The sequence below is a fragment of the Macaca nemestrina genome, chromosome 18, assembly GCF_043159975.1.
Source record: "Macaca nemestrina isolate mMacNem1 chromosome 18, mMacNem.hap1, whole genome shotgun sequence".
Taxonomy (NCBI): Eukaryota; Metazoa; Chordata; class Mammalia; order Primates; family Cercopithecidae; genus Macaca; species Macaca nemestrina.
The window spans coordinates 1,810,248-1,877,381 of record NC_092142.1 but is presented as its reverse complement, the minus strand read 5'-3'; the positions used below and the strand labels follow the sequence as shown (position 1 = coordinate 1,877,381).

At 57.6% G+C, this 67,134-nt stretch overlaps 4 protein-coding genes across 10 annotated transcripts in view; 3 read left to right on the top strand and 1 right to left on the bottom strand.

The window, feature by feature from the left end:
* The window catches only part of LOC105485853 (chloride voltage-gated channel 7), a 28,867-nt gene extending 9,321 nt beyond the window's left edge, over positions 1-19,546 (top strand). For 2 of the 3 annotated variants that reach the window (XM_071083856.1, XM_071083857.1), the window contains exons 2-25: positions 1,067-1,138; positions 3,748-3,819; positions 3,953-4,018; positions 4,459-4,591; positions 4,881-4,990; positions 5,472-5,552; positions 6,953-7,015; positions 7,122-7,205; positions 8,227-8,320; positions 8,649-8,713; positions 9,195-9,311; positions 9,958-10,012; positions 10,513-10,573; positions 11,494-11,632; positions 13,029-13,122; positions 14,067-14,236; positions 15,617-15,668; positions 15,833-15,960; positions 16,163-16,248; positions 16,443-16,572; positions 17,235-17,294; positions 17,382-17,558; positions 17,874-17,954; positions 18,241-19,546. In XM_071083856.1, coding sequence (XP_070939957.1) covers positions 1,067-1,138; positions 3,748-3,819; positions 3,953-4,018; positions 4,459-4,591; positions 4,881-4,990; positions 5,472-5,552; positions 6,953-7,015; positions 7,122-7,205; positions 8,227-8,320; positions 8,649-8,713; positions 9,195-9,311; positions 9,958-10,012; positions 10,513-10,573; positions 11,494-11,632; positions 13,029-13,122; positions 14,067-14,236; positions 15,617-15,668; positions 15,833-15,960; positions 16,163-16,248; positions 16,443-16,572; positions 17,235-17,294; positions 17,382-17,558; positions 17,874-17,954; positions 18,241-18,327 — 2,277 coding nt within the window. In that variant the 3' untranslated portion in view covers positions 18,328-19,546. Of the gene's footprint in view, positions 1-957; positions 977-1,066; positions 1,139-3,747; positions 3,820-3,952; positions 4,019-4,458; positions 4,592-4,880; positions 4,991-5,471; positions 5,553-6,952; positions 7,016-7,121; positions 7,206-8,226; positions 8,321-8,648; positions 8,714-9,194; positions 9,312-9,957; positions 10,013-10,512; positions 10,574-11,493; positions 11,633-13,028; positions 13,123-14,066; positions 14,237-15,616; positions 15,669-15,832; positions 15,961-16,162; positions 16,249-16,442; positions 16,573-17,234; positions 17,295-17,381; positions 17,559-17,873; positions 17,955-18,240 lie in introns of those variants that run through there. The other variant, XM_071083858.1, reaches the window with a different exon arrangement.
* Positions 19,547-33,724: 14,178 nt separating this feature from the next.
* LOC105485854 (coiled-coil domain containing 154) lies at positions 33,725-52,431 on the top strand. 5 transcript variants are annotated; one of them, XM_071083853.1, is made up of 18 exons: positions 33,726-34,020; positions 41,936-42,207; positions 42,537-42,753; positions 42,860-43,049; positions 43,254-43,294; positions 43,576-43,671; positions 44,019-44,142; positions 47,633-47,734; positions 47,816-47,944; positions 48,022-48,140; positions 48,535-48,661; positions 48,758-48,895; positions 49,859-49,978; positions 50,125-50,201; positions 50,536-50,653; positions 51,424-51,510; positions 51,748-51,891; positions 52,075-52,431. In XM_071083853.1, exons 2-18 carry the CDS (start codon positions 42,201-42,203, stop codon positions 52,252-52,254), a joined length of 2,016 nt encoding a protein of 671 aa, XP_070939954.1. In that variant the 5' UTR covers positions 33,726-34,020; positions 41,936-42,200; the 3' UTR covers positions 52,255-52,431. The 5 variants fall into 5 exon arrangements, with proteins under 5 accessions (XP_070939955.1, XP_070939954.1, XP_070939952.1 ...); XM_071083851.1 differs by having other exon boundaries at positions 33,726-34,107; positions 41,949-42,207; XM_024794093.2 differs by having other exon boundaries at positions 33,726-34,107.
* Positions 52,432-52,619: 188 nt separating this feature from the next.
* LOC139359798 (proline and glutamate rich with coiled coil 1) lies at positions 52,620-55,152 on the bottom strand. Its single transcript, XM_071083855.1, has 2 exons — positions 55,071-55,152; positions 52,620-53,715 (listed from the first exon to the last, which is right to left on the bottom strand). The coding sequence occupies exon 2, from the start codon at positions 53,666-53,668 to the stop codon at positions 52,814-52,816; it is 855 nt and encodes a 284-aa protein (XP_070939956.1). The 5' UTR covers positions 53,669-53,715; positions 55,071-55,152; the 3' UTR covers positions 52,620-52,813.
* Positions 55,153-65,535: 10,383 nt separating this feature from the next.
* LOC105485855 (ubiquinol-cytochrome c reductase complex assembly factor 4) lies at positions 65,536-66,626 on the top strand. Its single transcript, XM_011748420.3, has 2 exons — positions 65,536-65,689; positions 65,769-66,626. The coding sequence occupies exons 1-2, from the start codon at positions 65,568-65,570 to the stop codon at positions 66,133-66,135; spliced, it is 489 nt and encodes a 162-aa protein (XP_011746722.1). The 5' UTR covers positions 65,536-65,567; the 3' UTR covers positions 66,136-66,626.
* The last annotated feature ends 508 nt before the right edge of the window (positions 66,627-67,134 follow it).

The window sequence follows — 67,134 nt, the reverse complement described above, 5'->3', positions numbered from 1 at the left end:
CTCTTGACGTCATCACGTGCAATTCTATCACCAAGAAGCACTTACAGGCCCTGCTGAAACCTGGGGTGGGAGGTTGAGCCCAGGGAAGGTGGAGGGAGAGATGGGGGATGAGGAGGGGACGGCGTTGGGGACCAGGAGGGCTGCTCCCAGGGAAGGCGGGCGGCAGCCTCGGTGGTCTTCCCGCGGCCGGTGCCAGCCATTGGACTGCTCTGCCGACACATTCCTGACAGGCACAGGGGCTCTCTGATGCAGATAGCGGGTGCCCTGGGCATGGGCCCCTCCACCTGGGAGGCGGCCCTTCTTCCCTTCACACCCCCAGATGTGGGTAAAGATTCAGGAGATAGGGGAAATCGGAGTCATCTCCCAAGGATCTTTTTGAGGAAAGGAGGCTGAGGTCTTGGCTCCCCCTAGCCTGGCCTCAGTGCCTTGGCTCTAGTGAGGTGCCGGAGATGGGCGGGAGCTCTGTAGGTCACATGTGCACCATGCCACCCACGGCCCGCTGCCCTGCCCCTGCCCTGAGCTGGGGCGGCCACAAAACCTTAGGTGGCCGAGAGCCCGCCCACTCTGCCTGACAGCTGGGTGTCCTGTGGGGAGGGCAGCGTGAACACTGGGGAGCCGTTTGTGTCTCAGGACTCAGAGAGGCCACAGTGGAGGTGACTCTGTAGAGGTGGCAGGAGGCTGAGCAGGGCCTCGGGAGCAGGGCTGGGCGGGATGACCTGGGCGCTGTGGCGGGCACTGCGTCGGTGGCGGCGTGTTCTCCAGCCCTTCTTTCCTGGTGGGTGGCAGGTGCCTCGCCTTCAGTCTAAAGCAGGGAGCTCACTCCCTGGGCTCAGGGGCTGGGCTTCTCGTTGACAGGCCGAGGGGCAGCCGGAGCAGTCCTGCTTCCAGCGCCCAGGGAGGCCCACCCCAGCCCTGCTGCCCCCACCCAGCAGGCAGGCCTGGCCTGGCCCGTTCCTGAGCTCCCGGGCAGGGTCAGGTGAGGCGGGGCTGCGGCGGTGGGAGTGAGAATCCACGGTGCAGAGCGTGTGACGCCTGAGCGTCCTCATGATTTCTCTTCTGCTTTTAGTCACCACGTGCTGCGCTTTTCCGAATCGGACAGATGAGCAATGTGGAGCTGGATGATGAGCTTTTGGACCCGGTGAGTTGGGGGTGTTCCCTGTCCTCCCGCGGAGCTGCATCTTAGCAGAGGGTGACCAGGATGGGCAGGGGCTGAGTGGCAGGGAGATAGTGGGACCCAGAGCCGGGGCTCAGGGAAGACTTCCCTGGGGGGACGCAGCCCCCGAGGCCGAGTGAGCAGAGGCAGCTGGACCAGCAGCCAGGCGGAAGTGCTCTGAGACGGAGGAGTGCAGGGCGCCAGGGACCTGGACAGGGGTGAACAGGCTGTGTGGGGCCAGGAAGCCAGTCAGGACGGCAGTGGCAGCATGGGCAGCGAGGGGGCTGGACCTGGCTTTGGGACAGGGCAAGGACAGGGATCTTGGGGGAGCAGTGAGGAGCGCCAGGAGAGTGAGAGGGGGCTGGATGCTCTCTGACTTCAGAGGGCAGGGGTTTAGATGTTCCTGTGCCAGTGGCTGCCCCGGGAGTCCTGAGCTCAGCAGCATCCTTCCCCTCGGGGGCATCTCCCGCCGGCCTTGGTTTGTGCCTCAGCCACCAGTGAGGCTGGGAGTCCTCCAGTGCCGGGAGCCATTCGCTCATCCGCTCATCATCTCTGGGGAGATGTCTGTGCAGATCCTGTGCACGTGCGTTTAGATCAGCCAGCGGGACTTCTGTTGAGATGATCCTGATGTTGGCGACACACTGGGCACCCTCCTCCTGCCCATCAGGCCCCATCCAGCTCTGCCCTGGGCCACGTCAGAGGCTGAGGCGTCTCAGTCCACCTGTCCGGGTGTTCTTTAGCCTTGTGTCCCTTTGAGCTCTGCTGCTGCAGTCGCCCCGGAGGCTGGCGCTGTGCTCAGACACTGTCCTGCACAGCCAGCAGCCCCTCTCCTGGGGCTGCCCTTCTGATGTGTTTGTGCTGCCTTTGGAGTCACAAGGCGTTGGGAAGGTGTGTTTTGTGGCCGTGGATGCCTTCAGCACTGCCTTTTTGGGCTGCAAAGCCTTTGCTCTGGTGTCAGCTTTGGGAGGAGCAGGAGTTGGGAGACAAGGAAAAATGAGCGTGTGAGATTCAGCGATCGGTCACTTTTGGCCTCAGGCGCTGGAGTGGGTGCCCAGCCGGCCACACGTGTGTTGGTTATGCCCCTTTTTAAACTGAGTTTGTTGTGTTTATACATGAGCTGCAGGGGTTGTTTATATATCGATGTAAATTTCTCATCCGGTACATGATTTATAGAAGTTTTCTCCCATTCAGCGGGTTTTCTGTTCACTTTCTCAGTGGTGTCTTCTGATGCTTAAATTTTTTTAATTAAAAAAGTTATGGCTGAGCGAGGTGATTCATGCCTGTAATCCTAGTACTTTGGGAAGCAGACGGATTGCTTGAGCTCAGGAGTTCAAGACCAGCCTGACCAACATGGTGAATCCCTGTCTCTACAAAATATATAAAAGTTAGCTGAGCCTGGTGATAGGCACCAGTAGTCCCAGCTACTTGGGAGGTGGAGGTTGCAGTGAGCTGAGATGGTGCCATTGCACTTCAGCCTGGGTGACAGAGTGAGACCCTGCCTCAAAAAAAAAAAATTTTTTTTTCTGGTCAGGTGTGGTGGTTCACACCTGTAATCCCAACACTTTGGGAAACCAAGGCTGGAGGATGGCTAGAGCCGAGGAATTCGAGATCAGCCTAGGCAACATAGTGAGACCCTGTCTCTACAAAAAAAAAAGAAAAAAGAAAAAAAAAACAAAAATTAGCCAGGTGTGGTGGTATGTGCCTGTGGTCCCACCTACTCAGGATGCTGAGGCAGGTAGATTGATTGAACCCAGGAGGTTGAGGCTGCAGTGAGCCATGATCACACCGTTGTACTTCAGCCTGCGTGACAGGACCCTGTCTAAAAAAAAAAAAAAAGTAATAATTATTTTTTTTTTTGAGATGAGGTCTCACTGTGTTGCCCAGGCTGGATTTGATCTCTCAGGCTCAAGCAATCGTCCCGCCTCAGCCTCCTGAGGAGCTGGGACCGCATGCGCTTCTTACCCAGCATGGGTTGGATTGCTGAAGTTCAGTTTATCTGTTTTTTCTTGCGTTGCTTGTACTTTTGGTGTCGTATCTAAGAAACCACTGCCTAACCCAAGAGTATGACGACTGACCCGTGTTTTCCTAAGAATTTTACAGTTTTAGGTGTTTCATCCCTTTTGAGTTAATTTTTGGATGTGGTGTGAGGTAAGGGTCCAACGTCATACCCTCCCTCTCTCTCTCTCTCTTATTTTTGAGACAGGGTCTCACTGTCACCCAGGCTGGAGTGCAGTCGTGCAATCTCGGCTCACTGCAAGCTCCCCCTCCCGGGTTCAAGGGATTCTCCTGCCTCAGCCTCCCAAGTAGCTGGGATTACAGGCACCTGCCACCACACACAGCTTGTTTTTGTATTTTTAGTAGAGACAGGTTGTTGTCCAGGCTGGTCTCGAACTCCTGATCGCAGGTGATCTGCCTGCTTCGGCCTCTCAAAGCGCTGGGATTACAGGCGTCAGCCCCCGTGCCCCACCTGCAGTTCTCTCGCTGTGTCCTCATCCTTGGCGTTGGGATGCTGACAGCCTTGTGTGTGAGCTGAGAGGGGCCTCTCCTTGTGTCCTTGTCAACCGTGCTTCTCTCTTTGCCTTTTTCTGCCACAGGATATGGATCCTCCACATCCCTTCCCCAAGGAGATCCCACACAACGAGAAGCTCCTGTCCCTCAAGTATGAGGTGGGCGTCCTCCTGTTCTCCCTGACCCTGAGACCTGGCCTCTGTCCCCTCCAAACCCATTCCCGGTCTCCTGTGCCCGCACCCGGGGCGTCGGGTCGGTGCTGAGTGCTGCCCCTGCTGTCCCGGCCTGCAGAGCTTGGACTATGACAACAGTGAGAACCAGCTGTTCCTGGAGGAGGAGCGGCGGATCAACCACACGGTGAGCTGGACGCCGCTCCCTGCGGGGTCCCAAGGTGCAGGCGCTGGTGCTGACTGGGCCTGGGTCTGTGACACGCCTCCTCCATCGTCCTCTGACCCCGCCTCCAAGGCCGGTGGGTTCCTTTGGTTTCTGGAGACAACGGGAGGGTCACGGTCACCGTAACCGAGAAGGCTGCTCCTACCGCCGCCAGATGCAGTGCCCAGCATAGCAACCACTGGCTGTGAAGTTGTTGGGAAGTCGCCCACTTCCCTGAGTCACCCTCAGGCCCCGGGTGTGCTTCGGATGTTGGCCAGAAACTGCCCTTTGTGGGACTCAGCGCACCGTGCACGCTGGGACCTTCATAATCCCAGGGCCTGCAGGTGGTCTGGGCAGTCCTGCTGCTGCCAGAGCGAGCTGCGCCGGGGCCCTGCTTGACTCTTGCCCTGACCGCACCCCTGCAGGCCTTCCGGACGGTGGAGATCAAGCGCTGGGTCATCTGCGCCCTCATCGGCATCCTCACGGGCCTCGTGGCCTGCTTCATCGACATCGTGGTGGAGAACCTGGCCGGCCTCAAGTACAGGGTCATCAAGGGCAGTATCCTTCCCAGCATGGCGGGTGCAGGTTGGGGGCGGGGGCGTGGCCTGGGTTCAGTCCCGGGCGGAAGTCCTGAACCCAGCGTGTTCCAGTGCAGGTGGAGGTGGCCTGGCCAGGCTGGCTGCATCCCTGTCATGCTTGGGCTGTGAGATGTCTCTGGGATGTCCAGGGAGCGTCATGGCTCCACCAAGCAGAGTGGCGTCTGCCAGGCCGGGCCATGGGGCAGGGCCGGGGTCCAGGGTGGGTGGTCCTGACGGGGAAGCAGCCAGCCCTCCTTGATGAACCCCAGATATCGACAAGTTCACAGAGAAGGGCGGGCTGTCCTTCTCCCTGTTGCTGTGGGCGACGCTGAACGCCGCCTTCGTGCTGGTGGGCTCTGTGATCGTGGCTTTCATAGAGGTAGGTGCCCCAGCCATGTCGGACCCCACGAAGGATTGGGGGGCTTGGCAAATGGGCAGGAACCCCTGCAGCTCACCCACCCCCACCATCACGTTGGCTGAGAACCTGGGCACTTTCTGGAATCACGCGGTCCAGACTCACAGCCTCAGGAGGAGCAGACACACCAGGGCCTCTTCACCCCCAGAGCCCCGGGTGCTGCTCCTAACCCAGCAGCACAGGCCTGGGCACCATCACCCCGCTCCGCCCCTCCTGGAGCCTCCTCACTCCGCCCTCCTTCCATCTCCACCTCCGCCCCCACCACGTCCTTGATCTGTGCCTGGGCTGGGAAGAGTGAGAGCAGCTACCCGCGCGACATGAGGCCCCTTCCCTCAGGCCCTGATGTGTGTGCTGAGCTCCCCGGCTCCTGGGGCTCCTGGGCCTGTGGGGCTGGGTCTATCTCAGCCTGGCCGTGACCTGCTCAGCCATGCTTCCCGTTTTTCAGCCGGTGGCTGCTGGCAGTGGAATCCCCCAGATCAAGTGCTTCCTCAACGGGGTGAAGATCCCCCACGTGGTGCGGCTCAAGGTGAGGGTGCAGTGGCCCTGGGTGCGGGGGGGGGGCCCTGGCTGGGCGGAGGGGGGGGGGGGCGGGCCCTGGCTGGGCGGGGAGGCACCAGCTCTTTGCTGGTTCAGGAGCAGCTCTCTTGTCTGCCCGGCTTCCAGAACTGGCCTCGGCCACCTTGCGTGCTGGTGGGCTGGCTGGGTGTAAAGGGGTCACCTTTTTTTTTTGAAAGTGGTAACAGCTGGTATGTGCGCATATTAAATTACGTTAAAAACGAGTAAGCTGTGCCGAGATGCTCATCTGGTGCATGTATCGCCACAGCTGTGCAGTGCGTCTGTGACTACGGGCTGCATGGCGGCGACTGACCGTGGACGCTGTTGTAGTAGTGGGCGTGTAGCGTTGTTTCCTGCTCTCGGTTTGCCTCATGCTCGTTTACACTTGGTGTCATCAGAGCGTCTGGTTCTGGAGGTGCTAGAGCCCTGACCCGGTTCCGCCCAGTTCCGCTGTGGTTGCTTCTGTCAGTGCCGCCAGCGTTCCTTAGCCTGAGACTTGCTGGAGCCCCGTTCCATCTGGGGAGGGTGGGCAGCGTGGCAGCCACCCCCCGGGGGTGCTTCCGGGGCCTGGTCCCCATGGCCAAGGAGTGGGGCCAGTGTGTCCCCTCTGGTGAAAGCTCCCAGGCGACCTTGGGATGCCCTTGCCCCGTGGTGGGAGGCCAGGTTTACTGGAGCAGCTGGGAATGGCGACCGGCCTGTCACCCACGCCAGGCTGGCCTGAACCTTCTGGGATGTTGCTCCGTACCTTTTGTTGGCTGAGAGTTGCGTTTGCTTTCCTCAGCGTCTTTAACGTAGAGCCCTCCCCGACACCCCACGCGCTCAGCGCCTCACGTTTGGGGTCTGCGCTCTCGTGGCTTCTGGCCTGGGGCGGGGAGGCTGATGAGAAACACCTTACACACCACCTCGGGTGGAGAGGACGAGGCCCCTGGGGCGGGGAGCGGCTGGGAGGGCCATCGTGGAGCCGCAGGTGACCACTCTTCCTGTGCTGGGGCGTATGAGGGGCCTCGGGGCCTCGCTAGGCAGGGCTCGCGGGAACACCTCCCCTGTGCTGGCCACGCTGGCCGAGGCAGGACACGCCTGTAGGACGGGGCGGGTGACCCAGCTTTGCCTCAGGAAGGAAGGAAAGGAAAGAGCCCCTTCCCTGATGAATGCCGAGGCCGCAGAGGGCGGGACCCTCAGTGAGTGTGGGGGCCGCTTGGCTGCTGTTTAGTGTCCACTGTGGCCATGGGGAGACCCAGCTCTGGGCGTGCCAGCCCCTTCCTGGATGTCCCATGTCCCAGCCACCCTGCCTGATCGGGGCTGTTTTATGGCTCAGGTCCAAAGACGGCGCCTGCCCTTTCATCAGAGGCCGTGCGTCTCCCTGTGTTTCAGACGTTGGTGATCAAAGTGTCCGGTGTGATCCTGTCGGTGGTCGGGGGCCTGGCCGTGGGAAAGGTAACAGAGTGCCCGTGGCCCCGCCAGCTGGAGCCTGAGGCCACCGGGCCCGCGAGGGCCGCCACACCCAGCTGTGTCTCTGAGCACGGGTCCTTCTGGTCTCCAGGAAGGGCCGATGATCCACTCGGGTTCAGTGATCGCCGCCGGGATCTCTCAGGGGAGGTCAACGTCACTGAAACGAGATTTCAAGGTGAGTGCTACTCTCTCCACCTTGTGTGGGTGGGCTCCAGATGCCATGGGCACAGGCACGGGCGCCACTCCGGGAGATGGTCTTCCCTCAGCACCCCCGGCCGGGAGCCCCAGCCCCCTCTGAGGACAGCCTGGCGGGTGGCTCCCAGAGCCAGCGGGCACAGTCCCTGCCCGGCGAGGCCTCCGCACGGCCCACTGCTTCCCTCCTTGGGTCCCCTGCCACACGCGCATTTGTGTTTCCTGTGGGAGGGGTCTGTGGCTCCAAGCGGCTGAGTTCTCAGAGGAGCACAGAACCTGAAACCAAGTGTGTCCACCTGATGTTTATTGGTCAGGACACACTTTGGAACACTTTTCCTCCAAGAAGTCCCCAGCACGTTGGTGGGGATTGAGCTGCATTTGGATGTGAATGTATTTTTCTTTCTTTCTTTTTTTTTCTTTCGAGATGGAGTCTTTCTGAGAATCTGAGGATTCTCCTGCCTCAGTCTCCCGAGTAGCTGGGATTACAGGCGCCCGCCAGCACACCTGGCTAAGTTTTTCGTTGTTTTAGGAGAGATGGGGTTTCACCATGTTGGCCGGACCGGTCTCAAACTCCCTGGCCACAGGTGACCCGCCCGCCTCAGCCTCCCAAAGTGCTGGGATTGCAGGCGTGAGCCAGCACGCCCGGCCGTGTGTGAATTTAGTGGTAGGCAGCGTTCCCACAGTACAGACATCGACAGCAAGGCTGGGTTTCCGTCCGTGCGGTTTTCGGTAGAGGGTGGAGGTTTTCAGAACCTTGCGTGTGCTGGAAAGTTGAGCTCCTGGCTGGGTCTGTCTGTGTTTCCCTGGACTGCCGGTGGCTGTGCCGACCCTGCTTTGTCTTGCCGTGGTCCGCAGCGCGGCGCTCTTCAGGAATCAGAGCTGGTGACTCGGTCGTCCTGAAAGCCCCTTCCCCTGCGCAGCCCCCGTCCTGGTGGCCGCTCTGCCTGTCTGAGAGCTGAGCCCTCGAGGAAGCTGCCCCAGCCCCGGGTCCGTCTCTGTTGCAGATCTTCGAGTATTTCCGCAGAGACACAGAGAAGCGGGACTTCGTCTCCGCAGGGGCTGCGGCCGGAGTGTCAGCGGCGTTTGGAGCCCCCGTGGGTGAGGAAGGCTGTGCCTGGTCTGGAGCTTTGCCCTCACCCTGTGTGTTGGAAGAAACGGTCTCCTGTCTGTAGGCCCAGTACCCGGTGAGGGTGGGCAGAGGCTTGGAGTCACAGCCGGGGCATTTGGAAGCGGCCAGCAGCGGCTGGCAGTGTGCTCGGGCCCGGCCCTCGGACCTCCCTTGGGGTTCCTCTCTGTGTGGCTGGGGCCTACCCCAGTAGCTTCTTTCTGACATGGTCCGAGTTTCCTGGAGCCTGGGGGCGGGAGTTGGTGGTGGGCATGGTGCCCTGTGTCCAGCTGGCACCCGATCCAGCCGCCTGCCTTCCAGGTGGGGTCCTGTTCAGCCTGGAGGAGGGTGCATCCTTCTGGAACCAATTCCTGACCTGGAGGATCGTAAGTGCCTGCTGATGGCTGCCTCCCCGTCAGGGCGCATGCTGCACTCTCAGTCCCCACCATGGGGTCCGCCCTGGGGCCACCCATCAAGCTGCGGCTGGACCTGGACCCCCTGTAGGTCTGTCAGGCCCTGGCCCTGCCCAAAGCGGCGGTCATGCCTTTGCTGCCCAGTTCGCCCTTGGTCCTGGGCACCATTGCCTGCCTCAGTTGGCTCCCGGGTGGGGAATCAAACAGCCAGGAACCCAGCCCTGCCCCACCTTCCCCTCTTGCTCTCCAGTGGCAAGTTCAGAGAGGGCTGAGCCCCTCCTTCCCCGGCACAGTGCGCCCGCCCCTAGCTCCAGCCCCTTCCCTTCTGCCTTGGGTGGGGTCTGCAGACTCCTGGCCCCCCGGCTGACAGGAGGGGCGATGGTCCCTGCTGGTCCGTGGGCCCTGGGCTGGGAGCACGGCTCTGAGGGCGCTGGTTTCCTGCTCTCTATCGCAGTTTTTTGCTTCCATGATCTCCACGTTCACTCTGAATTTTGTTCTGAGCATTTACCATGGGAACATGTGGGACCTGTCCAGCCCGGGCCTCATCAACTTCGGAAGGTTTGACTCAGAGGTACCTGTCCCATCGGCCACCTCGCCCACCTCGCATCCTGGGCCAGGACCCTGTTTGCTTAAGGCCCAGGTTGAGGATTTGGTCCTTTAGAAAACTGACTCACAGCTGTGGAGCCAAGCTCTTGCGCGAGCTCCAGGACCCTGAGGGGCTGCAGGAAGATACCCCAAGCTGCCCTCAGGTCAGGGCGCCATGTGACCAGCAGGGCACCTGGGATGTCACACAGTTGCTGCATGAATGGGGCCTCCCGTGGCCTGGGGGCACGTGCAGCAGCCGCTGTGGGGGCAGGTGGGCTCAGGCAGCCTGGGGCCTGGGCTGGAGAGCCTCCCCGTGCCATCGACAGGACGGCTCTGTGCGCAGGAAACTGGGGGATCACGGGCTGTGTTCCCAGTGCCTGGGGCCCTCCCCGCCCGGGTGCTGAGGGTGGCAGGGTCTCTGAGAGTTTCCCTGGCCGCCACACCAGGCAGGGGCCAGGCCTGCTCAAAACACCCAGCGTGTTTCCCTCCTGTGGACTTCCGCGGCCTGCGTGGAAGGGCGGGAAGGCGCTGTGTGGCTACAGCTCTCTTACGACGGTGGTCCTGAGTTTCAGCAGAAAGGAGCTGTGGGCCTTTTCCCTCACATCCTCTGCCTTCTCCCTCTCTCTGCACAGAAAATGGCCTACACGATCCACGAGATCCCGGTCTTCATCGCCATGGGTGTGGTGGGTAAGAGCTGCCCCCAGCTCTGCGGGGACGGCCTGTGGGCCTGGCTCGGCTGGACTAGAGGCCGTGGTTCCCTGGAGCCTGCCCTCATCCCGGGGCCACCTGGGGGCCTGCTTCTTCAGATTTTTCCATGGGCAGCACGCTTGGGGGTGGGGAGCCAAAAGCTTTGCTTCTGTGGCTTCCTGTTGTTTATCTCTCTGTTGGCACAAACCACAGGGCTGCAGGGATGGATGGGTTTTCCTCTAAGAGGTAGAATTGGTCCCACCAGCGTTTATTGCTCTGCACGACACCTTTTCCCTGAAGAAAGGCGGAGCCTTTGAGAAACAGCGCCCCCAGCCCTCAGGGTGTGACGATGGGGAGGAAGCATCTTACCTGGACCCCTAGCCCCCTGCCCTCCTCTTCCCTTGGCAAACCCTCGAGCTTCTGCTGCCATCTGGGAGCTGGAGGGCAGAGGCCTGCCCCTTTCCTCTCGTGTCGCTGACTGGCCTTTCCCCTGTCTGCAGGCGGTGTGCTCGGAGCTGTGTTCAACGCCTTGAACTACTGGCTGACCATGTTTCGAATCAGGTGAGAAACCGCGTTGCATATCGTGTTGGCAGGCGTGGCCACACAGGCCCTTTGAAAGCAGACATGGTGGCGTGGGGTTGACACTCCGAGGCCACAGCCGAAAGAAAGGCTGTGTGTGCAGCCTCCTGCCTGATGGTTTCCCGGTGGAGCTGCTCAGGGGAGATGTGTCCTGGGGCCTGGAGGGGACGGACTAGCCTGAGGCTGGAGCGTGAGGGCTCCGGGAGGACAGCCCCTGGGTAGGAAGTGAGGCCCTTCGTGGGATCGGGCCTGGGCAAGGCACGCCCAACCTTCGCCCGGCTCTGCCTGGTAGCAACCGCAGCTGTCCTGCTCCCGGCCTCTTCCTTCTTGGTCTGTGCCAATTTCAATGCTATCGGGTGCAGCCGGGGCACGGGGATCGCCACTTCCCACGTGTTGGGAGGCGTTGCTGCTGAGGAGTCTTTACCCCAGGGAAGAGGACGAGCCCAGGACATTCGGGCGTCTGATTGACGATTAAACACCGGCCTGGCCCAGCGTGGTGCCTCACGCCTATAATCTCAGCAGCACTTTGGGAGGCCGAGGCAGGCGGATCACCTGAGGTCGGGAGTTCCAGACCCGCCTGACCAAGATGGAGAAACCCTGTCTCTACTAAAAATACATAAACAAAATTAGCCGGGTGTGGTGCCAGGTGCCTGTAATCCCAGCTGCTCGGGAGGCTGAGGCAGGAGAATCGCTTGAACCCGGGAGGTGGAGGTTGTGGTGAGCCAAAATCGCGCCATTGCACTCCAGCCTGGGCAACAAAAGCAAAACTCCGTCTCCAAAAAAAAAAAAAAAAAAACCCCGGCCCCCCCAGTGTCCTCCATCAGGGACTTGGGTTGCCATGGGAGCTGCCGAGGGGCCGCATTGCTGTCCTGCCTGCCATGCAGCCTGACTCTTGGTTCCAGGTACATCCACCGGCCCTGCCTGCAGGTGGTCGAGGCCATGCTGGTGGCCGCCGTCACGGCCACGGTCGCCTTTGTGCTGATCTACTCGTCGAGGGACTGCCAGCCCCTGCAGGGGGGCTCCATGTCCTACCCGCTGCAGGTGGGAAGCTGGGCCCAGGTGGGGTCCAGCAGGCAGGGCAGCCACAGGGCGGCCTCCAGGAGCCTTGCTTAGGCCACGGGAGGAGAGCTGCCCACCCCACCGAGTTCCAGAAGTGCACAGGCTGGCAGGTCTCAGGGTTAGTCCTGTCCACCGAGATCTGAGGAGGCCAGGTGTCTGCCGAGGTGCCAGGGAAACAGGCGGTGGTGTGGGGGCCAAAGGCTCCCCCCAGTCCTCTTCCCAGAATGGCAGCCTCATGGGGCGAGTCTCAGAAGCCTGGGGACACCGTAGATGTGAACCCAGGAGAAATGCAAACCTCCGTCCACAGCCGGGCCTGTGCTTGGTGTTCACGGTTCACCACAGTCCATGTGTCCATCTGCACTGTGAGACGGTTGCCTGTGCCTGGTGCCCACGGCTCACCACAGTCTGTGTGTCTGTCTGCACTGTGACACGGTTGCCCTGGAAAGCACCGTGCTCAGAGGAACCACACATGAGGTCACGTGACGTAGCCCTGTTAACATGAAACATCCACAACGGGGAGAGCCTAGAGGCCCAGCAGAGCAGTGGGTGCCGTGCCGGGAGTGGGTGCAGGGCAGGGTGAGCTGACGGGACAGGTGCAAACCGTTAGAGGCGTGGGAGGCTGGGGGCTATGGGGTTGACCAGCCTTGCTACACTCTGCTCCAGCCCCGTGGACAACACCCCAGTGTTGCTGGAGCCTGGGAGGCTCTGGGCCTGGGCCTGTGTCACCGGGGCTCCTCTTCTAGGAGCTTGTGAGCACCTGGGCCCACCTTCCCCGGCTCCAGGGATGGACAGCCCCCCAGCCCCCCAGCCCAGGGTCCTGCTGACCCACCCCCAGGGCTGGACATGGCTCTGGAGCCCCTGCTGGGCCTGGGCCGTGTGTCCTTCCCCTCCGTGACCGTGGCCCACCCAATGTGTCCTCCTTCCCTCCGTGACCGTGGCCCACCCGATGTGTCCTCCTTCCCTCCGTGACCGTGGCCCACCCGATGTGTCCTCCTTCCCTCCGTGACCGTGGCCCACCCGATGTGTCCTCCTTCCCTCCGTGACCGTGGCCCGCCCGATGTGTCGTCCTTCCCTCCGTGACCGTGGCCCGCCCGATGTGTCCTCCTTCCCTCCGTGACCGTGGCCCGCCCGATGTGTCCTCCTTCCCTCTTGTGACCGTGACCCGCCCGATGTGTCCTCCTTCCCTCTGTGACCGTGGCCCGCCCGATGTGTCCTCCTTCCCTCCGTGACCGTGGCCCGCCCGATGGCGGGGCCGTGTGGTCTTGCCCCGATGTTGGCCGGGCTCAGAGTACACGGCCTCTCACGGCGCCGCCAGGTCTGTGCCTGCGACCCAGCGGCCCGTCTCCCTCCCAACACGCGCTCTCTCCTGACCCCGCAGCTCTTCTGTGCAGATGGCGAGTACAACTCCATGGCCGCGGCCTTCTTCAACACCCCGGAGAAGAGCGTGGTGAGCCTCTTCCACGACCCGCCAGGTGTGTGTGGGCAGTGCCGCCGGGCAGGCCCCGGGATCCGGGCGTGGGCGATGCCTTCTGGTTGAGTGTCCCCTGTGGGCCGAGGTCGCAGCCCCGGGCTGGGGGGTCGTTCCTAGCGTGGATGATAGCAGGGACTTGCTCCTGTAATCCCAGCACTTGAGGAGACCAAGGCAGGAGAATCGCTTGAGCCTAGGAGGTTAAGACCAGCCTGGGCAACTTAGCGAGACTCTCTCTTTGCCAAAAAAGCAAAACTACCTGGCCACGGTCGTGTGCCCACAGTCCCAGGTACTCGGGAGGCTGGGCCAGGAGGATTGCTTGAGGCTGCAATGAGCTGTGATTACATCACTGCATACCAGCCTGGGTGACAGAATGAGACCCTCTCAAAAAAAACAAAAGAAAGCCCAGCCTGGTGACTGCCACACCAAGGCCACGGCCTGGCCTCGCCCGACCACTAGGGTTTCATTGAAGCGTAGCCCGTGACCTTGGAGTGCCAGCCTTTCACCTCTGCGATGGTGTCCCCCGGCAGCCTCGCCCAACCCATGCACAGTGCAATGCCACCTGCTGCAGGAAGGGAACCCCAGGCTGTAGGGGGCACCCTCTTCCCAGAGCCAGGCTGCAAGCTGCACCATAGTGCCCACCATGGAGTCTAGACCCGGCTCTACTGTGTGGCCGGTGCCTGGGCCGCCCACCTGGACACGGCTCCTGCTGCTGGTATCAGGGCCCCGCAGAGCCTCTTGCCCTGTGGTCTCACGGATCCTTGCAGACTCTCTGCTTCCCAGGGAGGTTGAGAACAGGGAGCCTTCTGGGGACCGCTGGGCTCGGGAGCTCAGGTTGCTGGGCTCCTGGAAGGTGACTGTGAGGCCCAAGACTGGGCAGCGGGGCAGGGCGGTCCTGCGGAGGGCGCGAGTCATGTGGAGGTCTCATTAGCCCCTCTTCTCTTCTAGGCTCCTACAACCCCTTGACCCTCGGCCTGTTCACACTGGTCTACTTCTTCCTGGCCTGCTGGACCTATGGGCTCACCGTGTCTGCGGGGGTCTTCATCCCATCCCTGCTCATCGGGGCTGCCTGGGGCCGGCTCTTTGGGATCTCCCTGTCCTACCTCACGGGGGCGGCGGTGAGTGGGGCTGGAGGGGGAGGCTGTGGGGCCCTGCAGCGGAGCCAGGTCTTGTGGCCGTGCGGACCGGAGCAGGGGTCCCAGGGCAGGACAAAAGCATCGTGCCTCGCGTTGTTCACGGGCCGTGAGTGTTGTCCTGCTGTGGTGACAGCACGTGTACTGTGGCAGCACGGCCTGTGTGGAGTCTGGACCAGGCAAAGGTTGGGGGTGGAGGCCTATGTCCTCGTTCTTGAGAATGTGATAAAAAGCATGGGTGATTCTGGGCTGCCACAGAGCTGTTTTTAGGCTCCATGGGGTGGACGCCCGCCCAGGGCTGCTCTCTGGGAGGCCGGGCGCCAGGGCCGTATCCGCTGCCCGCCAGACCTTGGCCTCCGCGGGCTTTCCTTCTGTGCCTGTCTCCGCTGGGGCTGGGTTCCCTTGTATGTCTTCTGTTTCTCATGTCAGTCGCTTAAATAACACTGAACACCCGTAAGAGGCCCTGGCAGGAAGCGCCCTCTGGCTGCCCAGGCCTGTGTGCTTTGCCTGTCTCCGGCTGCCCAGGCCTGCGTGCTTTGCCCGTCTCCGGCTGCCCAGGCCTGCGTGCTTTGCCCGTCTCCGGCTGCCCAGGCCTGCGTGCTTTGCCCGTCTCCGGCTGCCCAGGCCTGCGTGCTTTGCCATCTCCCTGCACACAAGGGTCTGGTTTAGTTTGTTTTGCTTTTTAAAATTGAGACATGATTCACATACCATAAAACTCAATCATTTTAAAGAGGACAATTCAGCGGCGTTTCTCACATTCGTGAGGCAGTGCGGCCATCGCTGCCGCTTCTAGAGTGTTCCGTCATCCCAGACTGGAAACCCTGTGCCCACTGACACACATGACCCGCTTTCCCTGGCCCCCAGCCCTGGCAGCCACCGGGGTCCTCCAGTCTCTGGCTTTGCTGCCCCCGACGTTGCCTCTACGGGGAGTCGCCGTCTGCAGCCTCCATGCCTGGATTCCTTGGCCGAGCCTCGTGTTCGCGGGGCTCTCCGTGTCCTGTGTGCTGGAGTTTCCTCCTCATGCTGGGCGGCGCTCCCTAGTTGGCCTGGGCTGCTGCATGGTGACCGTGCCCTCTGCACCCTCCATGCCTGCCACTCCTCTGTTCCTCTGGTGCCGAGCGCCTGGCTCAGGCCGAGGGCGCAGCCTCCCAGCAGGGTGTGCTGTGCCGGGCCGTTCTGCGTGTGTGCGCACAGCCACAGGGTTCTTTCTTGGGCATGGGGCTGCTGGGCCTGGGCAGGGCCTCCTCCGTGTGTGTGTCTTGGTCGGTTTGGGCTGGGGTCTAGGCAGGGCCTCCTCCGTGTGTGTATCTTGGTGGGTTTGGACCTGCCACCGCACTGACACCTTCTCCATGTCACCTCCCACAGATCTGGGCGGATCCCGGCAAATACGCCCTGATGGGAGCTGCGGCCCAGCTGGGTAGGTCCCAGCTCTTGCCCAGTGGGTGGGGGCTGCACAGGGTCTGGGGGGCCGTGGCTGTCGTTGCGGGGTAGGGTCTGGGGGCAGGTGGATGGTGTGGCTGCTGCACAGAGAAGGACCCTGAGCCAGGCGGGTAGACGTGCTGGTTCCTGATGGCCCCACAGGCGGGATCGTGCGCATGACCCTGAGCCTGACGGTCATCATGATGGAGGCCACCAGCAACGTGACCTACGGCTTCCCCATCATGCTGGTGCTCATGACCGCCAAGATCGTGGGCGACGTCTTCATCGAGGTGCGCCGGGGCCTCAAAGCCTCACCCTGAGCGCGTGGGTGCTGCCGTGGGGGAGGGGCCCTTGTGAGCCCAGCCTCCAAACAGCCAGTCCCCAGGGGGTGGGCTCGGGTTTCCAGGGCGGCCTCTGGGTTCCTAGGGGTAGGCTCGGGGCTCCAGGGGTGGGTGTGGGCTCCTCAAGGCCTGTGTCGCGCCCCGCCCGCAGGGCCTGTACGACATGCACATTCAGTTGCAGAGTGTGCCCTTCTTGCACTGGGAGGCCCCGGTCACCTCGCACTCGCTCACTGCCAGGTACAGCGCCCACGACAGCTGTGGGTGGGGAGGGTGTCCAGTGGCCTCTTGTCGCACAGGGGCGGGGTGCACGGCTCGTGGGCTCCAGGCAGCCCCGCCTTTCCTGTCCAGCGGCTTCACACCTCACCAGCCCGCGGGGATGACGTGGGAGTTGGTGGCGCATGACGGGCTGTGTGGCGGGGCTGCTCTGGCAGGGAGGTGATGAGCACGCCAGTGACCTGCCTGAGGCGGCGTGAGAAGGTCGGCGTCATTGTGGACGTGCTGAGCGACACGGCGTCCAATCACAACGGCTTCCCCGTGGTGGAGCATGCCGATGACACCCAGGTACCGGGCACCCCGTAAACCGGGTCCCGCCGATGAGACTCAGGTACCGGGCACCCCGTAGACCGGGTCCCGCCACGTGACCGCTGTTGAGTCCAGGGGTGGGAAGCACACGGCGAGGTTCGCAGGACAGGGAAGCTGCATGTTTGGGTGCACTGTTGATTCTAGGAGTGCTGGGAGCTGAGAGTGCGGCCGTGGGGGGCCGTGTGGACGCTGAGGCTGGGCGGGGCTGCGGCCTGGCAGGGTCCTGTGGTCTGAACCGAGGCTGGACTGAGAGCCATGGCTTTGTCAGGAGGCCCTGACAGGATGCGCAGCTTGGCCGCTGCTGTGTGTCCCTTAGATGTGGACACTGAGGTTTGGGGTTGGTTTTAATTGGGACCCAGTGGGGCTGCATCTGCCCTGCAGCAAAGCCACCGTCCCTGGGCCCGTGGCTTTCTGCTGTGCGCGGTCAGGCCCCACTGCCCTGGCACTGATCCTTGGGTCCCGTGGCATTGTACACGTGGAATGCCATGGTGAGGCTGGTGTGAGCAGGTAGCCGCTGACACGGGGCCCACGCCCAGATGGGACATCTGGCTGGAACAGGGTCAGAGAGGGGCCCGACGCAGCATTGCAGCACAGCCCCCCACCCTCGGGCCCGTCACCCTGACCGCAGGCCTCTCTCGCAGCCTGCCCGGCTCCAGGGCCTGATCCTGCGCTCCCAGCTCATCGTCCTACTAAAGCACAAGGTGCGTGCCAGGCTGTGGGCCGCCGGGTGGGTGGGGGCCCCAGGGGGTGCTGGCTGGGCGCCTGATGCAGGGCCCTGCCGCCCGCAGGTGTTTGTGGAGCGGTCCAACATGGGCCTGGTGCAGCGGCGCCTGAGGCTGAAGGACTTCCGCGACGCCTACCCGCGCTTCCCGCCCATTCAGTCCATCCACGTGTCCCAGGACGAGCGGGAGTGCACCATGGACCTCTCCGAGTTCATGAACCCCTCCCCCTACACGGTGCCCCAGGCATGTGCAGGGCATAGGTGCGGGGGGCTGGGGCCGAACAGCGGGGGTTGGGGTCCAGAGCCTCGTGGAGGGGCGGTCAGGGAGGCGGGGAGGTGGCCAGGAGTCGGTGACTTTGTCTCCTGTGGAGGGGCCTGGCAGGCTTTTAGGCTTCAGGCCGCAGAACCGAAGTCAAGGGGCTGAGCAGGCTGGCCAGATAGGCGTGGGGGCTCAGGACGTGCCCGGACGCCGTGGTGGGGGGCCCAGGGAGCCAGCTCGGGTGAAGTCCCGCCTGCCCCCGCCGTGTGGGCGGCACTGACGGCTGTGCGCCTGCTGCAGGAGGCGTCGCTTCCCCGGGTGTTCAAGCTGTTCCGGGCCCTGGGCCTGCGGCACCTGGTGGTGGTGGACAACCGCAATCAGGTGAGCGGGGGCGGTGGGGGTGCGGGCGTGCCGTGCAGGGCTCCCCTCTTTCTCCTGCCCACGCTTACTCTCAGTTCCCGGCAGGGGACACTGAGGCACAGGACCCAGCACCGAGTCAGCCCATGCCCCATGGCCACATCCCTCCCCAGCCCTGCGCTCAGCTCGGGGGCTGTGCTGAAGGCCCCAAGCCCCCAGCCTGTGCTGCCCCAGCCACACACAAGGCAGGGAGCTCCACAGGCAGGCGGGAGCCGACCCGTGGCCACTGTGGCCTGGCCTTGTCCTGCAGGTTGTCGGGTTGGTGACCAGGAAGGACCTCGCCAGGTACCGCCTGGGGAAGGGAGGCTTGGAGGAGCTCTCGCTGGCCCAGACGTGAGACCCAGCCCTGCCCATGGTGGGCACCAGTGCTGGCACCCTGGCCCCTCCGCACTTCCTCCCGGAGTCACTGGTCTCTCGGGCCAAACCATGCTCCCCAGCAATGGCAATGGCGAGCATCCTGCAGCTGGGTGGGCAGGCGGTGGGCACAGAACTGACCCTCTCACGGGACTGACCCTGTGTGGGCAGTGGTCTCCTCCCTTGGCACCTCCTTGCGCACGCCCAGTCTCCGCTCTCCTCGTCTAGGTTTCTTTATCTCCAGGGATCAGCTGTGGGTGTGTGACCGCCCTACTGGGCTGTCAGCCTCTTGGGAGCTAGCGGCAGGGCCGGCACCTGCGTGCCTGTGCCCGTGTGCGTGAGACTGAGCCCTCGACCCTGCTGCTGCCCCAAGGGCTGCCTGCCCTGGAAGGGCCCCTGTGCCTCCACACCTGTGGAGTCTTCGAGACTTGGGAGCTGGCCTGGCCCCTCAGCCACAGGCTTGGCCTCGTTTTCAACCGTGAGCAGACAGCCTGTGGTCCCTGGGCCTGAGCCGTGGACTCGTAGCGCCAGGGTTTGGAGGCTGGGACCGCCCCAGAGAACAATCTCGCGCTGGCGCCGCAGAGGAGCCCGGTGCCCTCCCCAGCCTGCATCCGGCTTGGGTACGCGGGCCCAGAGGACTGGGGTGACGGGCCCCGTGCTGTGGTGTCGAGAGCTGAGAAAAACCACCAAGGCCCTGAGCCCCACGCCCAGCCCTGCTTTGGGCCTTGAGCCTCAGAGCAGTGGAGTTGCTGCCCTGTGGACACGGGCTGGGAAGGCAGGCTTCCCCTAGCACGTGCGGCCCCGGCCTTGGGGGTGGCCTCCCTGCCCCGCCCCTGCCGGCCACCATGTGCAAGTGCAGCAGGGGCCTCAGAGGACACCTGGCCCAGCACGGGGCTAGAAGGGCCGGTGGACACCGGAGCCGAGAAGCCCTCCACCTGCTCACCTGAGGGCCCCTCAGAGGCTCCTCCAGCCAACCTGACTGGCCCCTCTCACAGGGAGTTAGAGGCAACTTCATGTCCCTGTTAGAGCAACATGGGTCCCTCCATGGGGGGCTGGGGGCGGCTCCCTGCTGTGTATTTCCTCCCCAGGGAGTGGGGCCTCCCCAGGAGCTGACACCACACCCCCTGCTTAGCCCTCACGGGGCCCCAAGGCATCTGAGTGTGTCGGGTCTGAATGCGCGGAATAAACAAATCCTCTCAGCCCGCCTTTGCCAGTGTCTTCCCTCCCAGCCCGCCCGGACCACATCCAACAGCCTGGGACTTGCAGGGCCCTGGGGTTAGTGCGCCATGTGCAGTGATAGAGGCGTGAAGGACAGCAGCTGCGGCCACCTGGGGCACCAGCCACATCCTCTTCCTCACCCCCGCCCCTCACCTCCCTCCTGGGGGCCTCTGGGTCCTGGCAGGTGGGTCTGGGGGACAAGGCAGAGGCACTTTGGGTGGAGGGGGTGGGGCTGGGGTGCCTGCACTGCACTGACGCCAGAAGAAAATTCCTGGACCTCAGAGTTTCGGAGTCTGGGCGCCGGAAACCTGGGTGGGGTTTTCCCTCACGGTGGTTTTGTACTGAGGACCTGGAGGTGATTGTATTTTGGATGTATCTGGTTGAATAGACCAGTCAGAGTCAGGATTCACGCGGCCTCTTTTTGCTTTTTCATGGGGCTGCTGAGCAAGGCTGGAGTTACCATGGAGCCCGCCTGTGCCCCACTCCCATGGCGCTGCCCAGGCCTCGGACTCTGCTCGGGCACGGGCCTGGCCGTATCTGGGGTGTCCTGAGGCTCTCGACCTCCCTGCTCCTGGCGTCCCTCCCTCCTGCCCCCTCCTCCAGCAGCTGAAGGAAGTCCCCTTTGCCAGAGGACACGTGTCTGCGCCCCCTTGGGAGTGGGGCCCCTCAGATAACGTCCAGAAGCAGGCAGCTGCGGGCCTGCGGGAGTGGGAGAGCTGAGGGCTAGGGTTCCACTGGCAGCTGGGTGGTGAAGCCATGAGGTGCTGGGGAGAGAAGGAAGGTTCCGGAACAGCCCCGCTACCCCACACCTGCCTCTCTGTGTCCACAGAGGAGTCTCGCTCTGTCACCCAGGCTGGACTACAGTGGCGCGATCTCGGCTCACTGTAACCTCTGCCTCTTGGAGTCAAGAGATTCTCCTGCCTCAGCCTCCCGAGTACTTGGGACTACAAGTGCCCGCCGCCACGCCCAGCTGATTGTTTTTGTATTTTTAGTAGATATGGGGTTTCACCATGTTGACCAGGCTGGTCTCGATCTCCTGACCTCAAGTGATCCACCTTGGCCTCCCAAAGTGCTGGGATCACAGGCGTGAGCCACCGCACCTGGCCTAACTTTGCTAATTTTTAACATTTTTGTAGAGATGAGGTCTCACTACTTTGCTCAGGCTGGTAGCTAAGAATCATGTAAGCACTGAGGTAGTTGTGCTGGCAGAGGCACTGTGGGTAGAAATGACTCTGTTTCCAGAACAGCTGTTAGTAGTAGTTAGAATGGATTGCTGCCATCCTGGCTAACACAGTGAAACCCCATCTCTACTAAATACACAAAAAACTAGCCGGGCGAGGTGGCGGCGCCTGTAGTCCCAGCTACTTGGGAGCCTGAGGCAGGAGAATGGCGTGAACCCGGGAGGCGGAGCTTGCAGTGAGCTGAGATTGTGGCACTGCACTCCAGCCTGGGCGACAGAGTGAGACTCCGTCTCACAAAAACAAACAAACAAACAAAAAAATGAATTGCCGCCTACTCCAGGAAGGAAGAGATCTGATAGAATCAATCTTCCACCACTGGCTGGCTGGTCCCCTCCAGAGGTAGAGTAATACCGAGAATTCAGCATCAGTATCTTCTGTTGGCAGTTTGGCCATTCATCAGTGGCAACAGCCATATCAGCCTTTGGTTAGAAGGAACCCATAATATTGGGCCCATGCTGTCACAGCCTCTCCATTAACAGACCCATTGTTTTAAGCACTGAGATGGCCAAGGAGAGAGTCTGGCTGACATCCATAGGAGAAGTTAACCTGTTCACCTGGATTCTGAGTGCCTCTGGTTGACATTATTATGAGACACAAAGGTCTACACATTTTATGCCTATTTCATCAAAAAAAAAATTTTTTTTTTTTTTAATGGAGTCTTGCTCTGTCATCCAGGCTGGAGTGCAATGGTATGATCTTGGCTCCACCTCCTGGGAATTAATTTAATCTTTTTTTTTTTTTAATTTTAACTTTTTTTAGAGACGGGGTTTTGCTGTGCTGCCGAAGCTGGTCTTGAACTCCTGGCCTCAAGTGATTTTCCTGCCTTGGCCTCTCCAAATGCTGGGATAACAGGCATGAGCCACCACACTCAACCTGTGCCTACTGCTTTTAATCTATCCACTTACTCCATTTCCTTCTTACCCAGACCTCTCGTCCTTATCTAATCTTTTCTTTCAGGGTCCTGACTGTTTTTGTTTTTTTTTTTTTTTGAGACGGAGCCTTGCTCTGTTGCCCAACCTGGAGTGCAGTGGCGCGATCTTGGCTCACCACAGCCTCCACCTCCTGGGTTCAAATGATTCTCCTGCCTCAGCCTCCCAAGTAGCTGGGACTACAGGCACCTGCCACCATACCTGGCTAATTTTTGTATTTTTACTAGAGACAGGGTTTCACTATGTTGGCCAGGCTGATCTCTATCTCCTGACTTTGTGATCCGCCCGCCTTGGACTCCCAAAGTGCTGGGATTACAGGTGTGAACCACTGCACCTGGCCAATTTTTTTTATTTGTTTTTGTTTTGAGACAGAGTCTCACTGTGTCACCCAGGCTGGAGTGCAGTGGGGCAATCTCAGCTCACTGCAACCTCTGCCTCCCGGGTTCAAGCGATCCTACTGCCTCAGGCCTCCTGAGTAGCTGGGACTACAGGCGTGAGCCACCACGCCTGGCTAGTTTTGTATTTTTTTAGGAGAGATGGGTTTCACCAAGTTGGCCAGGCTGGTTTTGCCCTCCTGACCTCAAGTGATCCCCCGCACCCGGCCCCAGGGCCCTGATTAACCAGACAAAGCACTCAACATTGGAAGTGAAATCTCAGCCCTTTTATCCCTCCATCCAGAGTGAATGAACAAATAAACACACTATTCTCAACTCCACTCACTGGGGGAATTTCCCTTTAGTGCTGTCTTTTAGGGGCTCCCCTGAGGAGAGCTGTGGTACAGCACCGTCCGTTTTAGTGCCAGTGTATCATCTGACCCTCTGGGAACCACACCTGTTTGCTGCACCCATTATAGGCACCCAGCCTTGGTCCTTACTTTCTACAGAGCAGTAGCCACATACTAATTGCTAGAAGCTGTGTTGAAATGTTTCTTGTGTTCAAGCTTTAAAAGAGCCATCCCCAGCAAGCTATTAGGACCAGCTCCAGGTATGTTCTTGCCAAAAGATTGAATCTGAGTCATGAGCAAGTGCCAGTATGTCAGTAATTGTCATCTATTCAGCCTTAGGTTCCACTCCCCTGCTCCAACAACCTGAGGGTGCGCTCCTTTGGTTTCTGTTTGGACATATTATTCCTAATTCTGTAATTCTTTTGGTGTGTAACCTATTTTCTCTTTGAGCAGCAAAGGTACTTCCCTCCCTGGGCTATGCTGAGACCTCGCTCGGTTTATCCATGTGAGCCTGGAGGCAGTGAAGGATGGCAGAGGTAGATGTGAAGGATGAGAGTCATTTGTGAGGCATCTGCCTCAGGTTATTTCTTCTTACAAGGGGTCCAAGCCAGCTGAAGTGTCTCTCTTCCAGCTAAAGAACAGACTGTTTCTGATAGCCTGGGGAATTAGGAGAATCCAGGATGCAAAATTCTCATGTTTATCCACCCAAATATCTTTATCCTAGGTATTAGTGTCCCACTTTCCATCAGGGCCTGACTTTGACTTCAGAGTTTTGTTGAGGTTTTGAAGCAATGCTGCCCTTACTCTTAAAACCTAGGCCTGATTTTTAGTGCAGTCTACCCTGTTGTTACAAGTATCGAGGATCTTCTGAAATGCTGTCATAGAGGCTCTGTTGCTGTCACAGCTTAGCTTGCCAGCTGGTTTACCATAGCTTATCCTTTTTTGTTTTTTTGGAACATTCCAGTGCTTCCAATGTTAATACACAAATGGAAGGGGTCCACCGAGCACTGGTGGAAGGAGGTCGACTGAGGCCCTTCCTCCTAAGGGTCTGCTTTTCTTTTCTTTTTTCTTTTTTTTTTTTTTTTTGAGACAGAGTCTTACTCTGTTGCCCAAGCTGGAGTGCAGTGGTACAATCTTGGCTCACTGCAACCTCCGCCTTCCAGGTTCAAGTGATTCTCCTGCCTCAGCCTTGCAAGTAGCTAGAATTACAGGCATGCGTCGCCACACCTGGCTGATTTTTGTATTTTTAGTACAGACAGGGTTTCATCATGTTGGCCAGGCTGGTCTCAAACACCTGACCTCAAGCAATCCACGTGCCTTGGTCTCCCAAAGTGCTGGGATAATAGGCATGAGCCACCCCACCTGGTCCTAAGGGTATGCTTTCTTTTCTTTTTTTTCCACTGTGTTGTCCAAGCTGGAGTGCAACGGCACGATCTCAGCTCACTGCAACCTCCACCTCCCAGGTTCAAGTGATTCTCCTGCCTCAGCCTCCCAAGTAGCTGGAATTATAGGAGTACGCCACAATGCCCCGCTAATTTTTGCAATTTTAGTAGAGACAAGGTTGTGCCATGTTGCCCAGGCTGATCTTGAACTCCTGACCTCAGATGATCTGCCTGCCTTGGCCTCCCAAAGTGCTGGGATTACAGGCGTGAGCCACCGTGCCCTGCCAAGATGATTGTTTGTATCAAGTATTTGAACTGCCCACTAAGACAGGAATCAACGTTTTTCGGAGGAAGATAACACAATCCGGACTCCTACAACGTATTATTCGCAATGTCCAGTATTACATTTATTTATTTATTTATTTGAGATGGAGTTTCACTCTTGTTGCGCAGGCTGGAGTGCAATGGTGTGATCTCGGCTCACTGCAACCTCTGCCTCCCAGGTTCAAGGGATTCTCCTACCTCAGCCTCCCAAGTAGCTGGGATGACAGGCATGCACCACCACGCCTGGCTAATTTTGTGTTTTTAGTAGAGACAGGGTTTCTCCATGTTGATCAGGCTGGTCTCGAACTCCCAACCTCAGGTGATCTGCACACCTCGGCCTCCCAAAGTGCTGGGATTACAGGCGTGAGCCATTGCGTCCTGCCCAGTATTACATTTCAATTTCCTAGACATACAAAGAATGAGGAAAATAAAATCCATAGTCAAGGTTGGGGGAAAAGTAGTCTATACAAATTAAACCCAAGATGGCCTAGATGTTAAACTTATCAGAAAAAGAGTTTAGGCCAGGAGCAGTAGCTCACGCCTGTAATCCCAGTGCTTTGGGAGGCCAACGTGGGCGGATCACCTGAGGACAGGAATTAGGAGAATTAGGAGTTCGAGACCAGCCTGGCCAACACTGTGAAACCCTGTCTCTACTAAAAATACAAAAATTAGCCAGGTGTGATGGCACACACCTGTAGTCCCAGCTACTCAGGAGGCTGAGGCAGGAGAATGGCTTGAACCCGGGAGGCAGAGGTTGCAGTGAGCCGAGACGGTGCCATTGCACTCCAGCCTGGGTGACAGAGCAAGACACTCTCTCTCACACACACACACACACACATAAAGCCAGGCGCAGTGCCTCACACCTGTAATTCCAGCAATTTGGGAGGCCCAGGCGGGCGGATCATGAGGTCAGGAGTTCAACACCAGCCTGACCAACATGGTGAAACCTTGTCTCTACAAAAGATACAAAAAAAAAAAAAAAAATTAGCTGGGCATGGTGGTGTGTGCCTGTGTTCCCAGCTACTCGGGAGGCTGAGGCAGGAGAATCACTTGAACCTGCGAGGCAGAGGTTGCAGTGAGCCGAGATCGTACCATTGCACTCCAGCCTGGGCAACAGGGCGAGACTCCGTCTCGGAAAAAAAAAATAATAATAGAAAAAGAGTTTAAAGGAGCTAGCATAAATAAGTGCAAAAATTAAAGGAAAATATATTTAGGGAAAGAAAGAAAAGTAGAATCTTAATGAGTTAACAGAAATAGAAACCATAAAAAATAACCAAATGGAAGTTCTAGAACTGAAAATTACAATAGCTGAAATAAATTCACTGGATGGGATTTACAGCAGATTATATATGGCTTAATAGGCCAATAGAAAGTTTTCGTTCTGAAGAACAGAATGTTGAGAAATTATAGAAAAATGAACAGACACCCCTTAAATTTATATGAATTTAAAAACAAGAAAAATGGCCTCAGGGACTTTTAGAGCAATATCAAATGACCTAATATATATGTAACTGGAGTCCCAGAAAGAAAAGAGGGTGCAATTGGATCAGAAAAAAACTATTTGAAGAAATAAATGTAGCCGGGCGTGGTGGCTTACGCTTGTAACTCCAACACTTTGGGAGGCTAAGGCAGGTGGATCACCTGAGGTCAGGAGTTTGAGACCAGCCTGGACAAAATGGTGAAACCCCATCTCTACTAAAAATACAAAAATTAGCCAGGTGTGGTGGCAGTTGTCTGTAATCCCAGCTATTCAGGAGACTGAGGCAGGAGAATCGCTTGAACCCAGGAGGCAGAAGTTGCAGTGAACCGAGATCATGCCATTGCACCACTCCAGCCAGGGCAACAGAGCAAGACTCCATCTCCAAAAAAAAAAGGCCAAAAGTTCTCCATATTTGATAAGAACAGATGACGTTACAAGGACACAGGAGCCAGCTTGCAGAGCCTCTGACAGGCCAAATCTGAGGAAATCAAGGCAACAAAATATATTCTGATAAAAGAATAGATGTAAGAAGTTCAACAAATTTCATAAATGGTAAAAAATATTAAAAGGCAAAAATAAAGACAGTCATACCTAGCCACATGATAGTCCAACAGTTGGAAACCAAAGATAAAGAAAATAAATCTTGAAAGCTGGCTGGGTGCAGTGGCTCACGCCTATAATCTCAGCACTTTGGGAGGCCAAGTCGGGCGGACCACCTGAGGTCAGGAGTTCGAGACCAGCCTGACCAACATGGTGAAATTCTGTTGCTACTAAAAATACAAAAAATTAGCCAGGCATGGTGGCTTGTGCCTGTAGTTCCAGCTACTTGACAGTCTGACGCACGAGAATTGCTTGAACCTGGAGGCAGAAGTCGCAGTGAGCCGAGAGATCGTGCTACTGCACTCCAGCCTGGGTGACAGTGAAACTCTGTCTCCCCCTATAAATAAATACATAAACACGTTTAGCTTTGAATCTTTGTTTTTTGGATTTTTTTTTTTTTTTTTAGACAGAGTCTCGCTTGGTAGAAACAAGGTTTCATTTTGTTGCCCATGCTGGTCTTGAACTCCTGGCCTGCAGTGATCCTCCCACCTCAGCTTCCCAAAGTGCTGAGATTAAAGGCGTGAGCCACTGTCCCAGCCCTCCGTGATGTGAATATACTACTTTTGTCTTTTCCATTGACCTCGTGATAGGTATGTGGGTTGCTGCCTACTTCTCCCTGCAACACCACCACCAAATGTGATGAAGAACGTACTCTGAAATGTCAACCGAGAACTGGGAACACAGCTGATACATCGGGATATTTGTCCCCTCCAAATCTCATGTTGCAATGTAATCCCCACTGTTGGAGGCTGGACTCGGTGGGAGGCATTTTGCTTCCTGGGGACTGATGCCTCCTGAACGACTTTATGCCGTTCTCACTGTCATGATTGACGTCTCGCCGTATGAGTTCACAGGAGATCTGCTTGTTTAAAAAAGCCTGTGGCGGCCGGGCGCGGTGGCTCAAGCCTGTAATCCCAGCACTTTGGGAGGCCGAGACGGGCGGATCACGAGGTCAGGAGTTCGAGACCATCCTGGCTAACACGGTGAAACCCCGTCTCTACTAAAAAATACAAAAAACTAGCCGGGCGAGGTGGTGGGCGCCTGTAGTCCCGGCTACTCGGGAGGCTGAGGCAGGAGAATGGCGTAAAAACCCGGGAGGCAGAGCTTGCAGTGAGCTGAGATCCGGCCACTGCACTCCACCCTGGGCGACATAGCGAGACTCCGTCTCAAAAAAAAAAAAAAAAAAAAAAGCCTGTGGCTTCCTCCCCTCTCCTGTTCCCTGTCTCACCATGGGATACGCCAGCCCCCCCTTCGCCTTCCATCACGATGGTAAGCTTCCTAAGGCCTCACCAGGAGCAGATGCTGGCGCTATGCTTCTTGTTCAGCCTGCAGAACTATGAACTCTGGTCTTGCTAAGTTGCCCAGGCTGGGTTTGAATTCTCCACCTCAAACAATCCTTCCTTGGCCTCCCAAAGCACCAAGATTATAGTCGTGAGCCACTGTGGCTGGCCACCTTCAATATCTCTTTACGTCCTATCCAGGAATTCAAGCTTCCTCTCTATGAATTGCCTATTAATATTTTCCCACTTTTTTCAGTCTTATTTGTATTGGCTTATAGGAATTCCACGTGTATACCTAATAATGATGCTCTGTGGCGTTTAGATGTGGTAAATACCTTTACAGAGTCTGCTATTTGTCTATTAACTTCATCTAGAGTATTTGTTGTTAGACAATCGTGTTCAATCTAGGAAACTGTAGAGTCCAGATTCAACCCAAAGAGCCAGAGGGGGAGAGGGGGTGGCTCTTACTCCCCATATCGCGGGGGTGCCTCACCCCCCTGCAAGGTGGATCGTAAGAGCCAGTGGGGGAGAGGGGGTGGCTCTTACTCCCCACCTCGCTGGGGGTGCCTCACCCCACTGCGTTCTGTGTCCGTTATTACCATTCTCTTTTTTTCTGGTATCAGTGACAATTTCACAGGGTGTGTGTACACAGCCTGCGATATGAAAACTAATAGCATCCTCTGCACCTTCTCATATTAGGGAGCATATCACACCATGGGTGTACACTTTTTGCGAGATTTGCGAGATTTGGGGTAATGTCATCCTTGGTTTCCCTGAATATTCGGGAAAATATCACAGGGCGAGTGTCCACCCGCTACTCTGTTGGGAGGCACATCCTACGTTAGCTACTGGAAATTAGGAGCTATATCACGGATGGGGTGTAGAGCCACCGTCATATCTCAAGTACTATCATGCTCTCCCCGACGAGTTGTGAGGAGCAAAATATCATGGGGGGCTGTACACCTTCTGCCGTATTGGGAGTAATATCATCATCTCTTCCTTTAGATGACAGCAACAATATCACAGAGCGGGTGTACACCCCGTGTATTTTGGAAGCAATGTCATTAGTGAATGACATTCTTCTCGATTTTACGATTCATATCACACGCAGGGTGTACACCCCTTGCTATATTGGGAGTAATATCACCTCTCCCCATGTGGTTATTAAGGACGAAATCACAGGGTGGTGTACACTTCCTCCATTATTGGGAGTAATATCATCCACTCACCCCCTGGATATCAGGAACCACATCACAGAAGGGTTGTGCACCCCCTTCGACATCGTCAGCAATATCATCCTCCTTTTCACACCTGGATATTAGGAACAATACCACAGGGGCTTGGGGGCGTGCACCCACTGTGAGATCCAGAGTAATATCAGCCTCTTCCCGCTGGATATTCGGAACTATATCACAGGTGTGTGCACCTTCTGCAATATTGGGAATAACATCAGCCTCTACCCCGCTGCCTATTAGGAACAATATATGGGGGGCGGGGGGGTTACACCCCCTGTGATATCGAGCGTAATATTCTCTTTTCTCTGTACCTTAGGAACTATATCACAGGGGTCTGTACACCTTCTGCGATATTGGGATCAATGTTACCCTCTCCCCCTGCTGAATATCAAAAAGAATATCACAGCAGGGTGTACACCCCCTGCGATATGGCCAGTAATGTCATCGTCTCTACCTTTGGATACTAGGAACAACATCACAGAGGGTGTGTACACCCGCTGCGATATTGGGCATAATGTTATCCTCTCTTCCCCTGGATATGAGGAACAATATCGCTGGTGGGGGGAGGTGGAGTGCCTTCAGAACAGTATCACTGGGTGGGTGTCCACCCGCTGCGATATCAGGTGTAGTATCATCCTCCCTTCCCTAGATACTCAGAACAATATCACAGGAGGGCTGTACAGCCCCTGCAATATTGGGAGTAATATCATCCTCTCCCCCTCTCCACATAAGGAACAATAACCCAGGGTGGGTGTACATCCCCTGCAATATTGGGCGTAATGTCATCATCTCCCAACGTGGATGTTGGGAATAATGTCACAGGGGGGTGTACACCTTCTTCAATATCGGGAGTAGTATCATCCTCTCCCCTCGGGATTGTAGACAAAATATCGAAGGGGTTTTACAACTCGTGCGATATGAGCAGTAATATCATCCTCTCCCCACCTAGGTATTACGAACTATATGACAGGCGGCTGTACACTTCTCGCGATATTGGGGGTAATTATCATCCTCTCCCATCATGGAGCAGGAGGCGCACACCCACCCTGGGATATTGTTCCTAATATCCGTGGAGGGGAGAGGCTGATATTACTCCCAATACGCCAGGGGGTGTACATCCACCCGGTGATACTGATCTTAATATTCAAAGGCTGCCGGGCGTGGTGGCTCAAGCCTGTAATCCCAGCACTTTGGGAGGCCGAGGCGGGCGGATCACAAGGTCAGGAGATCGAGACCACAGTGAAACCCCGTCTCTACTAAAAATACAAAAAATTAGCCGGGCGCGGTGGCGGGCGCCTGTAGTCCCAGCTACTCAGGAGGCTGAGGCAGGAGAATGGCGGGAACCCGGGAGGCGGAGGTTGCAGTGAGCCGAGATCGCGCCACTGCACTCCAGCCTGGGCAACAGCGTGAGACTCCGTCTCAAAAAAAAAAAAAAAAAAAAAAAAAAAAATTCAAAGGCCGAGAGGTTGATATTACTTGAAATATTGCAGAAAGTGTACACCCCTGTGTAATACTGTTGCTGATATCCGGAAGGGGAGAAGATGATACTACTCCCCATATCGCAGGAGGTGAACACCCGCTCTGTGAGAGCTTTCCTAATATGCAGGGGGAGAGAGGATAATATTATTCCCAATATTGCACAAGGTGAACACCACCCCACCCCCGTGATATTGTCCTTAATATTCCAAGCCGGAGAAGATGATATTACTCCCAATATCACAGAAAGTGTACACCCCCCAGCGATAGAGTTCCCATGATCCAGGAGGAAAGAGGATGATACTACTTTCAAGATCGCAGGGGGTGTACACGCCCCCGGTGATACTGTTCCTAATTTCCACGTGGGAAAGGATGATAGTACTCCCAATATCTCAGGGGTCATAAACACTCCTTTGATGTTGTTCCTAACATCCAGGGCGGGGAGAGGGTGATATTCCTCCCTATATTGCAGAGGGTGTACACCCGTCTTTGATATTGTTCGCAATCTCTAGAGGGGGAGATGATATTATTCACAAAATCGTAAACACGCTGTGTGTCCACTGTGGATCCTAATATCCAGGGAGAAATATTACTCCCCTTATCGTGGGGGGTGACCACCCCGCATGTCATGTAGATTTTTAAATCCAAGGAGGAGAGGATGCTATCGCTACCAATATCAAAGAAGTGTACACGCCCCCTGTGATGTGGTTCCTAATACCCACGTTGGGAGAGGATGATATTACTCTCAATATCACAGGGGCTGTACACACCGCCTGTGATATTTTTCCTATAATCCAGAATAAGAGAGAATGATATTACTCCCAACAGTGCAGGGATGTACCCCCCCACCATGTGATATTGTTCTCAAGAGCTAAAGGAAGAGAAGATAATATTATTATTTGTAGTGCAGGGGGTGTACACCCACCTGTGATATTGTTCCTAACATCCAGGGAGGGAGAGCATGATATTACCCCCAGTCTCGCCGTGGGTGTACACCCACTTTGTGATACTGCTCCTAATATCCAGGGGGTAGAGTATGACATTACTCCCAATTTAACAGTGGGTGTACATCCACTCGGGGATATTGCTCCTAATATTCAGGGAAGGCGAAAGTGATATTACTCCCAATATCGCAGAGAGTGAACCACCCTTCTGTGATATTGTTCCTAACATCCGGTGGGGGAGAGGATGATGATATGTTCAATATCGCAGGCTGTGTACACCCACCCTGTGACATTGTTCCTAAAATCCAGGAAGGGAGAGGACAGTATGACTTTCTATATAGTAGGAGGTGTACACCCACGCTGGGATTTTGTTCCTAATATCAAGGAGGGGAGAGTGTAATATTACTCCCAATATGGCAGGGGGTGTACATCCCCTGAGCTATTGTTCTTGCCATTCAAAACAGGAGAGGATGACATTGCTCCAGCTATCGAAGAACGTGTAAATCCCCGTGTGATATTGTTTCTAATATCCAGAAAGGGAGAAGAGGATATTAATCCCCATATCGCAGGAGGTGTACACTCACTCTGATATTTTTCCAAATATGCAGGGGGGAAAGAGGATAATAATATTCCCAATACTGCAAGGGTTGTACACCCCCGTGTGAGATGGTCCTTAATAATATTACAAGGCAGAGGGGAGGATATTACTACATATATGGCAGAAAGTGTACACCTCCCAGGGATATTGTTGCCATGATCCTGGAGGGAAGAGGATGATATTACTTTAAATATCACAGAAGGTGTACAGGCCCCCAGTGACACTGTTTCTAACTTCAACATGGGAGAGGAAGACATGATACCCAGTATCGCAGGGAGTAGAAACACTCCTGTGACACTGTTCTTAATATTCAGGGAGGAAGAGGATGATATTACTGCCAATACACACCCGTCTGTGAAATAGTTCATAATTTCCAGAGGGAGAGATGTTATTACTCACAACATCGTAAACAGGCTGTGAGTCCACCGTAGATCGTAATAGCCAGGCGGGAAGAGGCGGTGGCTCTTACTCCTCATATCGCGGGGGGTGCCTCACCCCCCTGCGATGTGGATCGTAAGAGCCAGGGGGTGATATATTTATCTCCCCTCACTAGAGCTCTGGAGGGCAAGAATCCGAGTGCCACAATACAGGGTGCAGGGCAGGCCTAAAATATTTATGGGAAGGATGGGAGCCAGACTATGCTGGACTGCTTTAAATATCAGTGAAAGGACTTTCCAGTCTAACCAAAAGACAACAGAGTATTAAGTTTTCTTGCACAGAGCAATGGCTTGCAGAATACAGTGTGCCATAAAAATGCACCTGGTCATTGTCTGAGGTTGGATGGGAATGTGGCGAAACCAGTTAGGAAGTTGCTGGGGTGACCCTGACCATGGAGAGCAAGAACTACATTGAAAAGGCATTGCAAAGAAAACACAGGCTGGGTTCCGTGGCTCTCGCCTGTAATCCCAGCACTTTGGGAGGCCAAAGCTGGCGGATCACGAGGTCAAGAGATTGAGACCATCCTAGCCAACATGGTGAAATCCCGTCTGTACTAAAAATACCAAAATCAGCTGGGCGTGGTGTCGTTCGTCTGCAGTCTCAGCTACTCAGGAGGCTGAGGCAGGAGAATCGCTTGAACCCGGGAGGCGGAGGTTGTGGTGAGTCGAGATCGCGCCATTGCACTCCAGCCTGGGCGACAGAGTGAGACTCCGTCTCAAAAAAAAAAAAAAAAAAGAAAGAAAGTACAAACAAAAGCTGAGATTTGCTGAGTTCCTGCTACGTGCTAGCCAATGCCAACAACAAAGTGGATCAACAAGGTGGCCTGGAATCATCCTCACTTCTGTTAAGTGGCTGGGGGTAGGAGTGGGGGAGTGTCACACATCCGCAAACGGTAACGCTGAACTTCCAAAGTAGGTCCATCGGGCTCTCAGGACCCGCGGCTGTCCCAGGCCTCAGTTGCCTCAATTAGTCTGAGGCTAACTTCCTGCTTGCACCGCAGGGTGAGGATACTTTCCTGTGCGGAGACCTCAGCTCCTCAATGTACAGAGAAGGGCCTTGCAGGGCCTAAGCAGTGGGGCTCAGGGACCCTTGATCAAGCTGCCAAACCTTGTCAGGGGCTTGGAAGGTCACCTAAGGGCGGAAGCGAGCGCGCTGTGGCCCCCCGGGGCAGTGGGCAGGCGGCAGGGAGTCGCCGGCAGAGGCCAGAGCACCGCTGAGGCCGGAGCCGAAGCGGCTGAGTCATGGTGGGTCCAGCAACACCACTCATTTGGAGAAGCCCCGGGACGCCGGCGGCTCCAGCGTTACTGAGCTGTGACTTGGCGCCCGCACCTTCACTGCAGTCGGGAACCACTGGCAGTGATGGCGGTGACCGGAAGAGCTGAGTCAGCGCAGGCGGCGCGGACGCGCCCGCGGGGCGGGGCCGACGCGCCCGCGGGGCGGGGCCGACGCGCCCGCGGGGCGGGGCCGACGCGCCCGCGGGGCGGGGCCGACGCGCCCGCGGGGCGGGGCCGACGCGCCCGCGGGGCGGGGCCGACGCGCCCGGGCTCCAGGGCTCCGCGAACCGTCATGACCGCGACGTTGAAATCCCCGCCAAGTCGGCGGGGGCCGCATCGGGCTGGGTCTCCCGGATCCCGCCAGGGGATTGGAGTCTTGTAGCAGGACGAGCGGCAGACAGATCTCCTCAGACAGCGAGTTATAGAAGGAAGGGGTTTATTCGGCCGGGGCGTAGGGAAGACGTCAGTCTCAAGAGCCGGGCTCCCGGAGTGGGCAATTCCTGTCCCTTTTAAGGGCTCACACCTCTAAGGGGGTGCGTGTGAGAGGGTCGGGATTGGGCAAGCAGGGGGTATGTGACTGGGGGCTGCATGCACCGGTAATTAGATCGGAACGAAACAAGGTAGGGATTTTCACAGTGCATTTCTATACAATGTCTGTAATCTGTAGATAACAGAACCAATTAGGTCAGGGGTCGATCTTTAACTACCAGGCCCAGGGCGCGGCGACGGGCTGTCTGCCTGTGGATTTCATTTCTGCCTTTTAGTTTTTTACCTCTTCTTTCTTTGGAGGCAGAAATTGGGCATAAGACAATATGAGGGGTGGTCTCTCCCTTAGTCTGAAGCTGAAATTTGAAATCTTGAAGTGGCCCCAAGCCACAAATACTACAAACAGGTTTCAGTGGGAATTAGGACCTTGTGAAAGGAGACAGCAGTGCCCCAGAGACTGGGTAGATTTTGAAGATCAAAGCCACTTGCCTAGGAACAAAAATGATTTGCCTGACTCAGTTCCAAAATGCAGTAAATAATAATTAAAGCGAAACACACATGCACTTTCTTTTTTTAATGCAAGCGCAAAACTTTTAAAATTCCAAAAAGAAAATACATCTTGGTTTCTGAGATTAATTTCGTCAAAAGAACATATCTTAGGACCCCAAAATCACTAAGCTAAAGGGAAAAGTCAAGCTGGGAACTGCTGTGGGAAAACCTGTCTCCCAATCTATTCAAAGTCACCCCTCTGCTCACTAAAATAAATGCGTATCTGATTGCCTCCTTTGGACAGGCTAATCAGAAACTCAAGGGGCTGGGTGTGGTGGCTCACGCCTGTAATCCCAGCACTTAGGGAGGCCGAGGCGGGCGGATCACGAGGTCAGGAGATCGAGACCATCTTGGCTAACACGGTGAAACCCCGTCTCTACTAAAAAAAATACAAAAAACTAGCCGGACGAGGTGGCGGGCGCCTGTAGTCCCAGCTACTCGGGAGGCTGAGGCAGGAGAATGGCGTGAACCCGGGGGGCGGAGCTTGCAGTGAGCCGAGATCGCGCCACTGCACTCCAGCCTGGGGCACAGAGCAAGACTCCGTCTCAAAATAAAATAAAATAAAATAAAATAATAATAAAAATAAATAATAATAAAGAAAATCCAGGCCAGGCGTGGTGGCTCATGCCTGTAATCCTAACATTTTGGGAGGCCGAGGCGGGTGGATCACCTGACGTCAGGAGTTCAAGACCAGCCTGGCAAATATGGAGAAACCCTGTCTCTACTAAAAATATAAAAATTAGCCGGGCGTGGTGGTGGGCACCTGTAATTCCAGCTGCTTGGGAGGCTGAGGCAGGAGAATCGCTTGAACCAGGGGCAGAGGTTGCAGTGAGCTGAAATCGGGCCACTTCACTCCAGCCTGGGTGAAAGAGGGAAACTCCGTATGAAGGAAGGGAAGGGAAAAGGGAAAAGAAGGAAGGGCATGCTGGGCGTGGTGCCTCACGCCTGTAATCCCAGCACTTCAGGAGGCCAACGCAGGTGGATCACGAGGTCAAGAGATCGAGACCATCCTGGCTAACACGGTGAAACCCTGTCTCTACTAAAAATACAAAACATTAGCCAGGTGTGGTGGCGGGCACCTGTAGACCCAGCTACTCGGGAGGCTGAGGCAGGAGAATGGCGTGAACCCGGGAGGCGGAGCTTACAGTGAGCCAAGATCACGCCACTGCACTCCAGCCTGGGCAACAGGGTGAGACTCTGCCTCAAAAAAATAAATAAATAAAAATAAAAAGAGAGAGAGAGAGGGAGGGAGGAAGGAAAGAAAGCAAGCTCAAAAGAATGCAACTGTTTGTCTCCTATCTACCCATGACCTGGGAAGCCCCCATTTCCAGACCAAACCCATGTTGATCTTATATATGTTGATTGATGTCTCATGTCTCCCTAAAATGTAGAAAACCAAACTGTGCTCTGACCACCTTGGGCACATGTCCTCAGGATGTCCTCAGGATGTCCTCAGGGCATGCAACCTCAACCTTGGCAAAATAAACTTTTTAAATTAACTGAGACCTCCCTCAGATTTTCGGGACTCACAAGTTTTAACAGGATGAGAGTTTTGCAGAGGGAACTTTACATAGGTCCTTGAAACTTGCTCAGAGGTACCAGGACTCAGTAGTTCATCTATCTCTCTAGTTTCTCCCTACTTCCACACTACTGAGGCCAGAACTCATTTTTGTATAATAGTGCTTAATTAGGCTGGACACAGTGGCTCACGCCTGTAATCCCAGTTGCTGGGGAGGCTGAGGCAGGAGAATTGCTTGAACCCCCCTCAGGAGGTGGAGGTTGCAGTGAGCCGAGATCGCGCCATTACACTCCAGCCTGGGCAACGAGAGCGAAACTCCATCTCAAAAATAATAATAATGCTTAATTGATTTTGTTCAGGTTTCTTTTTTAGACGAAAAACAACTCTATTATAGAATTTTCTTGGGGGGGAAACACAATTGCAGTTGCTAAACCAGAAACCACAATTACTTTTGCTTCTTTTCCTACATTTTGTTCACAAGAAGAGGTTTTGGTTTTTGTTTTGTTTTGTTTTGTTTTGAGATAGTGTCTCACACTGTCGCCCAGGCTGAAGTGCAGTGGCTCGCTGTGGGCTCACTGCAAGCTCTGCCTCCTGGGTTCAAGTGATTCTCTCACCTCAGCCTCCTGAATAGCTGGGATTACAGGTGCCTGCCACCACGCCCAACTAATTTTTGTATTTTTAGTAGAGACGGGACTTTGCCATGTTGGCCAGGCTGGTCTCGAACTCTTGACCTCAAGTGATCAGCCCGCCTCAACCTCCCAAAGTGCTGGGATTACAGGCGTGAGCCACTGTGCCTGGCCTGAAAGTGTGAGTCTTTCTCAATCATATCAGTGATTAAATGGAGAAAACAAAACAAAACAATGGATAATGGTGGAAATGAATGTAATGCCACAGATTTTTTTTTGTTTTTTATTTTTTGTTTTGAGATGGAGTCTAGATGTTGCCCAGGCTGGAGTGAAGTGGCACGATCTTGGCTCACTACAACCTCCGCCTCCCAGGTTCAAGCAATTCCCCTGCCTCGGCCTCCCAAGTAGCTGAGATTACAGGCATATGCCACCACGCCCAGCTAATTTTTGTATTTTTAGTAGAGGTGGGGTTTCACTGTGTTGGTCAGGCTGGTCTCGAACTCCTGACCTTATGATCCACCCGCCTCGGCCTCCCAAAATGCTGGGATTACAAACATAAGCCACCACGCCTGGCCTATCACAAATTTTTTTGTCTTGGGCAACAGAACTGAGGATGAGAGGGAGAAGAAAACAGTCAAGAAGCTATTCCTTTTCATCTGAAAGTTCTTATGCACTTCTTTGTAACCACGTGCATATGTTTCTTTTGTGTTGTGTTGTTTTGTTTTGGATGTGTGGTCTGAGTGCTTGCTTTTGAGTCAGGGGGCTTGACAGTTCTTCAAACTGAAAACTAAGAGTGGCAGATCTGGTTCTGGTATAACACACACTAGAATTTTGCTATTTCATTGTTTTCTCTCAGGCACCGTTTTCGATGGCTGCTGTTCATTCATCCATTCAGCTCATACTTGTTCAGGGGCTTTTATGTGCCAGGCACTATGCTAAGGTCCTGAAGATGTCCTTCAAACAGCCAGCCAAAATTTGGAACATGTTTTGTGCCAGCTACATAGAGTGTGTTTTTGTTAAAGACTTCTATTACCGTGGGCCTTTGTTCTTGTTGCTAGTCAATCTTGGGATGATCTAATAGCATGTAGCTTTCTTTGCAACAGAGCTGGACCCAGAACATTCCATTCTGGACTCCAGGGTCCTGCACATGTGAAATAGAGATAGGACTGACTTTGAGCACTGTGATAAGTAATTCTCTTCCGTTAATAGCACTTTCCTGGAGCTATGCCCTTAAAAAATGTCACACCAGGCCGGGCGCGGTGGCTCAAGCCTGTAATCCCAGCACTTTGGGAGGCCGAGACGGGCGGATCACGAGGTCAGGAGATTGAGACCATCCTGGCTGACACGGTGAAACCCCGTCTCTACTAAAAATACAAAAAACTAGCCGGGCGAGGTGGCGGGCGCCTGTAGTCCCAGCTACTCGGGAAGCTGAGGCAGGAGAATGGCGTGAACCCGGGAGGCGGGGCTTGCAGTGAGCCGAGATCGCGCCACTGCACTCCAGCCTGGGTGACAGAGCCAGACTCCGTCTCAAAAAAAAAAAAAAAAAAAGAAAAAGAAAATGTCACACCAAAGGGTCCCTGGACACTTTGCTGCAGAAATTATTTGATTTAAATCAATTCAATTTAAAATCGTGTATTGAGTGCCTACTACTTCTAAGCATGGGGTAGGAATGGGAGATGAGACAAAGATGAAAATAACCCAGACCCTGCAGCTCATCCTTTTTTGAGAGTCTTACATCTTCCTAAAGACTGATCCAGATACATCTCTTTTTAAAATATTTTATAGTTCTCATTGGCTTTCAGATTTTTTTCATTTAAAAAAAAAAAAGCCGGGCGCGGTGGCTCACGCCTGTAATCCCAGCGCTTTGGGAGGCCGAGGCGGGCAGATCACAAGGTCAGGAGATCGAGACCACGGTGAAACCCCGTCTCTACTAAAAATACAAAAAACTAGCCGGGCGCGGTTGTGGGCGCCTGTAGTCCCAGCTACTCGGGAGGCTGAGGCAGGAGAATGGCGTGAACCCGGGAGGCAGAGCTTGCAGTGAGCTGAGATCTGGCCACTGCACTCCAGCCTGGGCGACAGAGCGAGACTCCGTCTCAAAAAAAAAAAAAAAAAAAAAAAAAAAAAAAAAAAAAAAAAACCCACTGCATTTTAACTGAGTACCAGACACTGTGCTAGGGGTTGGTTATACCATTTCAGAAAATTACATTATTGATGGCAATGGTGTTGGTAGTATTTGAGTCACCTGCACAACATGCATGTATCAATCAGAATCTGCAGCTGTAACAGTCATGATTTTGCTATGTATAGTTGCTAGCAACTGACTACTGCTTTATTTATTTATTTATTTATTTTTTGAGACAGAGTCTCGCTCTGTACCCCAGGCTGGAGTGCAGTGGCACAATCTCGGCTTACTGCAACCTCTGCCTCCTGGGCTCAAGCCATCCTCCCATGTCAGCTTCCTGTGTTGCTGGGACTACAGGTGCATGCCACCACACCTGGAGAATTTTTGTATTTTTTTGCAGAGATGGTGTTTCGCCATGTTACCCAGGCTGGTCTTGAACTCCTGAGCTCGAGTGATCTGCTTGCCTTGACCTTCCAAAGTGCTGGGATTACAGGCGTGAGCCACTGTGCAATTATGTATTGAAATATGTTATTATAAATAACCTTTTTATGTCTTCTTTGTATTACAGTTAGCGCACAATATTGATTTTCTTAAATATATGTGTGTAGGCCGGGCGCGGTGGCTCACGCCTGTAATCCCAGCACTTTGGGAGGCCGAGGCGGGAGGATCACGAGGTCAGGAGATCGAGACCATCCTGGCAAACACGGTGAAACCCTGTCTCTACTAAAAATACAAAAAAATTAGCCGGGCGTGGTGGCGGGTGCCTGTAGTCCCAGCTTCTAGGGAGGCTGAGGCAGGAGAATGGTGTGAACCCGGGAGGCAGCAGAGCTTGCAGTGAGTGGAGATCGCGCCACTGCACTCCAGCCTGGGCGACAGAGCGAGACTCCGTCTCAAAAAAAAAAAAATGTATATATATATATGTGTGTGTGTGTGTGTGTGTAGTTAGTTTGACTGTATTATCTATGGATCTCATTTAATAATAGTACAGAGGAGATTACAAAAAGAACTACTAGCCTACTCAAATACATCTGAATGACTGATCTGTCAATTTTTGCCATCAGTGTGAAACCCCAGGCTTATTCTTATTTGGTACAGCTCAGATCAGACCAAGTTGCTTTACTTCGTATTCCCAGTATTGGAGCAAGCATCTTCCACTCCCACAGCCCCATCTCAGGTCATCTTGTTCTATAACTATAGGACTCTGTCACCTTTGACACATCTAATTGACCTAAGGGAGTCTATTCATTTTCTGTCCAATTGCCCAAGACAGTTGTTGCAGACAGGCCCGGTGGGTCACACTTGTAATCCCAGCACTTTGGGAGGCCAAGGCAGGCGGATCAACTGAGGTCAGAAGTTCAAGACCAGCCTGGCCAAAACCTGATGAAACCCTGTCTCTACTAAAAATACAAAAATTTAGCCGGGCATGGTGGTGGGTGCCTGTAATCCCAGCCACTCAGGAGGCTAAAGTAGGCAGGAGAATCACTTGAACCTGGGAAGCGGACGCTGCAGTGAGCCAAGATAGTGCCATTGCACTCTAGCCTGGGCAACAGAGCGAGACTCCATCTCTAAATAAATAAATAAATGGAAAAAAAAAAAAGAAGTCCAAAGAGACCAAGATGGAAGTTATAGCTTTAAATTTAAGCTTTCTGTTTCCCAAGTGAGTATAGCAAATCCTACTTTTACCATTTATTCCCAGACTCGTGTATTCTAACCATTTTGAATACATATCAGCATTAGTTCAGCACATAAATATATCATGGAGGACAGTACCAGAAACCCACAGGGGATGATCTCCAACCTGATGGCTATGGTGAACCTTTAATAGGCCACTCCAATTCTGTTAGCAATAGCTTTAGATGATGGGGAATGTGAAAAGACCAGTGGAGGCCGGGCGCGGTGGCTCAAGCCTGTAATCCCAGCACTTTGGGAGGCCGAGACGGGCGGATCACGAGGTCAGGAGATCGAGACCATCCTGGCTAACACGGTGAAACCCCGTCTCTACTAAAAATACAAAAACTAGCCGGGCGAGGTGGCAGCGCCTGTAGTCCCAGCTACTCGGGAGGCTGAGGCCAGAGAATGGCGGGAACCCGGGAGGCGGAGCTTGCAGTGAGCTGAGATCCGGCCACTGCACTCCAGCCTGGGGCACAGAGCGAGAGTCCGTCTCAAAAAAAAAAAAAAAAAGAAAAGACCAGTGGATTTTATGGCCATGCTCTCTGTTGTACTTTCTTTGCCATAAAAAGAGTCCCTGTTCTGAGCAACATTGTGTGGGATACTACGATGAGTTTTTTTTTTTTTTTTAAAGACAAACTCTGTCCCCCAGGCTGGAGTGCAGTGGTGAAAACAGGGCTCACTGCAGCCTCAACCTCCTGGGCTCAAGCAATCCTCCTGAGTAGCTAGGACCACCTGCTCCGGCCACCACACTCAGCTAATTTTATTTTATTTATTTATTTATTTATTTTGAAACGAAGTTTCACACTTGTCGCCCAGGCTGTAGAGCAGTGGTACGACCTCGGCTCACTGCAATCTCTGCCTCCTGGGCTCAAGAGATTCTCCAGCCTCAGCCTCTGGAGTAGCTGGGATTACAGGCACTCGCCACCATGCCCAGCTAATTTTTATATTTTTAGTAGAGGCGAAATTTCGCCACGTTGGCCAGGCTAATTTCAAACTTCTGACCTCAGGTGATCCGCCCACCTTGGCCTCCCAAAGTCCCGGGATTACAGGCATGAGCCACCATGTCCGGCCAACTCAGCTAATTTTTTTTTTTTTTTTTTTTGAGATAGGGTCTCACTCTGTCACCCAGGCTGGAGTGCAGTGGGGCAATCTCAGCTCACTGCAACCTCTGCCTCCGGGTTCAAGCGATCCTACTGCCTCAGGCCTCCTGAGTAGCTGGGACTACAGGCGTGAGCCACCACGCCCGGCTAGTTTTGCATTTTTTTAGTAGAGACGGGTTTCACCAAGTTGGCCAGGCTGGTTCTGCCCTCCTGACCTCAAGTGATCCCCCGCACCCGGCCCCAGGGCCCTGATTAACCAGACAAAGCACTCAACACTGAAAGTGAAATCTCAGCCCATTTATCCCTCCATCCAGAGTGAATGAACAAATAAATACACTATTCTCAACTCCACTCACTGGCAGAATTTTCCTTTAGTGCTGTCTTTTAGGGGCTCCCCTGAGGAGAGCTGTGGTGCAGCACCGTCCTTTTTGGTGCCAATGTATTATCTGACCCTCTGTGAACCACGGTCCCCGGGAAGGCAGCCAGACGACGGCAGCAGCTCATCCCTCAAGGCCCAGAGCTTTCACGGGACTTCCTCTGGCCCCTGACCCCCCCAGCCTGTGCCCAGCTCTGGGCAACCTCAGAGGCCCCAGGCCCAGGCCACAGCCGCGGGCAGAGTGGCCGGTGCAGCCCAGCAGCCATGTCAGGTGAGCCGGAGCTGAGGGCGGAGTGGAGGAGCCGGCCCGGGGAGGGGCCTGCCACAGGCGTGACGGTGGGGACCGCTCTGCTTCTGACCCCGGGCTCCCACAAGCTGGCCAGGTGGGGTGCTGCGTGTTTCTGCCGCCCAGTGCTGTGTGTCTTCAGCAGGGCCCTGGACTTGTCTGAGCCAAGCCCCTCTGGATCCTGTGTGACTCAGGGAGACGTGTTGAGCTCTGGGTGGTGGGCAAGGGTCCTGCAGGGGTTTGGGGCCCCGTTCCCGTAAGCTCCAGTGGGAGCTGGACCCCAAGGGGCGAACTCCCAAGACGCCTCCTTGCAGAGCCGGCCGACATTGGCCCCTCAGGGGCGTCGGGCCCTTCCCAGCTGAGCGCCATCACCCTGGAAGACCTGGGGCTCCTCCTGGCAGGAGACCTGACCAGCCCTGAGACTTTGAGCCTGGAGGAGCTCTCGGAGAGGTGTGAGTCCAGCCACCCGCCATCCACGGCCTCTGTCCCTGAGCAGGACACCGCCAAACGCTGGAACCAGCTGGAGCAGTGGTGAGCCCTGCGGGGGACGCTGGGGCGGGAGGACCACACCGCCGCCGCCTCAGCCTCTGTCTCCACGGCGGTCACCGCCAGACTCGCCCACTCTCGCCCTGGCCAGGGTGGTGCAGCTGCAGGCCGAGGTGGCGTGCCTGCGGGAGCACAAGCAGCGCTGTGAGCGCACCACACGGAGCCTGCTGCGGGAGCTGCTCCAGGTGCGGGCCCGCGTGCAGCTACAGGGCTCAGAGCTGAGGCAGCTGCAGCAGGAGGTGCGGCCGGCAGCCCAGGCCCCTGAGAAGGAGGCGCCGGAGGTGAGCGGCTCCCTCACCCGCAGGTCGAGCTGCCCCTTTCCTGGGTGTTGGGGGCAGCTGCTTCTGGGCCTGGAGCCCCCCTCACCCCTGCTGTCCAGGCCCAGAGCTCCCAGGGGCCAGTGGTGCCAGAGCTGGGTGGACTCCAGGGACAGATGCCAGACCCGGGCCTAGGTCCAGCCCACAGCCTCCTCTTCCTCCTCGCAGTTCTCTGGTCTCCAGAACCAGATGCAGGCCCTGGACAAAAGGTACCTCCCACACACGCAGGGGACAGGCCCGGGGCGGGGGGGCGGCGGGGGGAAAGCAGTGGCAGGTGCGTTGGGGGATCCACATCTCCCGCGGGTGTCGCTGGAGTAAGGGATACACATCCAGGTCCAGCTAGAAAGGGCCGGGTTTGTACGTGCCTGGGCGGCCCTCAGAGGCCCAGGAAAGCCGTGGGAGGTGGCCGCAGGGGCCCCTTGGCCAGACCCACAGCCCCCAGAGGCTGCTCAGCCCCTGGGCCTCTCGGGAGTGGCTTGTTGTGTCCCAGGCTGGTGGAGGTCCGGGAAGCCTTGACTCAGCTCAGGAGGAGGCAGGCGCAGCAGGAGGCTGAGAGAAGGGGCGCCGAGCAGGAGGCCGGCCTCAGGTGGGCGCCCACCGCCCGCGGCTGCTCTGGAGCTTGCCTGGGGTCGTTTGAGAGTCCCTGGCCGAGCCAAGACACGGGTCTCCCTGCTGTGTGTCCTTGTGACCCAGCGGGGCACCCACCCTCAGTGCCGAGTGTGCTGGGAGCCTGGGCCCGCTGCGGACCCTCCGTGAGGAAGAGACTCACAGCAGCCCCTCCCCACCACCAGGGCTGTGTTTCTCGTTCCTCTGTTTCCCTGGGGGCAGGGGGTGGGGGCCGTACACCTCCTGCCTGGCCAGCCTGTGGGTCAGCCTCACCCTGCTGTGTCCTCCGGCCAGCTGGGCTGGTGTGACTGCAGCCGGTTTCTCTAGGCTGGCCAAGCTGACCGACTTGCTGCAGCAGGAGGAGCAGGGCCGGGAGGTGGCCTGCGGCGCCCTGCAGAAGAACCAGGAGGACAGCAGCCGGAGGGTGGACCTGGAGGTGGCCAGGATGCAGGTACCACCAGCCCCAGCCTTCGGTGGGGGCCGCCCAGAGGGCCGAGGAGGACACCCCAACCATCACGGCCGTGTCCATTGAAATCAGCTACAGCTGTAGACGATTTAAAACTCAGTTCCGGCCGGGCACGGTGGCTCAAGCCTGTAATCCCAGCACTTTGGGAGGCCGAGGCGGGCGGATCACAAGGTCAGGAGATCGAGACCACAGTGAAACCCCATCTCTACTAAAAATACAAAAAATTAGCCGGGCGCGGTGGCGGGCGCCTGTAGTCCTAGCTACTCAGGAGGCTGAGGCAGGAGAATGGCGTGAACCCGGGAGGCGGAGCTTGCAGTGAGCCGAGATCGCGCCACCGCACTCCAGCCTGGGCCACAGCGTGAGACTCCGTCTCAAAAAAAAAAAAAAAAAAAAAAAAAACTCAGTTCCTCAGCCATATGTGCCCCATTTCAAAAGCTCAGGCCAGTCGGGCGCAGTGGCTCACGCCTGTAATCCCAGCACTTTGGGAGGCCAAGACAGGCAGATCACAAGGTCAAGAGTCCAAGGACCAGCCTGGCCAACGTGGCAAAACACCATCTCTACTAAAAATACAAAAAATTAGCCGGGCGTGCTGGCGGGCGCCTGTAGTCCCAGCTACTCGGGAAGGCTGAGGCAGGAGGATCGCTTGAACCCAGGAGGAGGAGGTTGCAGTAAGCTGAGATCACACCACTGCATTCCAGCCTGGTGACAGAGCGAGACTCCATTTCAAAAAACAAAACAAAACAAAAAAACAAAAGCTCAGGCCATGTGCAGTGGCACACGCCTGTAATCCCAGCACTTTGGCAGGCCGAGGCAGGAGGGTCACTTGTGCCTGGGAAGTCAAGACCAGCCTGGGCAACACAGCAAGACCCCATCTCAAAAAATAAAAAGCTGAGTCGCCACGTGGGGCCGGCAGCTGCGCATCTGGCTGTCCTTCATCCCAGGAAGCTGCTTGTGTCCTGCCGCCTCCACCCCTCCCCACACAGCCGGCGCCCGCCTGGATCAACAGATCGCCCGCAGCCCTGAAGCCCCTTCTACGGCCACTTTCAGGCTCCACCTTTCCCTGCACGCAAAGCGGAGTTTGCCTTCCTTGACACGAGTTCCTAGAACCCGGGGTCCCAACCATGGGGCCGGAGCGGCTCCTCCTCCCGCTGTGGCCTCAGCAGGGGCCTCCGCTACGGGTGGGGAGGGGACCGGGCAGCTGCACATTTCAGCAACTCAGGTCTGAGCTCCACAAATAGAGACCGGGGACTGCAGCCAGCTCCCGTGCGCATCAGGCAGTACGCTGGGTGCGGGGCCAGGACTGCCAGGACGCCCCAGCAGTCGCCCACATAGCTCTGCTACCTGGAGCTGGCAGCCTCCCTCTCACTGCCCTTTGGGAAGTTATTGACTGGGTGTGTGGGGCAGGCAGAGGTGCTGGGTGAGGATTCCCAAGGTGCCAGGTGTGGGGGAGCTGCCGCTCACGAGGGCGTCTGCCTTTCCCTGAGCCTGGGTGTCTGAGTGTTCTCTAGGGCCAGAGGCAGAGGGCCAGAGTCAGGCCGACCCTCGTTTCTGGTTTTGAGACGGGGTATTGCCTGGTTGCTCAGGCTGGAGTGCAGTGCTACGATCACAGCTCACTGCAGCCTCAGCCCCCCAGGTTCAAGTGACCCTCCTGCCTCAGCCTTCCAAGTTGCTAGGACTGCGGGTGCATGCCACCATACCCAGCTAATTTTTTTTTTTTTCTTTTGAGACGGAGTCTCGCTCTGTGGCCTAGGCTGGAGTGCAGTGGCGCGATCTCGGCTCACTGCAAGCTCCGCCTCCCAGGATCACGCCATTCTCCTGCCTCAGCCTCCCAAGTAGCTGGGACTACAGGTGCCTGACACCACACCTGGTTAATTTTTTGTATTTTTAGTAGAGACGGGTTTTCACCGTGTTAGCCAGGATGGTCTCGAGCTCCTGACTTCGTGATCTGCCCGCCTTGGCCTCCCAAAGTGCTGGGATTACAGGCGTGAACCACAGCGCCCGGCCCACCTGGCTAATTTTTTGATGTTTTGTAGAGACGAGGTCTCACTGTGTTGCCCAGGATGGTCTCAAACTCCTAGGCTCAAGTGATCCTCCTGCCTCAGCCTCCCAAAAAGTTTTCTTTTCTTTTCTTTTTCTTTTTTGAGACGGAGTCTCGCTCTGCCGCCCAGGCTGGAGTGCAGTGGCGCTGTCTCAGCTTACTGTAAGCTCCACCTCCTGGGTTCATGCCATTCTCCTGCCTCAGCTTCCCGAGTAGCTGGGACTACAGGTGCCCACCACCATGCCCGGCTAATTTTTTTATATTTTTAGTAGAGACAGGGTTTCCCCATGTTAGCCAGGATGGTCTCGATCTCCTGACCTCATGATCTGCTTGCCTCAGCCTCCCAAAGTGTTGGGATTTCAGACGTGAGCCACCGCGCCTGGCCTTTTTTTTAATTTATTTTTTTCCCGGACAGTCTCGCTCTGTCGCCCAGGTTGGAGTACAGTGGCCTGATCTCAGCTCACTGCAACCTCCATCTCCCAGGTTCAAGTGATTCTCCTGCCTCAGCCTCCAGAGTAGCTGGGATTACAGACAGCTATCCATGTCTGGCTAATTTTTGTAGTTTTAGTAGATACAGGGTTTCACTATGTTGGCCAGGCTGGTCTTGAACTCCTGACCTCAGGTGATCCACCCACGTAGACCTCCCAAAGTGCTGGGATTACAGGTGTGAGTCATTGTGCCAGCCACTGCTTGTTTTTGTAAATAAAGTTTTATTGGCACACAGGAACATTTTTTACATGTTGTCAGTGTCTCCTGTGGGGGCTGTAACCGCCGTGCTGAGAGGGTTACAACAGAGATCCCACGAGGGTGGAACTTGTACCATCTGGCTTTTTACAGAAAAATATCTACTCTAAGGTGGCTTCCGGGGGGCAGGAGGCCAGCAGGGGCTCGACCAGAGAGGAAGCTTCCCGGGAGGCGCCTCTCCGTGGCTGACGAAGGCCTGTGCCGCCTGCCTGCCCTTTGGGTGTATGAGACGCAGGGACTGGGTCGGCTGCACCTCCCCTCTCCCCTCACCTTCAGACCCTCAGTGCAGCAGGAAAGCAGCTGTTGGGGTGGAGACAAGGCCCCGAGGCTCTGCCCAGCTTGCCTGGCTCCCCGTGCATGGGGACACCCGTGTGACATCCCTGCTTCCCTGTCGGGGCCTGGTGGTGGCTGGGGGGCCTTCCCTGGGCGGCATCGGTGGTGGGTGCCAAGTGTGTGTGGTCCCCACGTGAGCGTGGCCTTCCAGTGCTTCACGAACCCAAGCCTGGTCGGTCGTCTGGGTACAGAGTGGTGCTGCCCGCCCTGGCTTTCTCCTGGCTGAGGGTGTGGCGGGCCTGGCTCTGCTGGGCTCGGGGACAGCAGGGGACCCCAACTCTGATGGAGACCACAGGCAGGAGGGGGACGGGCTGCGTGTCCAGCAGAGGCTGCACACGGGACAATGTGCCTCCGCCCCAGGCCCAGGTGACCAAGCTCGGCGAAGAGGTGAGCCTACGCTTCCTGAAGAGGGAGGCCAAGCTGTGCGGCTTCCTGCAGAAGAGCTTCCTGGCCCTGGAGAAGGTGGGAGCCTGCCCGCGGCCGGCCTGCCCCGCCCCACTTTCCAGACGCAGACCTGCAGCTGACCGTGGGGTCTCGCCACAGAGAATGAAGGCCTCGGAGAGCTCGCGGCTGAGGCTGGAGGGCAGCCTGCGGGGCGAGCTGGAGAGCCGGTGGGAGAAGCTTCGGGGGCTGATGGAGGAGCGCCTGCGGGCCCTGCAGGGACAGCATGAGGTGGGGCCGGCCGGGCGGCGGACAGGTGGGGCCGGGGCTGGGGTGTGGGTCTCAGGGCGGCCTCCACTCCTTGGCAGGAGAGCCACCTCCTGGAGCAGTGCCAGGGCCTGGATGCAGCCGTGGCCCAGCTGACCAAGTTCGTGCAGCAGAACCAGGCATCGCTGAACCGCGTCCTGCTGGCTGAGGCGAAGGCCTGGTGGGTGTCCTGGGGCCTCAGGTGCTGTCAGGTGGGGAGACCCCCAAGTCCCACTCAGGAGGGGGCCGCGGTGGCCGACTCAGCAGGGAATGACCTTGCCTCCCCCCAGCAGAGTGCTTGACCCCGAGGGCTGCAGCCGGACAGTGCGGCTCCTGCTCCCTCCCGTGCTCCCGTGGGGCCTCCCGTCCCTCACCTAGCCTGCTCTCCCTGGGGCATTCGGCTGTGGCCATGGGGAGTGAACCCCTGTCGTGGTGGCACTGTGACCGCACCCCATCTTCCGATCCCAGGGTCTCCTGGGAGGTTCTGGAGCCTGCAGCCAAGCTTCCCTCCCTAGCCCAGGGCTGAGGGGTGGGCAGGCTCTGCTGAGGGCATCTATGTGTCCCCCAACCCCTAGGGATGCCAAGGGGCGCCTGGAGGAGAGCCGGGCCGGGGAGCTGGCTGCCTATGTGCAGGAGAACCTGGAGGCCGCACAGCTGGCCCGCGAGCTGGCCCGGCAGGAGATGCATGGCGAGCTGGTGCTGGTGAGGGGGTAGCACAACACGTCCCCAACGGGGTCCCCCATGCACACAGGATGGGCGCTCACCCAGGCCTCCCCACACCCACCTGTCCCCCTTCAGCTCCGAGAGAAAAACCGGGCTCTGGAGGCATCGGTGGCGCAGCTGGCCGGGCAGTTAAAGGAGCTGAGTGGCCGCCTCCCGGCTCTGAGCAGCCGGCTGGATCTGCAGGAGCAGATGCTGGGCCTCAGGCTGTCTGAGGTGCGCCAGGCAGCAGAGGGCAGGCAGGGCTATGGGGAGTCCCCACCCCACCGGCTCTCAGCCCACCACTGTCCCCAGGGGAGAGGCTGGACAGGCCAATCCGAAGCCTCCCATCACCCAGCGACTGTCCCTCGGGCCCGGGAGACCCCGAGTCCCAGAGATTCCCATGTGGGGCGGGACGGCCGCTGAGCAGCCTCGGCCCACGGCCCAGCCATGCGGGCAGCCACAGAGGGGCAGACAGGCGGCCTCCGCCCCTCCTGCTCTTGTTCACTTTGTAACAGCTCTGTTGAAACGGACTCACTCCCCACACGGTTCACCCGCGAACGCGTACGGTTCCGTGAGTTCCGTGTGTCCATTCACAGTTTCAGAGCATTCCTCCGCCAGAAAGAACCCCAGCACTGTCCGTCCGCCGTCATTCCCATCCCCACTTCCCCTGGCGACTGCCGGGTCCCTGCCTGTCTCGGGGGTGCCTGTTCTGGACGTTTCCAGGAAACGTCACCATGCACCGCGCGGCCGCTGGGCGGTAACACCTGCGGGCATCCCGTTTCCCGCTCCTCGGGGCCTCGTGCACAGAGCTTCGCCCTCCCACCACCGCGTAATGTGCATCGCGTGGACACCACCCCCGGGTTCCCGCTCATCCCCTGACGCATGCGTGCTGCTGCCAGTGGGCGACACCCTGCGTCCCGGGGCTGGATCCCACTGGGGCCTGCCCTGCCTCCCTCGGGCACCTGTGTGGTTGGAACAGCCCCCACGGGCCCTCGGCTGCCCAGGCCCTGCCTGGCATGTGTGTCTCCAGAGCGTGCTTGGCCAGGCCACCCCGGCTGCCTGCAGGCCTGTGCACAAATGTCTCAGAGTCAGAAGTGGGGGTGAGGGCCGCCTGCCCCCAGAGCTCCCCATGTCTGTCCATCCATCGTCTGTCCTCCCTCTCTGGGCTCTGTCCCTCACTGGGCATCTGTATCCCAGGCAAAGACCGAATGGGAAGGTGCAGAGAGGAAGTCTCTGGAGGACCTGGCCAGGTGGCAGAAGGAGGTCGCCGCGCACCTGCGGGGGGTGCGGGAGAAGGTGGATGGCCTCCCCCAGCAGGTGGGTGAAGGCACAGCCAGACTCGGTGTACTTAGGCGCGGGACCCTCCCCCACCGCGCCCGTCCTCTCGCCTCCTCCCTCTCGCTGTGTGGGCGCCGAGGCCAAGGCTGGTCCTAGACTGTGCCCGCTCCTGGCTCTGTGCTCAGATAGAGGGCGTCTCGGACAAGTGCCTGCTCCACAAGAGTGATTCGGACCTCAGGATTTCCGCCGAAGGCAAGGCCAGGTATAGCCTCCGGGGCCCTGGGAGAGGGGCAGGGGCTCTGCTGACCATCACTGGGTGGGGCCAGTCCCCACGCTGCTCTCCACAAGCTCCCTGGTGTCATGACAGATCCGTTCCCCCTGAGCCTGGGCCTGGCCCAGCACTGAGCTCACCCTGCCACCCTGGGGCAGCCTCTGAGAACTCTCCCTCTACCACCTTCCCTCCTGGAGGGGTGACAGAGCTGAGCCCCCTCGAGCCTCCTTAACCCTGTGGTGGCTGTGGGAGTAGCCTGTGTCCCCGGTCCTGGCCCTACCCCCGAGCACACCCCACAGCCAGCCCCAGCCTCTGGTGCCCGCAGGGAGTTCGAGGTTGGGGCCCTGCGGCAGGAGCTGGCCACGCTGCTGTCGTCCGTGCAGCTGCTGAAGGAAGACAGCCCTGGGCGGAAGATCGCGGAGATGCAGGGCAAGCTGACCACGGTAGTCCTGGGTCTGCCCGCACCCAGCTGGGAGAGAGGGGGAGCCGTTGGGTTCAGACGGGGCAGCCATGCAGAGAGGCAGGACCCCCAGCCTAGGGGGCGTTTTCCAGCCGGCAGCAGACGCTCAGAAAACCACCTGTGAGAGGCCAGGCGCGGTCGGTGGCTTATACCCATAACCCCAGCGCTTTGGGAGGCCGAGGCGGGCGGATCACCTGAGGTCGGGAGTTTGAGACCAGCCTGACCAACACAGAGAAACCCCGTCTCTACTAAAAACACAAAAACTAGCCGGGCGTGGTGGCGGCGCCTGTAGTCCCAGCTACTTGGGAGACTGAGGCAGGAGAATCGCTCGAACCCAGAAGGTGGAGGTTGCGGTGAGCTGAGATCGCACCATTGCACTCCAGCCTGGGTGACGAGAGCGAAACTCTCTCAAAAACAAAAAACAAACCCAGTTGCCTTGGGCCACCCCAGCTTGTCTCAGCCTCTGGAAGTTCTAAGCGGAGGCACTTTGCCTGGAGCCCCCACACTGGGGCGTCCGTGTGCAGCCACGAGGGCTGAAGCAACCCTGAGCCCTGGCCAGGCCCCCGCAGGGCCACTCTCAGGCTGCCCCTTCCTCAGCGGAGCTTGTCCCAGGCCCTGTGGGGGTGGGGGGCGAGGACCAGCGTCTCAGCGGGTGGCCCCTCCCAAGCTGTAAGCGGATATGGGGGCACCCGTGGGGACAGCAGGATGCCAGCAGACTGGCCCTGTCTGTGGCTTAATTGGGGCCGTGTTTAGTTTCAGAACCAAATAATGAAGCTGGAAAACTGCGTCCAGGCCAGCAAGACCATCCAGAACCTCAGGTTCAACACTGAGGCCCGGCTGGTGAGAAGAGGCCCTGCCCGGCCGGCACCGCCCAGCTCCCACCCACTCCCCCGGCCCTGCCACCTCCCCGCCTGCCCTGCTGCAGGCGCCAGTGTCCATCTGTCCAAGTGTCTGGCGATGGGCATGGTTTCCCTGAAGATAAATGACTTCCAGGCTCCCGGTGGGAGATAAACCCCGTTTGCCATCCCCTGCCCAGAGGTCTGGCTCCTGGGTGACACGGGCATCCCCGTCCCACAGCGCACACAGGAGATGGCCGCCCTGCGGGAGAGTGTGCTGCGGCTGCGCAGTCAGGAGAACCCGCAGACGCCGCTGGGCAGCCAGAAGCTGCTCCCATCCCTGGCAAGGCTGCAAGTCTTCATCAAGGACACGGCGCCAAACGAGGTGGTACCCGTGAACTGCTGGGGCGTGTACCAGGCGGTGAGGTGGGCAGCAGGGATCCCGGCGCGGCCTCCTGGGCCTTTGGGTCCAAAGGGTCGGGGTTTGGGGCTGGGGGCCCGCGGGCAGCAGGTGGGCTGTGGGGGGTGGGGCAGGGGTGCAGGGGCCACGTGCCGCATCTCCGGACAGGTGGCTGCGGTGGAAGGCGTCCCTCATAAAGCTCAGGGCCCCGCGGAGGCCAGGAGGGGTCCCAGAGAAGCCCCACAGCCAGGAGCAGGTGCAACAGCTCACACCCTCGCTCTTTATCCAGAAATAAACGAACCAGCCTTGTACTCATTAGAGCTGAGGTTCCCCGATGCGTGCCAGTGAACAGCCTCCCCAGGGCCTGGGGGGTGATAGGGGTGGCGAGGCCCCGGGCAGCGGGGGTGCCCAAGGCTGGAGGGAGCCAGTCTCTTGAGCCCCACAACTCTCCCTGTCCTGCCCAAGCCCAGCCTGGCTTCAGGCTGTTGCTTTTCCTAGCACTTCAGCAGCCCCTCTCCTTCCCTGCCAGGCCCCCTAGGGCTGCCAGAGCCCCCCGGGGTGGAAGGGGCTGGGCTGGGGCCTGCCCAGAAGCACCTAGGCCTGCCCCCGCCAGGACCCCCAGTGAGCCGCCCTGCCCGGGTCGTCAGGAGGACCCGGGGACGCTCCCTGGCCTGGGGCTCTCTGGCTCTGCCTCAGAGCCACTCCAGCCCAGCACCCTGCAGTGGGAGAACCTCCCAGCATCTGTGGAGGAGACAGCCCTTGTCTGCTGTCTCGGTCGGGCAGTGGGCCCCTCTTCCTGCCTCTCCAAGGAGGGATGGAGGAGGCTCTTCCCAGGAGGATGGGAGGAGAGTCCAGTGCCTCAGGGGCGGCCCCGCTGCCGCCAGCTGACTCCGACCCCAGTGCCTCGCTAGGCCTCGGCTGGCTGTGCCCCTTCCAGGGCTGGGGTTCCCCTGCCGGGCAGCTCAGGACAGGCCTCGGCTGACCAGCTGGCCAGCAGGTCGCTGAAGTCGGGCGTGCCAGGGTGCAGCAGGCCCAGGGGGCTAGGGGTCGGCTCCTTCCAGAAGGACGGGGGCAGCTTCCTCTGGGCCATGGGGGTGATGTGGCCGTACTTCCGCTCCAGCCTCAGGCTCCAGCTGGCCGCCGCCCTGGACCCCCAGTACTGCTGCAGCCCGTAGTCGAAGAGCTCGGCTAGGGGTCCCAGGGGCTGCGTCCTGTCCCCGCTGAGGCCCGGCCTGCGCACCTGCCCTTGGGAGACCCCGGGCTCCGGGGTGTGCTCGTCCTCTAGGGACCCGCCTCGGGCCAGACGCACCAGGTCCGCGTGGTAGAGCTCCCGGGCAGTGCTGCCGGCTGGGCGGCTGTCGGCGTACACGTCGCAGGCATCTGGGTCCTGCGCCTTGTCCTTGCGGCCAAAGTACCGCTGGATGTCGTCGCTGATGAGCTCTGAGAAGCGTAGCAGCTGCAGCGGCATCTCGGGGCTGCTGGGACCCTGAGGGGCTGCCTCCTCCACGGCCTCTGCCTGGCCTGAGTTCGGGAGGATCTGGCTGCAGCCCTCCAGCCCCTCGCCCTCCTCCTCCCCCTCCTCCCCCTCCTCCCCCTCCTCCCCCTCCTCCCCCTCCTCCCCCTCCCTCTCCTCCTCCTCCTCCTCCTCCTCCTCTTCCTCCTCCGAAGTCTCCGGGGGCTCTGGATCTGAGGGCAGGAAGGGGTGGTGGCACAGCAGGGGCAGCTGGAAGTCGCACAGGGTCCGGATCACACCGGCGGCCATCTCCGCACGTCCCACGCTTCTGGGGCCTCCGGGGCAGCAGGTGCCGGCTAGGAAGGGAGGCAGAGGAGCAGGTTCCCTGTCAGGCCTGGCCATGCCCCCACCACCCTCGATTGCTGCACTCGGATCCCACCCATCTGTGGCCTCCCCCAGAGACCTTCCTCAGCTCCTGGGCTCCCAGTTGTGCTTGCTGAGGGCACGGATTGCCACCAGAGTGAGGCGTGGAGAGAGACGGGGTGGGCACTGTGGCCGCATGGCCGTGGCATGAGGGGAATGGCTGGCCAGGGGCTGAGACCTGCTGGACGGCTGGCCCAGGATGGTCAGTGGGTGGGAGCAGTGGGGTCCTGTCATGGGGGGCAGTTGGGGACACAGGGACATTGTAGGGACACTAGAATTGTGGTCACTTGGGAGGGGAGGATGCTGGGTAGGAGAGGGCAGTCCCTGGGGACGGGGCTTGGAGAAGACAGGTAGGTGGGCAGGCACCCCCGCAGGCCAGGGCAGGGGGCTGGGGCTGCTGAGCCAGAGCTGGGCCCCAGGTCAGGCTGCTTTGAATCAGAACCATGGCTCTTAATCAAAGTGGAGGCGTCAGCCGTGACTGAGCCCAGAGCCGCAGCCCCTGCGGGGTTCTTCCGGGCCGTCACAGTCCCAAGGGAGCGGGAGGCAGCACCCCGGTGGCCCTAACTGGGGTGCCTCTGCGATGGTGAAGGCGGCTGGGGTGGGAGGTCCCTGGAGGGGTGGGCTCCAGGGGCCACTGCACTTGGCCAGGATGACTCAAGGGAGGTATCTGGATCAGGGGCCTGGAGGAGGGTGTCTGGGCGGGGACTGTGGGGTGGGTGCAGCTCTCTTCTGGGCTAGCCGCCGAGTAGAGCCCACCACACAGACAAGGGCTACCCAACCCCTCCTCATGGGTGTCCCTGGGGCCAGGTAGCCTGAACCCATCTTGTCCAGAGCCTGCGGCCAGAGGGCGGAGGGAGGGAGTCGGCTGCAGGGAGGGGGAGGCTGCGGGAGCGGGAAGGGCTGCGGGGAGCATCCACCGCACTGAGACAGGCGTTCCTCGGGGTCAGGATGTCTCCCGCTGGCTGTCCAGAAGGCGAGCTGCGAGGCCCCCCGACCTGGCCGGCCCAGCTGTGGTTCTGATCTCACTCAAGTGCTGGGGTCCCCATCACAGGAGACGTCCAGTGTCCTGAGTGCTGGACTTTGGGGCTGACTGCTCACGGACAGCCCAGACGCAGGTGCCCTCCCATGGCCGTCTGCCCGGATGCCTGCCCAGCCGTGGGCCAGCAGGACTCTCCCGGGGTGGGTGGTCCCCGCAGAGCCCTGGGCAGAAGGACTCACAGACTCCCCAAGTCCCCAGTGCTGTGGTGGTCCCCAGCAGCGCCCACCTCCCCCAGGCCCTGGCTCCTACCTGGCCGGGGCCACAGCTCTCGATCCACAGGCACACCCTCCACCTGGACACGAGCATTTATAGCCGCGCTCTGCAGCCGCCAGGAGCTGGCAAATATTTGGCAACAGCATTGTCATCGCAGACTGGGCAAATAGAGCCCGTTTGCTTTAGCGCCCGGCAACCAGGGCCCCGAGGGGGGAGCACACCCCCGGCCTCACCTGCACGAAGCCTGCCCGGGGACCGTGGAGTGTTTGTGCGGGCGCAGCTGGCTCGCCCCCGGGCCCCGGGACCCTTATCTCTGCTGCTGACTGGGGCCCGGACCCAGCCTTGTCAAATAGGCGGAAAATTAAATTTCATGCTATTTTGAGTTCTGGAGTAGGCCTCTCTAGAGGGCATCCTGCCTTCACAGCCCGCGGGGTGAACAGTGCTCCCGGCCACAGGAGGACCCTGGGGAAGGGGGAGGGGAAGGGAGCGAGGTCCCAGGGACCCCCAGCCAGGGCCCGACACCTGCCCAGCTCCCCTGGCCATCGGGACCTCCTGGACAACTGTGACCATCTCCACTGGCCCAGTGGTTACCGGGACGCCTCTGCGCCGCCGCCGTCCACCTGCCCAGAGCTCAGAGGTGTTTGCAATTGATCGTTAATGGAGGAACCCCCTGCTTCCCCAGGCTTCTTCCCGGGGGCCTTCCTTCCTCAGTTGCAGCCACCCCTGGGGTGGGAATGGGGGGCTGGGAACCCTCCCCTCACCTACTGCTCCCAGGAAAGCCTCCCCCAGAAGTGTTCCCAAGGGCTTCTGCTGTTCCCACCGACTCCCTGGCTCCTCCTGGGTGGCCCCAGCTGGTCCGCTGTGGGGCCATGTTAGCTTCCTGCGACTGCTGTGGCCATGACCACAACCCCGGCGGCCTGGAGCACAGGGCGGGAGGCCAGAGGTCGGGTCCAGGGTCCCCAGGAGTGGCTCCTTGCCTCGTGGTTGTGTCTCCCCAGTCTCTACCTCTGTCCTCACAGGGTCCTCCCTGTGAGTGTCCTCTGCCCTCCTATGGGGACCCCGTTCCTGGATTTAGGGCCCACGCCCACCCTTTGTGCCCTCAGCTTCACCAGTTACACCTGCAGGGCCCCCATTTCCAAATGAGGTCCCACTGGGAGACTCAGGGTGGATAGCATTGTGGGGACATGGCTCAGGCCGCACAGGCACCGCCCACATGTGACTGTCCCTGACCTTGGCATTTGCCAGGTGTGCCCCTGCTTGGCACTATGCTCCCACCCCCCACCCTAGTCCTCACCCCTACGCTCCAGGCATCCCCCACTCAGGTGGTAGACCAGCCCCTCTCACCTAGTGGCATCCAATACACAGGGATCTGGACACGGGCCCAGCCCTTTGCTGTACCTGGGGACCTCTGGCTGACCTGCCCAGATTTCTCGGGCACCTAGAAGGCAGGAGATCCCAGAGGGCCTCAGGCAGCCAGTGCAACCAGTTAGTGTCCGGGGGCTGCAGTCAGGACCCCTGGCTTCGAGGGAAGGGACAGGAAACGAAAAGTTCAAGCTTAAGAGTGAGATCCTGCAGAGGGCAGGCCAGCGGCCTCTACATGGTTCTCATGGTGAGAGGTGGGGTCACCTGCAGGTCCCAGGAGAGGCTGCTGGGAGTGGGGACAGGGACGGCATCGGCACAGCTGCCAGTTACGGCTTCTCCTTACTGCTCCTTCACAGGCAGAAACCGAGCCCACGCCCTGGTGAGCTCACAGCCCAGGTGACCCCACAGCCCAGTGAGCCCGTCCCCAGGTGAGGTGCATCTGGCCATACTCAGCCCTGAGCATCCAAACTATGTAGGGGCCTCTGTCCCTGGCTTCATGGGGGCTGCCCTGAGACTCCAAGGTCTGAGGATGCTTTGCCAGCCTCACCAGCTCCCCTCTGATCCAGCACTGAGGACCTGCGGCTGCCCGGGGTTCAGGGCCCTAGACTCCCATCTCTGATCAGATACAGCTCCTGTCCCTACCGATCTGGGGAGCTTCCAGCCTGGGGCCCTGGGTGCGTCCGCCCTGGTCTGCTCAGAACCCCAGGGCCGGACCTGCAGAGGGTGGGGGTTCTGCCGCTCCTGGCAGTGACTGCAGCGCCCTCTGCCGCATGCCGTGGCATGGCCGGGGTCTGAGGAGGGAAGGGTGGGAGCCAGTCCAGCCTGGGGTCTGGCACTGCAGCCTCCGCCGCGCTGGTCTTAGCAGGGATGGCAGGACCCCGAGGGAACTTTAGTGCAGGACGCAGAAGGGCCCCTGTGTTCTGCCCTGAAGGGCGTGGGCGGTGGGAAATGGCGAGCCCAGGCTTCGGGCGCAGGTGGTCCCCAGCTCTCTGGGTTACCAGCCTTGCTGTCCTGTACACAGGGTGGGGAAATGAGACCCAGCCCCTCATGAAGGAGGTGGGTGTGGGGGCTCGACGGGCAAGCCTCGGGAAGCAGACGGGGTTCCCGCAGAGCGGACAGCCTGGAAACACTGGCCCTGTGATGGCCCCAAGACGTCCGCGCCCGAACCCCCAGCACCGACACAGCTGAGGGACCGCGGGTGTGGCTAAGCGAACGACCTTGAGACGGGAGATCACCTGGCGGATCCTTGTCGGAGGGAGGCAGGAGGCTGAGAGGATGGAAGAGGCCACGCTGCTGGCTTTGGAGCTGGAGGCAGCGGCCAGGAGCCGGGATGCGGGAGCCTCTGGATGCTGGCGGGGCGGGGGCCGTGGCTGCCTGAACCTTGGCGCTTCCCCCGCTCCTGGGGAGAAAGCCTCAGCGGGGTGACCTGCTGCTGCTCCTGCCCAGAGGCCCTGGGTTTTCCCGCCGTCCTCTGACTTGGGCGCTGGGGGCCTGCCTGTGACCCTGCCCAGAGCCGTCTGGATGCTCGTCTCTGCCTGACAAGAAACCACAGAGAAAACCCCAGTCTGGGATGGAAAATGCTAGAGTGGGCACAAACCGGAGCAGACAGGCATTTGGGAGGAAGCGCTGGGGCAGAGCACTGTGGGGCTGGCACGGACACCCCGGGAGCTGGCTGGAGGCTCAGGGGTGACAGTGCCACTGCACCGGTCCAAGCGTGCAGCGAAGGGCAATGTAGGGGTGGCCGGAGGGGCGAAGGTGGGATATGGGGACTCCCTGGGGGAGGGGTGGATGAATTAGCAGCTAGCTAATTAGTCCCCTACCCCTGAATGCTGAGACTCAGGAGGCCCGCAGGTGCCGGTGACTGCGGTTTCTGGTGAGGCTGGGTGGGGCGGCAGCCTCTGGGGCATCTGGGACAGTGGAGAAATACACGTCCCACACCACCGCCTGCCTGTTTCCTGCCTGGGGTAGGACGGGCAGCCAGGGCCAGGCCGAGGAGCACAGGAGGCCTGGCAGTGGGGCTGGGCCCAAGCAACGTCCAGCATCTGCGGCCAGTGTGCCTCTCGGTGGGGGCAGCATCAGGCCCGACGGAGCTCCCAGCCCACAGCTCCCTCCCCTTGCTGTGGGGCCTCAGGCCCGGGAGGAAGGCGCTGCCCTTCTGAGTGCAGCATGCCTGCTGTGCCCACGCACCCCATCTTGATCTTCCTGGAGAAAATCAATAGCTCCAATATGCCAGCTCTCAAGAGGCTCTCACCCGCCATTAGGCACACGAGGGCTGCAGCCTCCGCCGACCATTAGCGGGACATTAGGCCTCCTGTGAAATGTCTCTGTGTGCTTTGAGATAAACGAAGGCTGAGGTGTTGGTTTACGTCCCTGGGGGAGGGGGAGGATGAGAGCCGCTTCCCGGGCAGGGCCAGCGCCAGCTCCACGTGGACGCGCCAAGGAGAGCAGGGCCCCGGGGACACAGGCGCCTCAGCACATCCGGCTGTGGCTTTTCCCACCCGGGGTCAAGCAAACACACAGCATTCGGGGGGAGCCACCGTCCACCAGCCAAAGGCCACTGGGGACAGATGGGCAGCATGGGAGCCGGCGGTGCGCTCACGCCTGGAGTCCCAGCTCCTCCACAGTGGGAGGACCCACTGAGCCCAGGAGTTTGAGACCAGCCTAAGCAACATAGTAAGACTCTGTCTATACCGAAAAATACAAAAATCTGGCTGTGCGCAGTGGCTCACGCCTGTAATCCCAGCACTTTGGGAGGCCGAGGAGGGTGGATCACCTGAGGTCAGGAGATCGAGACCATCTCTACTAAAAACACAAAAATCAGCTGGGCAGGGTGGCGGGTGCCTGTAGTCCCAGCTACTCAGGAGGCTGAGGCAGAGAATCGCTTGAACATGGGAGGCAGAGGTTGCAATGAGCTGAGATAGTGCCATTGCACTCCAGCCTGGGTGGCAGAGCGAGACTCCATTTCAGAAAAAAAAAAAAAAAAGATGCAGGAGGGCTCTGGAGTGGCTGCTGTCAGGAGTGGGGGCCCCTCTGGCTGGACACCTGTGTTTGTGTCTACAACCCTACAACCAACCGCCACACACTGGGTTTCCTCAGGGTTCCAGAGGACGCAGGTCCAAAGCCAAGACGTCAGCATCGCCTCGCTCCTGCCGGGGGCTCCAGGGAGAATCCGTTCCGTGCCTGTCTCCCTCCCCTGTGGTGGCCAACGCTCCTGAGCATGTCCGGGCTGTTGGCGCCTCACTCCAACTGCCACCGCTGTCATCGCCTTGGCCTCCCTGCGGGCGTCTCTGTCTGTCCTCTCCCCTCCTCAATGTGTGTCTTGTAATTTTTGTAGAGATGGGGTCTGTGTTGCCCAGGTTGGTCTCAAATCCTGGGCTCAAGCAACCCTCCTGCCTCCTCCTCCCAAAGTCCGAGGATTAAAGGTGTGAGCCTCCACGCCCGGCCTCTTCTCACCTTCTTGTAAGCGCTCTGGTCATTGGATTTAGGGCCCACCCTGGTCCACAAGTGCCTCGTCTTAACTGATGACGTCGGCAAACACCCTGTTTCCAGACAAGGTCAAGTTCTTGCGTTCTGAGGGGACGTGAATTTGGGGCACTGTTGAACCAGGGTGGCGTCTTCCAGTCCTCACAGTGGGCTCAGTGGGGCGGGGGACGCCCGTTTCACACTCTTCCCATTAACGTGGTGGCCTGGCCCCTCAGAGGCTGGCCCGCCCCCGAGTGAAGCCTCAGCCCCTGCCTGTGCCTCCCAGCCCTGCCCCCGACTCCACTGTCCTCAGGCAGCTCGTGCTCAACTGCCCAAAACCATGCCAACCAGGCAGCTGCACCAGCCTAACCCAAAGGCTCCATGCCTAACCGCAGGGCCCTTCGATTTCCACCTCCTCCAGGAAGCCCCCCGGGCTGCACACCACGATGAGGCTGACCAGTCCTCCCCAATCACATCTTGAGCCCCCTCCTCCCACAACAGTGGGTGCTCCCAGGTCCCTACAAGGGGACTGGTTTGGCAATGATTCCAGGTGGGGTTCTAGGGTAGAACAGGTGGGGCAGGGCCCGGGGAGGAGGACCTGGGCAAACAGGTGCCTCTGTTGACACAGCAGCCCCAAACACGGACTGGGGCCGGGCCGCCCAGGTGTTGCTGAGCTCAGGACACCTCCAGCCCCCCTTCCTGGCCTTGATGCCAAGAGCTCCTGGGGGAACAGAACTGGTCCCAGATCTGGTGCTTTTTCTGCCGGGAAGCAGGCGCAGAAGTTGGTGCTGCAGAGGCGAGCAGATTCCAGCTCAGGGGAAGGGGCTTGTCCAGGACCACCCGGCCACACACAGCACAGCAGATGGGCCGAGGTCCCTGCCGCCACCCAGGTGACAGGAGGGGTGACCTGCACTGGCAGTCAGGAGCAGGCCTTCTAGCTCTAGCCCCTTCCTGAGAGGAAGAAGCACCCCACCTCCTTCCCGTTCACTGAAGGTGCGTCCAGGCTTCCAACTAATCTCACAGTCGGAATGGGTGTGAATTCCTCTCTGAAACTCTGGGCATAAGAAATGACATGTTTCTGTTACACAGACATATTGCAAAAATTAAAAAAAAAAAAAGATGGACTGGGTGCGGTGGCTCGCGCCTGTCATCCCAGCACTTTGGGAGGCTGAGGCAGGCAGATCACTTGAGGTGAGGAGTTCGAGACCAGCCTGGCCAACATGGCGAAACTCCATCTCTATTAAAAACTCAAAAATTAGCCGGGTGTGATGGCACCAGTAATCCCAGCTACTCGGGAGGCTGAGGTGGGAGAATCACTTGAGCCCAGGTGGCAGAGGTTGCAGTGAGCTGAGATCACACTATTGCACTCCAGCCTGGGTGACAACAGCGAGACTCCATCTCAAAAAAAAAAAATAAATAAAATAAATTTTAAAAAGATGAAAACACACACACACACACACAGAAATGACATGTTTTATTTTCTTTTTCCCGAGACAGCATCTTGCTCTGCTGCCCAGGCTGGAGTGTAGTCGTGCAATCTTGGCTCACTGACACCTCCACCTCCCATGTTCAAGCACTTCTCCCACCTCAGCCTCCCGAGTAGCTGAGATTACAGGTGCGTGCCACCACGCCCGGCGAATTTTTGTGTTTTTAGTAGAGATGGGGTTTCACCATGTTGGCCAGGCTGGTCTCGAACTCCTGACCTCAGGTGATCTGCCCACCTTGGCCTCCCAAAGTGCTGGGATTACCAGCGTGAGCCACCATGCCCGGCCTTATTTTCCAAATTAAAAAAAAAAAAAAAATTACCCAGGCATGACGGCACCCACCTGTAGTCCCAGCTACTTAAGAGGCTGAGGTGGGAGGATGGCGGGAGCCCAAGAAGTCAAGGCTGCAGTGAGCTATGATGGTGCCTCTGCACTCCAGCGTGGTCTTTTGAACAAGACCTTGTCCCAAACAAAAAACAAAAAACAAACTTGCTTCAGGCCTCAACTTCCCAGAGTTGAGAGAAATCCAAGCTCAGTCTCACTGCACAGGGCCTCCTGTCTCCCCTACAGGCCCACCAGGAGACGGGGCTGCCAGGCGCTGGATCTGAGCCTGGGGTCTTCGGGGGTCCCGCTGCTTTGGGGTGCTCCTTGTCAAGCCTTCATGGTGAGGGGTTAGTGTAGCTGCCGCAAGGTTTCGTCCCACATGCTGCACAGACAAAATCTATTCCCTGAGACCACAGCATTGCAGTAAAGAAAGACTTTAATTGACTTGAGGCGGGCCCCACCACTCAGGAGACGAGTCATTACACACATCAGTCTCCCCAAAGGCGCCAAGGTTCGGGCTTTTCAAAGACACTGGTGGGGCTGCTGTGTCTATGGAGTAGCCATTCTTTCTTTCTTTTTTTTTTTGAGACGGAGTTTCACTCTTGTTGCCCAGGCTGAAGTGCAATGGCGCCATCTCGGCTCACTGCAACCCGTGCCTCCCAGGTTCAAGCAATTCTCCTGCCTCCGCCTCCCGAGTAGCTGGGATTACAGGCACCTGCCACCACGCCCTGGAGTAGCCATTCTTTTACTCCTTTACTTTCCTGATAAACTTGCTTTCACTTTTCTCTATGGACTCGCCACAAATACTTTGTTGCATGAGATCCAAGAACCCGCTCTTGGGGTCTGGATCAGGACCCCTTTCCTGTAACGTATTTCTGTGGAACTGCAGAAGGGACTATAGCGTGGAAGACCCTTCCCAAAGGCTAACTTTGGGAAAGTGCTGGGCTCCTGTGACATCCTTCTGGTGAACCCTGAAGGGACAATACTCAGGGGACCCCAGACCCATAGGAAATAGAAAAGGAAACTGACTCTGCAGCCCTGATTGGACGACTCTGGGTAAGTGGCAGATCCCCGGTAAAGAATGGGATTGGGGTAGAGGCCCAACTTAGGGGAGTTAGGTAACTCCTAAAACAGAGAGGGGCATGGTGGCTCATGCCTGTGATCCTAGCACTCAGAGGCTGAGGTGGGTGGGTCACTTGAGGCCAGGAGTTCGAGACCAGCCTGGGCAATATGGAGAAACCCTGTCTTTAGTAAAAGTACAAAAAAATTAGCGGGGTGCGGTGACTCACCTCCCAGCACGTTGGGAGGCCAAGGTGGGCAGATCACCTGAGGTCAGGAGTTTGAGACCAGCCTGGCCACCATGGAGAAAATCCGTCTCTACTAAAAATACAAAAAAATTAGCCGGCTGTGGTGGTGCCTGCCTGTAATCCCAGCTACTTGGGAGGCTGAGGCCAAAGAATTGCTTGAACCTGGGAGGCAGAAGTTGCATTGAGCGGAGATTGCATCATTGCACTCCAGCGCGGGCGACAAGAGTGAAACTCCTCCTCAATCAATCAATCAAGGCTGGGCGCGGTGGCTCACGCCTATAATCCCAGCACTTTGAGAAGCCAAGGCAGGTGGATCACCTGAGGTCAGGAGTTCGAGACTAGCCTGGCTAACATCGTGAAATCCCGTTTCTACCAAACATACAAAAATTAGCCAGGTGTGGTGGTGGGCGCCTGTGGTCCCAAGCCAGTCAAGTGGCTGAGGTGGGAGAATCGCTTGGGCCCGGGAGGCGAAGGTGTAAGTGCTGAATGGGTTCACCTTGCCCGCTGCCTAGACAGAGCCCATTTATCAAGACATGGGGGAGTGCAATAGAGGAGTAATTCACGCAGAGCTGGCTGTGCGGGACACAGGAGTTTTATTATTACTCTAATCAGTCTCCCTAAGCATTCGGGGATAGGAGTTTTTAAAGCTAATTGGTGGGTACAGGCTTGGCAAGTGGGGAGTGCTGGTTGGTCAGGTTGGAGATGGACTCATGTTCAGACTCCTCTGTTCCTGGATGGCATGGCAGAACTGGTTGGGCCAGATTACCGGTCTGGGTGGTACCAGCTGATCCATCCAGTACAGGGTCTGCAAAATATCTCAGGCACTGATCTTTGATCTTAGTTTTTTTTCTTTTTTTGAGACAGAGTCTTGCTGTGTCGCCCAGGCTGGAGTGCAATGGCACGATCTTGGCTCACTGCAACCTCTACCTCCAGGATTCAAGCGATTCTTCTCCCTCAGCTTCCCAAGTGGCTGGAACTACAGGCTCCTGCCACCATCCCAGGCTAATTTTTGTATTTTTAGTAGAGACAGGGTTTCACCACATTGGCCAGGCTGATCTTGATCTCCTGACCTCGTGATCCACCCGACTTGGCCTCCCAAAGTGCTGAGATTACAGGCGTGAGCCCCCACACCCGGCCTGATCTTAGATTTTACAATAGTGATGTTATCCCCAGAAGCAATTTGGGGAGGTTCAGACTCTTTTTTTTTTTTGAGGCGGGGTCTTGCTCTGTCACCCAGGCTGGAGTACAGTGGCGCCATTTCGGCTCACTGCAACCTGTGCCTCCCATGTTCAAGCGATTCTCCTGCCTCAGCCTCCCAAGTAGCTGGGGGTACCAGCGTGTGCCACCATGCCCGGCTAAGTTTTTGTATTTTTAGTAGAGACAGGGTTTCACCGTATTAGCCATGATGGTGTCGATCTCTTGACCTCATGGTCTGCCTGCCTAGGCCACCCAAAGTACTGGGATTACAGGCATGAGCCACCGCGCCCGGCCGGTTCAGACTCTTGGAGCCAGAGGCAGCATGACCACTAAACCATAATTTCTAATTTTTTTTTTTTTTTTTTTGAGATGGAGTCGTGCTCTGTGGCCCAGGCTGGAGTGCAGTGTCACAGTCTCGGCTCATTGCAATCTCTGCCTCCCGGGTTCAGGCAATTTTTCTGCCTCAGCCTCCCAAGTAGCTGGCATTACAGGTGTTCAACACCACGCCTGGCTAATTTTTGTACTTTTAATAGAGACAGGGTTTCACCCTGTGGGCCAGGTTGGTCTTCATCTCCTGACCTCGTGATCCGCCCGACTCGGCCTCCCAAAGTGCTGGGATTACAGGCGTGAGCCAGCGCGCCCGGACAATTTCTAATTTTGTAGCTGATGTATTAGTCCTGCAAAGGCGGACACTGGTCCTCAGGCAAGAAGGGGGTCTTTTCTGGAAAGGGCTGTTAACTTTGTTTCAGAGTCAAACCAAGAACTGAAATCCTTCCCCAAGTTAGCTCTGTCCACGCCCAGGAATGAACCAGGACAGCTTAAGGGTGGGAAGCACGACGCAGCACCTTAGTTAGGTCTGATCTCTTTCACTGTCACAACTTCTCAGTGATAATTTTTGCAAAGGCGGTTTCAGAGGCCGCAGTGATGTGAGATCGCGCCACTGCCGTCCAGTCTGGGTGACAGAGCGAGTCCCTGTCTCATGCAAAGAACCAAACGGGAAAAAAAAAAAAAAAAAAAAAAAAATAGGGCTGCGCCACGGCCTCGGGGAAAGCCGGCAGAGAGGTGCGGGCGCCCAGCCCAGGACGGGCAGGGCAGGGCTGAGGGCGCGGATCCCCACCCATGCCCCGAGCACCTTCATGACGGTTCAGAGCTGCTCCGAGGCAAACTCAGACAACTCTCTGAGGACGACGTCCGCCCCCGTGGCGCCCCGCCTCTCTTCGGGGCCAGGGACCCGGGACTCGGTCCTATTCGAAAGGGACGGAGAACTACATTTCCCGGCATGCAATCGCGTTCTCCGGCGGCGCTGGGGCCTGCGACGGAAAAAGCTCGCCGCAGTTAAACGTCATTTCCGTTGCGCTACTGGAACCACGTTCTGTAGTCGTGAGCGGAGGCCTGGTATGGCGTCCGGTTTCCGATTTCCTCTTTCGGGCGACGGAACTGACGCCATCACGGCGCGCCCCGGCGTCGAACGCGGAGTCAAGTCTGTAATGAACCGTGTCCTGTGTGCCCCGGCGGCCGGGTGAGCTCCTCAAGGTCTCGGAGGGTCGAGGGCAGGCACCGGCGGGCGGGCGGAGCGCTTACTGCTCTCTCTCTTCCAGGGCCGTCCGGGCGCTGAGGCTCATGAGCTGGGCTTCTGGAAGCCTTCATCCGGTGCCCCGTTCCCGGGATCTGGCCCAGCCTGCCGCCGTGGAAGAGGACGACCCTGACCGCCCCATTAAGTTTTCCTCCAGCAAAGCTAACCCTAGCCGCTGGTCTGTGGGCCATTCCACGGGAAAGGAACATCATCAGCCCTGGTGGAAGGTGCTGCCCCTCAGCTTCTTCCTCATGGCGCTGGTCATCTGGTGCTACCTGAGGGAGGAGAGCGAGGCGGATCAGTGGCTGGGACGGGTGTTGGGAGAGGAGCCAGAGCCCCGTGATCGTTCTGAGGAGCCTGAAACTCCAGCTGCCCACGGAGCGAGAAGTTAACGGGGTGGCCGCCGGGGCTGGCAGGAAGGGAGCTGACAGCCGCCCTTCGGATTTGATGTCACGTTTGCCCGTGACTGTCCTGGCTATGCTTGCGTCCTCCGCACTGAAGGACTTGGATGGTGGGTGGAGCACTTGGTTATGCTGATCCGCGTGAAGGCGGAGTAGAATCTGAGCAAATCGGAACCTGCTCCTTGCCTGGCGCTTGATGTCCAAGGATTCCATCCGCAAGACCTTTTTTCAGATCCTTAGGAAAGGTTTCAGTTGCACTGTGTGCTGTTGGATTTGCCCAGTCTTTGTATAACATAATCATGTTTCCAAAGCAATTCTGGTGACACTTGTAATCCGGTGTTAGTGTGCAGGTAATTTGCTTTCTGAGATAGATTGGCAGAAGTGTGAAACTTTATTACATACTGTGTGGCCTGTGTAAAGAACACTTCTCCATATTAGTTCTGCACAATAACAAATTGAAAATAAATTTTAATTTTATAATATGGGGTTAGATGATTCCTTTTCGCATCTAGTTTTTAAAAAGGGGGTATTTTAGCAGTTACTGTTTTTTATTTTAGTCTTACCAGAGCACATAAGTTAGTTGCACCAGCAGCTATTTTTAAAAGTTTCGTTTTCCTTTTTTTTTTTTTTTCCCCTGAGAGTGGGAACTGAGGAGAGAAACCTACAGATATATCACCAAATAGTACCAGAAATGAGGAACTGTGGCAGTTTTATGCAAAACTTTTTAAGCAAAGCGACAATTTTCTGAGTAGAATACAGCTAATGAGTAATTTCTTTTCACAAATGATGGGCTCTATTTTGGGTTACCTAAGTGATATTTGTTGTTTTTGTTTTTTGTTGTTTTTCATTTTCGAGACAGGGTCTTACTCTGTCGCCCAGACTGGAGTGCAGTGGCACAGTTTTGGCTCACTGCACCCTCTGTCTCCTGGGTTCAAGCGATTCTTCTGCCTCAGCCTTCCGAGTAGCTGGAACTATGGGCTTGTGCCACCA

What these genes read in the sequence shown, in the direction of transcription:
- LOC105485854 (XM_071083853.1), top strand. An exon ending in TGGAACCAGCTGGAGCAGTG is followed by an intron (nt 42,754 to 42,859) that starts GTGAGCCCTGCG and finishes CGCCCTGGCCAG; the next exon opens with GGTGGTGCAGCTGCAGGCCG. An exon ending in GAGCAGGAGGCCGGCCTCAG is followed by an intron (nt 43,672 to 44,018) that starts GTGGGCGCCCAC and finishes CGGTTTCTCTAG; the next exon opens with GCTGGCCAAGCTGACCGACT.
- LOC139359798 (XM_071083855.1), bottom strand. Translation starts at nt 53,668, where the DNA reads ATGGCCGCCGGTGTGATCCGGACCCTGTGCGACTTCCAGCTGCCCCTG.
- LOC105485855 (XM_011748420.3), top strand. Translation starts at nt 65,568, where the DNA reads ATGGCGTCCGGTTTCCGATTTCCTCTTTCGGGCGACGGAACTGACGCC. An exon ending in CTGTGTGCCCCGGCGGCCGG is followed by an intron (nt 65,690 to 65,768) that starts GTGAGCTCCTCA and finishes TCTCTCTTCCAG; the next exon opens with GGCCGTCCGGGCGCTGAGGC.